This window comes from Salvia miltiorrhiza, chromosome 5 (assembly GCF_028751815.1).
Source record: "Salvia miltiorrhiza cultivar Shanhuang (shh) chromosome 5, IMPLAD_Smil_shh, whole genome shotgun sequence".
NCBI lineage: Eukaryota > Viridiplantae > Streptophyta > Magnoliopsida > Lamiales > Lamiaceae > Salvia > Salvia miltiorrhiza.
The window spans coordinates 443960-515632 of NC_080391.1; the positions used below are offsets into that span (position 1 = coordinate 443960).

At 37.8% G+C, this 71673-nt stretch overlaps 7 protein-coding genes and 3 long non-coding RNA genes across 12 annotated transcripts; 6 read left to right on the plus strand and 4 right to left on the minus strand.

Annotated features, from left to right (window-relative positions):
• The first annotated feature begins 271 nt into the window (after positions 1–271).
• Positions 272–2329, plus strand: LOC131026559 (uncharacterized). Its single transcript, XR_009102337.1, has 2 exons — positions 272–1470; positions 2131–2329. It is a non-coding gene; the product is annotated as an uncharacterized LOC131026559 (long non-coding RNA).
• Positions 2330–11119: 8790 nt separating this feature from the next.
• Positions 11120–12418, minus strand: LOC131026562 (mannose/glucose-specific lectin Cramoll-like). Its single transcript, XM_057956450.1, has one exon. The coding sequence runs from the start codon at positions 12159–12161 to the stop codon at positions 11337–11339; it is 825 nt and encodes a 274-aa protein (XP_057812433.1). The 5' UTR covers positions 12162–12418; the 3' UTR covers positions 11120–11336.
• A 5585-nt stretch (positions 12419–18003) lies between these two features.
• LOC131026563 (mannose/glucose-specific lectin Cramoll-like) lies at positions 18004–19205 on the minus strand. The gene has a single exon (XM_057956451.1). The coding sequence runs from the start codon at positions 19026–19028 to the stop codon at positions 18219–18221; it is 810 nt and encodes a 269-aa protein (XP_057812434.1). The 5' UTR covers positions 19029–19205; the 3' UTR covers positions 18004–18218.
• Positions 19206–24255: 5050 nt separating this feature from the next.
• LOC131026564 (lectin alpha chain-like) lies at positions 24256–25441 on the minus strand. The gene has a single exon (XM_057956452.1). It carries the CDS (start codon positions 25238–25240, stop codon positions 24416–24418), a length of 825 nt encoding a protein of 274 aa, XP_057812435.1. The 5' UTR covers positions 25241–25441; the 3' UTR covers positions 24256–24415.
• A 3963-nt stretch (positions 25442–29404) lies between these two features.
• Positions 29405–32124, plus strand: LOC131026565 (uncharacterized). Its single transcript, XR_009102340.1, has 3 exons — positions 29405–29600; positions 31334–31409; positions 32006–32124. It is a non-coding gene; the product is annotated as an uncharacterized LOC131026565 (long non-coding RNA).
• A 6716-nt stretch (positions 32125–38840) lies between these two features.
• Positions 38841–41694, plus strand: LOC131026566 (uncharacterized). Its single transcript, XR_009102341.1, has 3 exons — positions 38841–39038; positions 40772–40847; positions 41444–41694. It is a non-coding gene; the product is annotated as an uncharacterized LOC131026566 (long non-coding RNA).
• A 6060-nt stretch (positions 41695–47754) lies between these two features.
• Positions 47755–50670, plus strand: LOC131026567 (caffeoyl-CoA O-methyltransferase 2-like). 3 transcript variants are annotated; one of them, XM_057956453.1, is made up of 5 exons: positions 47755–48132; positions 48687–48782; positions 48870–48949; positions 49873–49906; positions 50462–50670. In XM_057956453.1, exons 2-5 carry the CDS (start codon positions 48711–48713, stop codon positions 50543–50545), a joined length of 270 nt encoding a protein of 89 aa, XP_057812436.1. In that variant the 5' UTR covers positions 47755–48132; positions 48687–48710; the 3' UTR covers positions 50546–50670. The 3 variants fall into 3 exon arrangements, 2 of the variants coding, with proteins under 2 accessions (XP_057812436.1, XP_057812437.1); XM_057956454.1 differs by lacking the exon at positions 47755–48132 and adding an exon at positions 48148–48543; XR_009102342.1 differs by lacking the exon at positions 49873–49906.
• Positions 50671–52742: 2072 nt separating this feature from the next.
• On the plus strand, positions 52743–53778 carry LOC131026568 (mannose-specific lectin alpha chain-like). The gene has a single exon (XM_057956455.1). The coding sequence runs from the start codon at positions 52800–52802 to the stop codon at positions 53613–53615; it is 816 nt and encodes a 271-aa protein (XP_057812438.1). The 5' UTR covers positions 52743–52799; the 3' UTR covers positions 53616–53778.
• A 1286-nt stretch (positions 53779–55064) lies between these two features.
• LOC131026569 (polyphenol oxidase I, chloroplastic-like) lies at positions 55065–57630 on the minus strand. Its single transcript, XM_057956456.1, has 2 exons — positions 57076–57630; positions 55065–56462 (listed from the first exon to the last, which is right to left on the minus strand). The coding sequence occupies exons 1-2, from the start codon at positions 57501–57503 to the stop codon at positions 55325–55327; spliced, it is 1566 nt and encodes a 521-aa protein (XP_057812439.1). The 5' UTR covers positions 57504–57630; the 3' UTR covers positions 55065–55324.
• A 5180-nt stretch (positions 57631–62810) lies between these two features.
• On the plus strand, positions 62811–64029 carry LOC131026570 (lectin ConGF-like). Its single transcript, XM_057956457.1, has 2 exons — positions 62811–63160; positions 63344–64029. The coding sequence occupies exons 1-2, from the start codon at positions 62861–62863 to the stop codon at positions 63884–63886; spliced, it is 843 nt and encodes a 280-aa protein (XP_057812440.1). The 5' UTR covers positions 62811–62860; the 3' UTR covers positions 63887–64029.
• Positions 64030–71673: the final 7644 nt, after the last annotated feature.

Sequence of the window (71673 nt, forward strand, 5' to 3'; positions counted from 1 at the left end):
AATGAAACCTTTATTATTACTCTCCGTCCCCCAAATAATATCATATCCGATTTGGGACATTACCCCACCACTAATAATACTTTATTTATTCTTACTTCTCAATCTTTCACCATTCTCAATACTAATTATAACACATTTTCACCACTTTCAATACTAATTATAATTTCTTTTCTCCACTGCTAATACACTTAATAATTTTTCCTTAAAACCAGTGTCGTCCCCTACTAAGAAGTTATTTGGGGGACGTAGGGAGTATTTTTTGATGATATGGCATCCAAATATGTTGTGACAATCCAGTGAGCAATATCAACTTTTTGGAGCTGAAAACCGATGTGAGGTACAACTAATACACAATATGTTGTGGCAATCCAGTAATATACCCTAAGGATGCGTCCTCTTTTGTTGTAAATTTATCATGGGAAAATGAGGGATAAACAAAATTTCACCCTTTAAATCCTTCATTTTTTCCCTCATTTCTTACAAAATAGAATTTGACCCTTACTCATTTCTCCTTTTCACTGCAAAGGAGGGCTAATATTATCTCTCTATTTTTGGTATAATGAAGAATTTGATACGTAATTACAATTAATTATAATGAAGTGTGTATTTTAGTTGCTCATATTCTTGGATTATTTATGCTTTAATGAAACGATCCACTGCCTTTAACATTTTGGCATTTTAAAGTAAACGCCGAAATGCAACGATCCACTGCCTTTTAAGTAAACACCCTCTGCTAACCCCTGCATGCGTTTTTTCATCAAACACTTGGGTTCATTCTTTTAGGCATTTTATCAAACAGTTGTGCTCAGCCTCATCCTTTTGATCACATTCCCATATCTCTCCTTATATGAAACCGCATTTTCTATTTCTCATATATTTCCTATATAATATTTCCATCATTTCTAGCTCAACAATAATTCTTCTAGCAAAATTATCATTTCAAATGCACTCTTTTTCCCGATCAAAAAAAAAATGCACTCTTTTCCTTTTCTACTTTCTCTTCTGCATAACAGAAATACTAATCCACCATAAAAATAATCATAACTTTTTCTTAATGATACGATGAGGGCACAAAGTTGAGGGCACAAAGTTGAGATGATAAAATCATACATATTGGCGAATGTTGCCGCCGGCTTCCTCTGACTTTTGGATGCTGAGGGGAGGGGTGGCGGTGAAATACCAGGAGTTGATGATGAATTTGATGGTTGTTTCCATGTCCACCTGCCGCAGAGACCGAGATACGATTTTAGAAACAAACGGCAAAATTACAATTTCACATATAAAAAATAAAAGACGATTAATAAAGCGCAACATGTTGGTAAGATGCTTCCAACCAATAGGTCGGGATTGTATATCGTGTGAGTGTGTTTTTCATTTTTTAGTAATAACATGTCGTGCTCGGGGCTTTTTTCCGTATCTGCCCCTGCTTCCCGTCGTCGTGCCCGACTCGTCGGTTTTTGTCATGCGGAGGTAGTGTTGAGTTGTCTTCCACTTTGATGTGGGCCCCAAACCTTTTGACATTTGAGCCACAACTTTTTGACTATTAGTTGTGTAATTTAATTGATCAAACGTGAAGCAGTGGAGGAGTTCAACAATTGGCAGCTGCAGCCCACCAAATTGGAAGAAAGTTTGCAGCAATTGTCAACAAACAGCAGCCCAAACCTCTTATAAATTGAGGCTCATTCTGCCAAATGAAAGTGTGCAGAAGTGCGAGAGGTGTGAGGCAAAACAAGAGAGAGTTTGGTGAGTGCATTTGAGAGAAGAAAATTGTGAGGAAAAATCATAGGATTTTTCATCTCTCTTAAAATAGTAGCTCAGTTCTCTTGTGTTTTTCCAAGTTATTAAACTTGAGTTTTGTGTTTCCCCTATTTTGTGTAGGGAGATTTTTGTAAACCTACTATATACATAGTGGAAGATTTTTAGACTACGGTCTCGTGGTTTTTCCCAATTTGGGTTTTCCACGTAAAAATTCTTGTCTCATATTTTTCTTATATTTTGCACCAAATATTTTTCTTGGTTTGGATCCCATTTTGTAATCCAGCAAGAGGGAAAAGAATTACCCTGGTTCCGCTGTGCAAGTGTCATTTATTTGGACACTCGTGAATATTTATTCACCACTTTTCCCAACAGGTAGGTGGTGGCGTCGGTGAAGTTGGCGTCGCCTTCCAAGCGTAGGCCTTCCGAATGTGGCGGCTTTTGGTAGAAGTCGTAGGTGAAGGAGACTGCATCGCCGACCGACACGGTGGCGAGGAGGAGGGCGATGGAGGAGAGGAGAGGAATTAAGGTTTGGAGAAGGTTGGCCATTGCTTAAATGATTTGGATGTAGTGGATGATGGTGGTATCGATCTGTTGCTCCTATTTATAGTTGTAAATATATATTAATAATGGTATCATTCAATCATTATACTTTAGGCCGGCCGGGCCGGATCCTCTATTCCAAATTCTATGTCTCATTGTTCATATTCACTATTAATTTCACTATTTCAATAATTAAAAAAATTCATAGAGTTTGGGGCAGAGGATCCCGTTTGAATCCCACATGGATCCTCTGTCCCATAACTTATTGTGTTCCTTCCCATTATTAATCTCGATATTATATTTCTACTTTGGAGTTAATTCATTATAAACCCATGAAAGATCAGACGAAATTCATCCAATAAACATTTATAAATTTATATTTAAATTTTGTTTCGCGGGTATCTGATAGATAATAGGTATTCGTGGGTGGCGAATTTGGGTAGCATTTGATATTCATAGATAGTTTCATGATTAAAATCCAATATTCATTTAGTTCACGGGTATGGGTATGAACAGCCACTATCTGTGTACGTCATACCTGATTGCCAGTATGACAAATATAAAAGTTGTGAGATGCACAGTAGCTTAATTATTCAAATAGAAATATCATCACATGTGCATTGATATTTCACAAAATAAATACTACTACTAATAAATACTCCCTCCGTCCACCAAAGATATGCCACTTTACTTTCGGCACGAGTTTTAATAAAATGTGAGTGAAGTTGGTAGTGGAGTAAGGGTCCCACTTTAAATGTGAGTGGAATGGTATGGACCTTACTACTAAAAATGGATGTGGCATATTTTTCGTGGACGAACGAAAAAGAAAATTGTGGCATATCTTTGGTGGACGGAGGGAGTAGTACTCATTGATAATGCATGCCAACACATGGTTCTTGCAAGTCATATATATACCTCATCAGCAATATAGTAAAATGATGATTTGACAACCAAGATTAAGACACCAATTATTCTTGTCGGGACACAGACATATATGCATATAGAATTAATACTCCCTCCGTCCCATTATTCATGGCACGTGCCTTTTCGGCACGGAGATTAAGGAGAGTAGTATTAAGATAAAGGTGTGTAATATTGTGTTTAAGGAATTCTTTATTGCTTTTAATTTAAGTCCTCAATTTCTTATGTCCTCAATTTTCATTCACATTCCTCAATTTACATTCTCATTAATAAAACTAATCGAAAATTTCATCAAAAATGTTCATCACCAATTTGTTTAGTAGCAGCTTTTACAAACATATCCCAAAGAAATTATGCAAACATTTCTCGAGCTGAATAAAATCTTCGAGAATTCAGCTTGAATTCATCGAGATAATTATGCAAAACCCAAAAATAATCCTCAACAATGGCAGCGGAAAATCCTCAAAATATCTCCCCTCACTGCAACTAATGAAAAGTAAAAAAAAAATCCTCAATATCTAAAGAAAACCCTATGAATCTCCAAAAAAAACGTCAACAACAGCAACGGAAAACCTCACATGGATGGACGGCGGATGGATATGTGGACGGCGGACGGATTTGGCGTCGAGCCGCTACTAGGTTTCGGTAAATGGCGGACGGATCTGGCAACGCATCGGTGCTAAGGTTTCAGTCGGAGGGGGCGACGGCTTGATGTCGGCAAGATGGAGAGGTGGGGGGGGAAGGTCAAGGCGGCGCAGGGTTTGACAAGGCGAAGGAGGCAACAACGAATGGCAGCGAGAGGGGGAAATTGGGGGTCGAGGTGGTGCAAGGCTTGAGGCGAAGGAGGTGGCGGCCAGAAGGACCTACAGATGACGGTAGTGGGAGATGAGGGAGAGGAAGGAGAGAATGTGGACGGTGGTGATGAGAAATGAGGTGGGGAGCGTTTTGGTAGGGAAGGAAATGAGGTGGGTAGCGGCTGGTAGGGTGGAGATTAAGAATTTTAATTAAGCCCTAATTATGGCCCAAAAGGGAAACAGGCCATGTTACATGGGACAGCCCGAAAAGGAATACAGGCCATAAATAATGGGACGAAGGGAGTATTATTTACTATTTCGTTTATACACGTGAATTATGCTTTGGATGCAACATCGCCACGTCTCTTTCATTTATACTTCTCTAGTGTATTGCGGACAAAATAGATAGTGTCTTTAAGAAATTAAAAATTTTCAAATACATAAGAAAGAATAATTAATCTAATTGGTGCGCCGGCAACTAAAACTTTTTCAATTCACTTTATATTTTATATACTCCCTCCGTACGATTTAATGCTCCACTTTGATGTGGGCACGAAGACTAAGAAAGCAGAAAAATGTGATGTGAATGAAATATAATGGTAGTTTACTAAAGTGATAAAAGTGTTGTGAATGGGTCCACTAGTGATAAAGTGTAGTAAATATAGAATATAAAAATGATAAAGGTGTTTTAAGGTGGGTCTATTGGTGGCAAAGGTAATAAATATAGAAAAAGAAGAAGAGTAAAAAAGTACAAAAAACAGAATAGGGCTTTAATTTGTGGACAAAAATTTAAAAGCAAGTAGGGCTTTAAATTGTGGACACATGGAGTATATGTTAACTATTTTTGTACCTTTCACGGTCGGAATAAATTCAATTTTAATTCGTTTAACATGTATGTCTAGATGTTAACCAAAAGTTGGGTTGAATCCTACTCTGTATCCTATTAATCTTATCTATCTCATTTATCAAACTAAACTCATCCCTTAATGATTTAATGTTGTCTATGTGAGAAGTGTATGTTGTACATGCCAGTATTGTCTATTCTGGGGTGCTCATAGACAACAGATATTATGTGTTGTATTTAAACATAGACAATCGACGGAAGGTAATAGACAACATATTTTATATGATGATATAGACAGTAGATCTATTATTATGTATTTTATATATTTTATATGTTGTCTATAATAATATAGACAACAGATCTAGTGTTATAGATAACAATTAATACTTGTTGTCTATATGATGATAGACAACAAGAAATATCTATCGTCTATTCTATGACAAAAAAAATTAAAAAAATTCTAATATATCTGCATCCCTGTATTACAATACCAATATATATGAAAAAATAAAAATAATTAAAAATCAAATAATCAAACAATACTTATAAACCACTAATACTCACAATCAAATATTTACACATCAGTGTAAATATTGGGTTCGAGTCCTCTGCGTGTGTTGATCAAGCGGTAAGGGGTTAATGCCTAAGGTCAAAGGTCTGGGATTCGAGTCCCCTGTGGTGTAGCCTTTTAATTTCGTTATTTAATATTGTAAATTTATATAAAAAAAAAAGTATATTTACACATCAACAATTGTATTATCTTTAATACGCCTTCATTCATCTAATAAAAAAAATCTCTAATAAAATCTCCAACTAACTCCGGTCATGATCATCTCTTGAAGGCGGAGGAAGGTGGAGTCCGTCGGGAAATGGGTACTGCCTTGATAGATGAGATCTTTCGGCTGGTCGCCCCAGAAGTCGTAGGTGAAGGACGTCGTTTGGGACAACGCCGTGTTGGAAACGGCGAGGAGGAGGACGATGGAGGAGAGGAGAGGAGTTAAGGTTTGAAGAAGCTGGTTGGCCATGGCTTAATTGATTTAGATTTAGAGATGTGGTGGATGATGGTGGTATCGATCTCTTGCACCTATTTATACTAGTATGGTTCATGCCTGTTAATAATTGTATATATCAATCATCGTGCATCTATCCCAAATTATATGTCTTATTATTCACTAATTAGATGGATTAAATCCTGATTAGTAACCATAAAATTAAACTGTCAATGAGGCCTTGCTCTAGTGGCAAAGCTGTGACACCGAATAACTTTTCTTTGTGAAATGTCTTGGGTTCAATCTCGCCTGCATGCGGTGATGTGTGTCCATTTTAGGTGGTGTGGTATTCTTGCCTGCGTGCGGTGTTGTATTGTTTAGTGTTGAGGTCCCACATGCAGAGCGTTCTTGCCTGTGTACGTGTCACAGCCCAAAACCATTTATTTTCTTTACAAATTTTATATATGAAAATTATTTAATTTTTAAGTTATAGAGTTTTTGAAATATATATAGTATCAATTTTATGTTAACTTAGTCGTGTCCCTAATTAAAAGAATGACTTTAAAATAAAACTTAAGCCTTAAAAATTTAATCTACATTCATATATGACTGAAATTACATGCATGTCTAAATATTATTTATAATTATCAATAACAAGATTAATGATTCTATATCTCTATGTTTATACATGTATTCACGTATGACATAGTATATATTAGCTATTAAGTTAAAAACTAATAAAATACTACACTTTTGCATAGGATATATATTTAATTAGTAGTAGGATAGGACACGTGTATTAATTTTAAGGGCAAGTAATCAAACTTTTGAATGATTCATCATGCTTAAAAAAAAAAGAGACCTAGATAGATGATTCATCAGATTCAAAAACAAGTATAAATAGACTTCGGGTTTGAAATTTTAATTAATTTGCAACAACAATTCAAACTGACTGTATTAAGGTAAGTAGTTACAGATTTCATACACATATTATATGATTTCGCACACATATTAGGGTAAGTATATATAAATATTTTTTAAAATCATATATTATATAATAATTATATTTAAGTTTTATATTATTCTTTATAAACTATTGTTTCATTCTATATAATTAGGTGTGGCACGACTAGGACGTAACTTTCTATTGAATTTCTCAAGTTAATCTTAGAGTTCAAGTTTCAGGTGTGAGATTTATTTAAATACATGTCGTACGTGATTATTTATTGTCCATTTTAATAAGATGTGTTTACCATATGTGTTATGACGCATATTTTTAGGATATCACTAGGTGCCCATAAATAGGATCCAGGACTTCACCGTCCTTGGATTGCCACAATGCGATTTGAGGTTTATTTTGAGGATGTCGTCAGGGGCCCGTACATAGGGTACAGGACTTTAATAGTCATTGGGTTGCCATAGTGCAAATATTGAGGATATATATGAAGTGACCGTATGTGTTACCGTTTCATTAACGTGGACAATGATTGCATGTTTAAGAGACAATAACCAATTTTTCAGACATTTGTGAACAAAATGAAGCATGTTTAGAGATCCTTAATACAGGTGTACGAAATGATGGATAAATAAGTTTGTGAAACAAATTTCACCATACCTAACCCCACAATTATTTGCGGTCGAATTTCCTCGTCACAGGAAAAAGAGATGATGACAAAAGGGAAAAAATTAATTAACAAAGTAGAAGATGCATGACAACTGTAATCTGTAAAAGAAAAATAATGCTACTAATTAAATAGTCCAAACTTCATACGTTTCATATCATAAGTGGCAGTTCTATTTTTTTTTTGCGAAAGTGAACAAAATAACGAATAATTTTTAAAGTAATACTCCCTCCGTCCCGTTATTAATGACTCGTTTCTTTTGGGCACGGGTATTTAGGAGACTAAAGTTAAGAGTGACTCATATGCTTAATGTGTTAATGTTATGTTTAATTAATCTTAAATCAATATATCCTTCACTTCTCTTCCAATCTCAAGAACTGTCGCCCAGTGGCCGACGCCTCCACCGCCCAAAATTCTGCCGCCGGATGCCGGTGGCCGGCGCATCGACCGCCAAGAACAGCAACCTCGTGGCAGCCCTCTTCAAAAACTCCAACTCCCCCCCCTGCAACTTCTATGGCCAACAATCTGCAAAAGTCACAAGATCTGCAAACAATATTCAAAAGCTCAAACTTCTATGACCAACAATCTTCATAACTCCAACTCCCTCACCCTGCAACTTCCATGGCTAACAAGGTGCAAAAAATCACTAGATCTGCGAACAATATTCAAAATCTCAAACTTCTATGACCAACAATCTTCATAACTCCAACTCCCTCCCCCTGCAACTTCCATGGCTAACAAGGTGCAAAAATCACTAGATCTGCGAACAATATTCAAAATCTCAAACTTCCATGGCCAACAAACTTCAAAAACTCCAGATCCCACAAATTCAACATACCTCGCAAAAAGCGACCATGGGAAGAAAGGCTGCGAGAGATAGACGAGCCCTAATTTCTGGCGAGGTGGAGACGGGCGAGGGAGAGGACGGAGGTCACCGGACTTCGAGTAAAGAGAGGGGCGGAGGCTACGAGATATATGCAGTCGCCGGACTTCGAGTAAAGAGAGGGGCTAAGGTAGCGGCGACGGCGAGGCTGGGAGCGCGGAGGCCGAAGGCGAGGCTGGAGGGTGGAAGCGGCGGGAGGGTGGAGGGGGCGAGAGGGAGAGACCGAAGTGGGAGAGAGAGAGAGGGAGAGGGAAATTACGTGTTTTATTAGGCTTTTAATTAGGGATTTCATTAACATTAAACACTCCCTTATTTTTTTCAAAAAAAAGGAAACGTGCCATCAATAACGGGACAACCCAAAAAGGAAAACGTACCATTAATAACGGGACGGAGGGAGTAGTAATAAGGAGATGTGTTTTGACAGAAAACGACATGAGCGGCCTAAAAATAAGAGGGAAAAAGATAATCATATAAATATTCAAAATCAAACGGATTGGCATGTATTCATCATTTTTTATTTTTTATTTTGATAATTTAACAGTACTCCCTCCGTCCGCCAAAAGTAGACCACTTTGGTTGGGCACGGGATTTAATAAAATTAGTGATGATTTTGATGTAGTGGAGAAATGGTTCCACCACTTTATGAGATGTGTGGTTGAGATTGAATTTGTTGTGATTTTTTTGTAAATAAAGAGTGTTTGTAAGGATAAAAGATTAAAGTGGGTGGTGGGACCATTTCCATAAAAGGAAAGTGGTCTACTATTTGCGGACGCCCAATATAGTAAAAATAGTCTACTTTTGGCGGACGGGGAGAGTATTAAATAAATAAATTTAAAGGTTGCACCCCTTACTGCTTGGCTTTTAGATTATGTTATAATAATAAAATTAACAGCACGTTTACAATATAAAATTAATTATGATAAATACAATATATTAATAATAAATACTCAATTACCTCTTAACATAATTCGCGCATCATGGCTTTTAGCTTATATTATAAAGATATAATATGTTGTCTATAATAATCGACGGAAGGTAATAGACAACATGTTTTATATGTTGTCTATAATAATATAGACAGTAGATCTAGTGTTATAGATAACAATTAATACTTGTTGTCTATATGATGATAGACACCAAAAATCTCTGTTGTCTATTCTATGACAAAAAAATATAAAAAAATTCTAATATATTTACATCCCTGTATTACAATACCAATATATATGAAAAAATAAAAATAATTAAAAATCAAATAATCAAACAATACTTATAAACCACTAATACTCACAATCAAATATTTACACATCAACAATTGTATTATCTTTAATTACGCCTTCATTTATCTACTAAAAAAAATCTCTAATAAAATCTCTAACTAACTCCGGTCATCATCTCTTGAAGGCTTAGAAAATGTCCAAATACAGCGGCACATGCTCATTATTGTGTGAGCGATGAGAACTTTGCGCTGAACCTATAAAGTAACTATACTTAATTGGTAAAGTAATTGTATCCCGTGAATCTAAAGGAAGAATACACACGTTGATAGAGTTTGAAAGAAAAGAATAAAGAGAATGAAAATCCAAAGAATTTGCTTCTTCCGTTGAACAATCCCTACACAACATTGAAATATCAATGAAAATAATGGCTATCGTATACTCCCTCCATCCATGAAAGAACTTCATAGGAGGGAGTGACACGGGTTTTAAGAAAAAATATTGTTAAGTGTATTGAGAGTGGATAAAAGGTAGTTGAGTGTATTGGGAGTGGTGAAAATGTGCTATAGTTAATATTGAGAGTTGTGAAAACTGAAAATAAGAGGATTATAAGTGGTGGGGTATAGTCCAAAAATAGGTAGGAAGTTCTTTTGTGGACGTCCCAAAAAGGAAAGATATGAAGTTCTTTCGTGGACGGAGGGAGTATTATTTTGCAGCAGCAACCACGTTTGAAAACTCGATCCCTCTGTTCTTGAATTTGTGAAATTTCCGACTGATTTATTAGATTCACCATTTATTTCAGTTTAATTAGTCTATATATAGATATTTCTTATATTATTAAATTGTTAACCTCATGGTAGATTTCAAGATTTGAAAATTCAACAAAGAGCTTGAGAATTATTGAGATTGGAAGGGGAAGATGAAACATAATTGGGTGAAATTAGAAACCAATTAAAGTCACAAGATTGAAGAAAAACATAACTTAAAAACACAAAATAAGCAAATCGTAGATGCAGTATCTTGCAAGAAAAAGTTCATATTCCCAAGGCTATGATGAGCACGAATTAGGGTGTGTCTGCATTTTATCCCTCTAAATAGAGGAATAACAAAATTTTCTGCTTTAAATGTTTGCTTTCTTATCACACATTCTACACAAACACCATTTTTTCTTCCTTATTTTCACTTCAAGGAGGGATAATATTATCCCTCCAATTTTGGTGTGATAATATTATCTCTCCTTGAAGTGAAAATAAGGAAGTAAAAATGGTATTTGTGTAGGATGTGGGATAAGAAAGCAAACATTTAAAGGCATAAATTTTTGTTATTCCTCCATTTAGAGGGATAAAAAGCAAACACACATTAAAGTCTACTTACAATTTAGGCGCAGGCTGTGCGAGAATTACTTAGTCGAATAGGATCCTAAGTATTTATATTTCTCATGTTCTTGTGTATTTTTTTACTGATTCACTATTGGATTAACAAGAATTATCTTACTTTAAATTTCTTGCTTTAAAAAAAAAAAGAATTATCTTACTTCATGTATGGTATGCCAACTGTTCGATAAAGGTCCTTTTAGAAATCTTCCATTGATTACCTTGCAAAGACCACAAAACTAGACACACCCAAAAGCATTCTTGCATAGTTTATACATAGAGATGGCCGATTGATGATCGTCTTATTTGTAGACTTAACGCGAGCAGACTCGATCGCTTAGTCCTTATTGATTTACGACACACATGCTCACACACACACACATACACACATCACAAAATCACACAAATTGACGGATAATGTTGCCGTTCAGCTCCTTCCTGAACCTCACCGCGGCATTTTTCTGCACCATGGTGGCCGTGAAATACCACGAGACGATGTCATGGACGGCGACGTGTTGTCCGGTGGCGGCGGATAGCCCGACCTGAACCTGCTGAGGAACAAAGTCGCTCAAATCGTACTCATAGTTGACATCAAACGTCTGCGAGCCGGCGGTGACTTTGACGGAGATCATCCTTGTGGCTCCGACGTAGTTGATCCGCGCAGTCACCTGCTGCCCGAGTATGGAGTTGTCGACCTTCGTCGTGTTGCTGGATGCCCTAGAGCCGAAGTCGATGCCGATGTGGGGATAGAGCGGATCCCACGCGCCGTTGACGTAGGTGTCGATTTCGACGGCGAAGACCGAGGGGCTGTTGCCGTTGGAGCCAAAGATTCCGAGGTTGGCTCCGTTGGAGCCAGGGGGGATGGTGGAGCCGACGGGGGCAATGAAGAAGGCGAGGCCGTCGGCAGGCTCGTTGTCGGCGCCCGGGGTGATGATGAAGTTCACAGTGGTTTCGAAGTCGACCTGCCCACCGGACTGCGAGAATTGGACCGGGTTCGAGTGCAAGACGCGGCCGACTTGTGAGGGCTGTGCGTCTGTGAGGCGGAGGAAGGTGGAGTCCGTCGGGAAATGGGCGCTGCCTTGATAGATGAGATCTTTCGGCTGGTCGCCCCAGAAGTCGTAGGTGAAGGACGTCGTTTGGGACAACGCCGTGTTGGAAACGGCGAGGAGGAGGGCGATGGAGGCGAGGAGAGGAGTTAAGGTTTGAACAAGCTGGTTGGCCATGGCTTAATTGATTTAGATTTAGATTTAGAGATGTGGTGGATGATGGTGGCCAGGTATCGATCTCTTGCACCTATTTATACTAGTATGGTTCATGCCTGTTAATAATTGTATATATCAATCAATCATCGTGCATCTATCCCAAATTATATGTCTTATTATTCACTAATTAGATGGAATAAATCCTAATTAGCAATCTTAAAATTACACCGCCAATGAGGCTTTGCTCTAGTGGCAAAGCTGTGGCACCGAATAACTTTTCTTTGTGAAAGGTCTTGGGTTCAATCTCGCATGCGTGCGGTGATGTTTGTCCATTTTAGATGGTGTGGTATTCTTGCCTGCGTGCGGTGTTGTATTATTTAGTCTTAGGCGTTCTTGCCTGTGTGCATATCACTGTGTGACAATTAAAAGAATGACTTTAAAATAAAAGTTAAGCCTTAAAAATTTAATCTACATTCATATATAACTGAAATTACATGCATGTCTAAATATTACTCCCTCCGTCCGCCAAGATTATGTCACTTTCATGTACAATTTGTACATACATGAAAGTGACATAATCTTGGCGGACGGATGGAGTATTTATAATTATCAATAACAAGATTAATGATTCTATATCTCTATGTTTATACATATATTCACGTATGACATAGTATATATTAGCTATTAAGTTAAAAACTAATAAAATACTACAGTTTTGCATAGGATATATATTTAATTAGTAGTAGGATAGGACACGTGTATTAATTTTAAGGGCAAGTAATCAAACTTTTGAATGATTCATCATGCTTAAAAAAAAAGAGACCTAGATAGATGATTCATCAGATTCAAAAACAAGTATAAATAGACTTCGAGTTTGAAATTTTAATTAATTTGCAACAACAATTCAAACTGACTGTATTAAGGTAAGTAGTTATAGATTTCATACACATTATATGATTTCGCGCACATACGTATGTATATATAAATATTTTTTAAAATCATATACTTATATAATAATTATATTTAAGTTTTATATTATTCTTTATAAACTATTGTTCCATTCTATATAATTAGGTGTGGCACGACTAGGACGTAACTTTCGATTGAATTTCTCAAGTTAATTTTCAAGTTCAAGTTTCAGGTGTGAGATTTATTTAAATACATGTCATGATTATTCATTGTCCATTTTAATAGTATGTGTTTACCATATGTGTTATGACGCATATTTTGAGGACATCGCTAGGAGCCCATAAATAGGGTCCAGGACTTCACCGTCCTTGGATTGCCACAATGCGATTTGAGGTTTATTTTGAGGATGTCGTCAGGGGCCCGTAAATAGGGTCCAGGACTTTAATAGTCATTGGGTTGCCACAGTGCGAATATTGAAGATATATATGAAGTGACCGTATGTGTTACCGTTTCATTAACGTGGACAATAATTGCATGTTTAAGAGACAATAACCAATTTTTCAGACATTTGTGAACAAAATGAAGCATGTTTAGAGATCCTTAATAAAGGTGTACGAAATGATGGATAAATAAGTTTGTGAAACAAATTTCACCATACCTAACCCCACAATTATTTGCGGTCGAATTTCCTCGTCACAGGAAAAAGAGATGATGACAAAAGGGCAAAAATTAATTAACAAAGTAGAAGATGCATGACAACTGTAAAAGAAAAATAATGCTACTAATTAAATAGTCCAAACTTCATACGTTTCATATATAAGTGGCAGTTCTATTTTTTTTTGCGAAAGTGAACAAAATAACGAATAATTTTTAAAGTAATAGTAATAAGGAGATGTGTTTTGACAGAAAACGACATGAGCGGCCTAAAAATAAGAGGGAAAAAGATAATCATATAAATTTGGGTTAATTGCCTCTAAATACACCACCTTTCCTTGAATTCTACAATTGCACATCACCTTTAAAATCCGCCCTTAAATACACCACCTTTCCTTGAGTTCCACAATTGCACATCACCTTTAAATCCGCCCCAAAATACATCATCTTTATATTTTTTCTGTTTTTGCACATGACTAAAAAATTCTCAAGAAATAAATTAAAGTGTTAATTTATAAATTTAAATATCTTTTTAGCAGCGAAAACATAATAAAATAAAATTCTTTATAAAGTTTAAAATCATATATATATATATATATATATATATAAATAAGTATTTTCGTAAAGAAATAAATTCTCTAATAAATTTTTAGAAAGAACTTGAATTAGAAAAATAAACAAGTTATGACATTAAGAAAATAAAATGAAACTTTTATTTTAATCAATTTCACACGAATTCGATATAATTTGGAATTTAGAGTTACAATAATCAAAAGTGCCACATGAATAATATAATGAGTTTGAAAGAAATATTTTTTTTTATATTTTTTTTAAAAAATGTTCGACGCGCCCATTCGACTCTCCACACGCCTCCAATGTCATTTACCTGAAAAATTAAATATGGGATAAGCATACATAGTATACTTAGTGTGGGAACATGCAATTATTGTCCACGTTAATAAAATAGTAACACAACCAGGGGGCTTAGCCCACTGGCCACCAGGTCCTCACTTAAGTGAAGTGACCCGGGTTCGATCCCTCTTGGGAGCGAATTGGAGATTGGAGATATAAGGTGAATTTGGTGAATGAAGAGACAAGGTGGTTCTTGGAGTGGATGGGGAACTAACTACTAACATCTAACATGACTTTGCCCGATCAAAAAAAAAAAATAATAAAATAAAATAGTAACACATACGCTCATAACATTCAAAACGACACAGTTTTGCCAATCTGGAAGCCACGTCATTTAAAGTGGTAACACCCTAATCTAATTAAAGATATTTAAATTTATAAATTAACACTTTAATTTATTTCTTGAGGATTTTTAAGTCATGTGCAAAAACAGAAAAAAATATAAAGGTGATGTATTTTGGGGCGGATTTAAAGGTGATGTGCAATTGTAGAATTCAAGGAAATGTGGTGTATTTAGGGGCGGATTTTAAAGGTGATGTGCAATTGTAGAATTCAAGGAAAGGTGGTGTATTTAGGGGAAATTAACCCTATAAATATTCAAAATCAAACGGATTGGCATGTATTCATCATTTTTTATTTTTTATTTTGATAATTTAACAGTATTAAATAAAGAAATTTATAGGCTACGTCCCTTACTGCTTGGCTTTTAGATTATGTTGTAATAATAAAATTAAAAGCACGTTTACAATATAAAATTAATTATGATAAATACAATATATTAATAATAAATACTCAATTACCTCTTAACATAATTCGCGCATCATGGCTTTTAGCTTATATTATAAAGATATAATATGTTGTCTATAATAATCGACGGAAGGTAATAGACAACATGTTTTATATGTTGTCTATAATAATATAGACAGTAGATCTAGTGTTATAGATAACAATTAATACTTGTTGTCTATATGATGATAGACACCAAAAATCTCTGTTGTCTATTCTATTATATTTCCGCTGCTAAAAAAATATTTAAATTTATAAATTAACACTTTAATTTATTTCTTGAGGATTTTTAAGTCATGTGCAAAAACAGAAAAAAATATAAAGGTGATGTATTTTGGGGCGGATTTAAAGGTGATGTGCAATTGTAGAATTCAAGGAAATGTGGTATATTTAGGGGCGGATTTTAAAGGTGATGTGCAATTGTAGAATTCAAGGAAAGGTGGTGTATTTAGGGGAAATTAACCCTATAAATATTCAAAATCAAACGGATTGGCATGTATTCATCATTTTTTATTTTTTATTTTGATAATTTAACAGTATTAAATAAAGAAATTTATAGGCTACGTCCCTTACTGCTTGGCTTTTAGATTATGTTGTAATAATAAAATTAAAAGCACGTTTACAATATAAAATTAATTATGATAAATACAATATATTAATAATAAATACTCAATTACCTCTTAACATAATTCGCGCATCATGGCTTTTAGCTTATATTATAAAGATATAATATGTTGTCTATAATAATCGACGGAAGGTAATAGACAACATGTTTTATATGTTGTCTATAATAATATAGACAGTAGATCTAGTGTTATAGATAACAATTAATACTTGTTGTCTATATGATGATAGACACCAAAAATCTCTGTTGTCTATTCTATGATAAAAAAATTTTAAAAAATTCTAATATATTTACATCCCTGTATTACAATACCAATATATATGAAAAAATAAAAATAATTAAAAATCAAATAATCAAACAATACTTATAAACCACTAATACTCACAATCAAATATTTACACATCAACAATTGTATTATCTTTAATTACGCCTTCATTTATCTACTAAAAAAAATCTCTAATAAAATCTCAAACTAACTCCGGTCATCATCTCTTGAAGGCTTAGAAAATGTCCAAATACAGCGGCACATGCTCATTATTGTGTGAGCGATGAGAACTTTGCGCTGAACCTATAAAGTAACTATACTTAACTGGTAAAGTAATTGTATCCCGTGAATCTAAAGGAAGAATAAACACGTTGATAGAGTTTGAAAGAAAAGAATAAAGAGAATGAAAATCCAAAGAATTTGCTTCTTCCGTTGAACAATCCCTACACAACGTTGAAATATCAATGAAAACAATGGCTATCATATACTCCCTCCATCCATGAAAGAACTTCCTAGGAGGAAGTGACACGGGTTTTAAGAAAAAATATTGTTAAGTGTATTGAGAGTGAATAAAAGGTAGTTGAGTGTATTGGGAGTGGTGAAAATGTGTTATAGTTAATATTGAGAGTTGTGAAAAGTGAAAAGTAAGAGAATTATAAGTGGTGGGGTATAGTCCAAAAATAGGTAGGAAGTTCTTTTGTGGACGTCCCAAAAAGGAAAGATATGAAGTTCTTTCGTGGACGGATGGAGTATTATTTTGCAGCAGCAACCACGTTTGAAAACTCGATCCCTCTGTTCTTGAATTTGTGAAATTTCCGACTGATTTATTAGATTCACCATTTATTTCAGTTTAATTAGTCTATATATAGATATTTCTTATATTATTAAATTGTTAACCTCATGGTAGATTTCAAGATTTGAAAATTCAACAAAGAGCTTGAGAATTATAGAGATTGGAAGGGGAAGATGAAACATAGTTGGGTGAAATTAGAAACCAATTAAAGTCAGGAGATTGAAGAAAAACATAACTTAAAAACACAAAATAAGCAAATCGTAGATGCAGTATCTTGCAAGAAAAAGTTCATATTCCCAAGGCTATGATGAGCACGAATTAGGGTGTGTCTGCATTTTATCCCTCTAAATAGAGGAATAACAAAATTTTATGCCTTTAAATGTTTGCTTTCTTATCACACATTCTAAACAAACACCATTTTTTCTTCCTTATTTTCACTTCAAGGAGGGATAATATTATCCCTCCAATTTTGGTGTGATAATATTATCCCTCCTACAAGTGAAAATAAGTTGCGCATTGCTGTTGCACCACATGGAGTCTTCACCAAAGGGTGAGAAGTTTCCTGAGAAACAGGTGAAGTCTGTCCATATTCTAGACAGGAACTTCCAATCCATGTGCCGGGCATGAGGATGGAAGACGCTCGTTTCGCTGGATACAAGTGAGGGTAGAGCAAAGACATAAATTTTTGTTATTCCTCCATTTAGAGGGATAAAAAGAAAACACACCTTAGAGTCTAATTACAATTTAGGCGCAGGCTGTGCGAGAATTACTTAGTCGAATAGGATCCTTAGTATTTATATTTCTCATGTTCTTGTGTATTTTTTCACTGATTCACTATTGGATTAACAAGTATTATCTTACTTTAAATTTCTAGCTTTAAAAAAAAAAAATTATCTTACTTCATGTATGGTATGCCAACTGTTCGATAAAGGTCCTTTTAGAAATCTTCCATTGATTACCTTGCAAAGACCACAAAACTAGACACACCCAAAAGCATTCTTGCATAGTTTATACATAGAGATGGCCGATTGATGATCGTCTTATTTGTAGACTTAACGCGAGCAGACTCGATCGCTTAGTCCTTATTGATTTACGACACACATGCTCACATACACAGATACACACATCACAAAATCACGCAAATTGACGGATAATGTTGCCGGCCAGCTCCTTCCTGCTCCACGCCGCGGCATTTTTCTGCACCATGGTGGCCGTGAAATACCACGAGACGATGTCATGGGTGGCGACGTGTTGTCCGGTGGCGGCGGATAGCCCGACCTGAACCTCCTGAGCAACAAAGTAGCTCAAATCGTACTCATAGCTGACATCAAACGTCTGATTGCCGGCGGTGACTTTGACGGAGATCATCCTTGTGGCTCCGACGTAGTTGATCCGCGCAGTTACCTGCTGCTTGAGTATGGAGCTGTCGACCGGCGTCGTCTTGCTGGATTCCCTAGAGCCGAAGTCGATGCCGATGTGGGGATAGAGCGGATCCCACGCGCCGTTGACGTAGGTGTCGATTTCGACGGCGAAGACCCCGGGGCTGTTGCCGTTGGAGCCAAAGATTCCGAGGTTGGCTCCGTCGGAGCCAGGGGGGATGGTGGAGTCGACGGGGGCAATGAAGAAGGCGAGGCCGTCGGCAGGCTCGTTGTCGGCGCCGGGGGTGATGATGAAGTTCACGGTGGTTTCGAAGTCGACCTGCCCATTGGACATCCAGAATTGGACCGGTTCCGAGTACATGACGCGGCCGACTTGGGACGGTTGTGCGTCTGTGAGGCGGAGGAAGGTGGAGTCCGTCGGGAAATGGGCGTTGCCTTGATAGATGAGATCTTTCGGCTGGTCGCCCCAGAAGTCGAAGGTGAACGACGTCGTTTGGGACAACGCCGTGTTGGAAACGGCGAGGAGGAGGGCGATGGAGGCGAGGAGAGGAGTTAAGTTGGCCATGGCTTAATAGATTTAGATTTAGAGATGTGGTGGATGATGGTGGTATCGATCTCTTGCACCTATTTATACTAGTATGGTTCATGCCTGATAATAATTGTATCAATCAATCATCGTGCATCTATCCCAAATTATATGTCTTATTATTCACTAATTAGATGGAATAAATCCTAATTTGCAATCTTAAAATTAAACCGCCAATGAGGCCTTGGTCTAGTAGCAAAGCTGTGGCACCCAATAACTTTTCTTTGTGAAAGGTCTTGGTTCAATCTCGCCTGCATGCGGTGATGTTTGCCCACTTTAGGTGGTGTGGTATTCTCGCCTGCGTGCGGTGTTGTATTGTTTAGTGTTAAGGTCCCACATGCAGGGCGTTCTTGCATGTGTGCGTGTCACAACCCAAAACCATTTATTTTCTTTACAAATTTTATATGAAAATTATTTGATTTTTAAGTTATAGAGTTTTCGAAATATATATATATATATATATATATATATATATATATATATATATATATATATATATATAGTGTCAATTTTATGTTAACTTAGTCGTGTCCCTAATTAAAAGAATGAATTTGAAATAAAAGTTAAGCCTTAAAAATTTAATCTACATTCATATATAACTGAAATTACATGCATGTCTAAATATTATTTATAATTATCAATAACGAGATTAATGATTCTATATCTCTATGTTTATACATATATTCACGTATGACATAGTATATATTAGCTATTAAGTTAAAAACTAATAAAATACTACAGTTTTGCATAGGATATATATTTAATTAGTAGTAGGATAGGACACGTGTATTAATTTTAAGGGCAAGTAATCAAACTTTTGAATGATTCATCATGCTTAAAAAAAAAAGAGACCTAGATAGATGATTCATCAGATTCAAAAACAAGTATAAATAGACTTCGAGTTTGAAATTTTAATTAATTTGCAACAACCATTCAAACTGACTGTATTAAGGTAAGTAGTTACAGATTTCATACACATTATATGATTTCGCGCACATACGTATGTATATATAAATATTTTTAAAAATCATATATTATATAATAATTATATTTAAGTTTTATATTATTCTTTATAAACTATTGTTCCATTCTATATAATTAGGTGTGGCATGACTAGGACGTAACTTTCGATTGAATTTCTCAAGTTAATCTTCAAGTTCAAGTTTCAGGTGTGGGATTAATTTAAATACATGTCGTGGTTATTTATTATCCATTTTAATAATATGTGTTTACCATATGTGTTATGATGCATATTTTGAGGATATCGCTAGGGGCCCATAAATAGGGTCCAGGACTTCATCGTCCTTGGATTGCCACAATTAATGCAATTTGAGGTTTATTTTGAGGATGTCGTCAGGGATCCGTAAATAGGGTCCAGGACTTTAATAGTCCTTGGGTTGTCACAGTGCGAATATATTGAGGATATATATGAAGTGACCGTGTGTGTTACCGTTTCATTAACGTGGACAATGATTGCTTGTTCTCACACTGAGTGTACCCTGTATGCTCATCCCATATTTAACGTGGAAGGTCGATTGACGAATCAAATATTTTGTATTTAGCTTTACCTAAATATGTTATTTTGAGTAAAGTATTTTAAATAAAAATTTATTTCATAATTTTCTCATTAAATATTTATTTATATTCATAGCTTTTCCGCACAAATATTTATTTAAATTTTAATTAGATTTGGGTGTCACAGTGCGGTGATGTTTTTCCAACGTTTCGGTGGTGGTGAGGCCCCACCTGCGTGCACGTTATATACTTGATTATATTCAGATACCTCTTGTAATTTTTAAAAAAATAATCATAAAATTAAACCAAAGCATATAAAATTGAAATTGGCCAAAAAAATATATAAAAATAAATAAAATAAAAAATGGGATATAAAGTGAGACATTAAATGTGGTACACTACTGAATCTCAATCCAACACGTGGATGCTACATTGTACTTGTCGGAATATTAGAACTTCTACAAAATATTTCTATTGGAAACGTGAAATTTTATTATGAGAAAACTTATACCTGACCCCACAGTCGTGGGCACGTGTTATGTTGCGCGGAAATTAAAGTGGTGGGGACCGTAAAGGGTATTTTAGTCTTTTAATTTATTTTAGTACACAAAAGAGTTAATTTTAAAGAGGGGTTAAAAAACACATCACTTTTAAAAATTGGTATTTAAAATCTTGAACCCCTTTTATTATTTTAGAAAGATATTAATTAATTGATAAATTAATAAATTATTAATTGAAACAATTATTTTAAGCAAATTTAATTATAATTACCTAAAAATTTAAAAAACATAAATTCAATACCATTCAAATTCAACAAACTAACTTAAATTTTTACTTTAAAAAATCTTCATCAATCTTGCAATCTCGGCTTGGACTATAAATGTTCAACAAGAGACAATTACCAAATTTTCAGACATTTGTGAACAAAATGAAGCATGTTTAGAGATCCTTAATAAAGGTGTACGAAATGATGGATAAATAAGTTTGTGAAAATTTCACCATACCTAACCCCACAATTATTTGCGATCGAATATCCTCGTCACAGGAAAAAGAGATGATGACAAAAGGGAAAAAAAATTAACAAAGTAGAAGATGCATGACAACTGTCAAGATAAATAATGTTACTAATTAAATAATCCAAACTTTATACGTTTCATATCATAAGTGGCAGTTCTATATTTTTTGCGAAAGTGAACAAAATAACGAAAGTAAAAAGGAGATGTGTTTTGACAGAAGACGACATGAGCGGCCTAAAAATAAGAGGGAAAAAGATAATCATATAAATATTCAAAATCAAACGGATTGGCATGTATTCATCATTTTTTATTTTGATAATTTAACAGTATTAAATCAAGAAATTTAAAGGCCGCGCTCCTTACTGCTTGGCTTTTAGATTATGTTATAATAATAAAATTAACAGCACGTTTACAATATAAAATCAATTATGATAAATACAATATATTAATAATAAATACTCAATTACCTCTTAACATAATTCGCGCATCATGGCTTTTAGCTTATGTTATAAAGATATAAAATAATCATCACCTGTGCATGATATTTCACAAAATAATTAAATAATAAAATAATCAATCATAATGCCAAGACGTGACTCTTGTCGGTCATATCTCATCAACTTTATCTATATAGTACAATGATGATTAATTTGAGAACGACGATTAAGACACCAACTATTCTTGTGGGGGACACATACATATATAGAATTAATATTATAAACTCTCTCTGTCCACGAAATAACTTACTGGAGTACTTTTTTCTTTTAAGAACGTTCACAAAAAAAATTCCCATCAATATTTGGGAACTATACCCCACTACTTTAAAATACCTCATTTTACCCTTCCTTTTTCACCAAAACAATAAAAATAATTTTTCACTATTCCTAATATACTGAACAATTTTTCTCCACTCTCAATACAAAAGGGAGAAGGCTCGTATTGAAATTTTGTAGCACCGAATAAAATTAAATACGAGTATTATTTTTTGTAGAACAATAAATAAATATTATTCTCAAAACATGTACTATTACTTACTATTAGTGTCACATGAATTATGTTGCTTTAAATTAGAATGTTTTCTTTTCATTTGTGAAAGTTTTCTTTGTCGATAAAATTAAAAAAGATCAAGAAGAAAAATCAAACTCATGCATAGTCAGATGGTTCACGTAGGCCTAGATTAACCTGCTCTATTAAAAAAAAATCCCGCTTTTAATTCTACTGCATAATTGATTCAGCAATATAGTAGTTAATCTTATTATTATTTTAAAACTAATTTATGTTTGGTGCATTGAGATTGATCATGCTATGTTGGGATTATATATTTTTCGGTGTTGTTCAAGAAAAAAATTACGTGAATAAGGTGAGCTTGATGTGGACGAAGAATTGTTAATTAATATTCATACTTCAGAACCAAGAAGAAATATAATACTCTCTCTGTCCCAGCTTTTAGTATTTATCTTTCATTTTTTGGTCGTCCCACATTTTGGTATCCATTTCTATTTTTAATAAAAGTAGGTGGGACCCTTGGTCCACTTTAATTATTTTAACACTCACATAAAACGTGGAACCCTTATTCCACTCACTACACATTCAACAACTTTATTAAAATCCGTGCCACTTTCAAATGAATACTAAAAACTGGGATGAAGGAAGTACAAAACACGTACAAATATATCAAATTAATAATAATTCAAATTATGCTCACAACTCGCTATCGCCACTAAGTGGAATTTGTAAATTTGGGATTTTGAACGAATATATCAAAAATAAGTAATAAAACGACACATTATAATTTTAATGAAGAAAAAGAGAAACATTCTAGTAACATACTACATGCTAGCTTGGAGATTTGCAACCAAGTCTATTGAGGGTTTTATTTGCTACATATATAAACACAAGGATTTGGTTTGATACAAATTAAGAATATTCAACTTTCATCGGCTCAAGCACATAGAATCTCCCCGAGTACTTATAACTGGTCAATGTTTTTGCCGATAAAAAGGAAAAGGAAAGAAAAAAGAAAGAAGCAAGACGGAGAAAAAGTTGTAGTCAATGATTATGCTGATGAAAAGAAAAACGGAAAAGAGAAAGAAAGAAGAAAGTTGTAGGAATTTTGAAGAATTTGAACTTATTTAGAATTGTGGTTATTGTGGGATCTTGTATAATACTCCATCCGTCCCATGAATCTTGACATGTATTCATTTTTGGGCCGTTCCACAAATCTTGACACATTTCCAAATAAGGTAATAATTATTACATTCTATTTCCTACTTTATCACTTTTATACTTTATTAACTACACACTTAAAACACTAATCTATAATTCCTTAATTCTCGTGTCAAAATCAAACGTGTCAAGATTCGTGGGACGGAGGGAGTAATAATAATAATAATAATAATACATCATTGCCCTTTAAAAAGTTTAAAAATAGGAACATAATATGTAAATCAACTTTTGTAAAACAAGCTCTTTTATATTAATAGTTATAGATTTGGTGTGGAGGCATTTGTTTGAGAATGGGTAAAACATACCATTAACCCTTTGATATATGTACGAGACACTTATTTGTGGATAGGACGAGAATTATTTTGTTGCATAGGATCCCTTCCAAATGTAATTACTGATTCACAATTGGATTAACAAGAATTAACTTACTTCGTATTCAGTATTCCAACTGTTCGATAAAAGTTCTTAATGAAATCTTCCATAGATTACCCAAATGCGTTGTTGCATAGTCCGTACATTGAGATGGTCGAGTATCTTATTTGTAGACTTAACGAGAGCAGACTCGATCGCTTAGTCCTTATTTATTTACGACACACACACATCTCAAAATCACACAAATTGACGAATAATGTTGCCGGCCAGCTCCATCCAGCTCCTCGCGCCGGCATTATTTTGCGCCACCATGGTGGCCGTGAAATACCATGAGACAATATCATGGATGGCGACGTATGGTTGGCTTAGTCCGCTGGCGGCGGAGAGCCCTACCTGAACCTGCTCGGGAAGAAAGCCGCTCAAATCGTACTCATAGATGACCTCAAACGTCTTCGAGCCGGCGGTGGCACTGACGGTGATCATCTTCGTGGCTCCGACGTAGTTGATCCGCGCAGTCACCTGCTGTCCGACTATGGCGCCGTCGACCTCCGTCGTGTTGCGGGATTCCCTAGATCCGATGTCGATACCGATGTGGGGGTAGTTCGGATCCCACGGGCTGTTGACATAGGTGTCAAACTCCACGGCGAAGACAGAGGGACTATTTCCGGAGGAGCTGAAGATTCCAAGGTTGGCCCCGACGGAGCCGCTGGGAATGGTGGAGCCGACGGGGGCTATGAAGAAGGTGATGCCGTCAGCGGCAAGATTGGTGGCGCTGGGTGTGATGATGAAGTTTACGGTGGTTTCAAAGTCGACTTGGCCGCCGGCTTGGGAGAACTGGACCGGCTTCGAGTACAAGACCCGGCCGACTTGGTATGTCTGCAGGTCGGTGAGGCGGAGGAAGGTGGAGTCCGACGGGAAATGGGCGTCGCCTTGGTAGGTGAGATCAGTCGGCTGGTCGCCCCAGAAGTCATAGGTGAAGGTCGTCGATTGGGACTGCGCCGTGTTGGCGGCGGCCGCAAGGAGAAGGGTGATGGAGATTAGGGTTTGGAGAAGGTTGGCCATGGCTTAATTGATTTGGATGTGGTGGATGATGGTGGTATCTTTCTCTTGCTTCTATTTATAGTAGTATAACGAGCCCTAGTTAATTATCTTTAAATCATACTAAAATATCATAAATTAAAATTGAAGAAAAAAAAGTTAAAACCTACTCTCGCCGTCCCTCAAATAACTTCTTAGAAGAAGAGGGGTAGGAGTTTTAAGACGAAGTTATTGAAATTAGTATTTAGATTGGTGAAAATGTGCAAAGTAAGGATAAATGAAGTATTATATATATATTAGTGGTGTGGTATAGCCCAAAAATAGAAAATAAAGTTTTTTTGAAAATGGACCAAAAAGAAGAGTTAGGAAGTTATTCGGGGAAAAGTGGAAGATAACATATTGAAAGTGGGATATGTGGTACACGATAAGTTGTAGGACAAAGGATATCGCATGTGACGCCGGAATGCTACATTGTACTTGTTGGAAGATTAGAACTACTATAAAATAATACTTTTGGAAATGCGAAATTTTATAATTTTAGAAAGATATTAATTAATCAATAAATTAATACTTTCTCCGTCCCACCTATCTTGAGACACTTTCTTTTTTAGCGTCTCACTTATTTTGTGACATTTTCTTATTAGGCAAAAGTTTTACCATTTATTCACATTTTCACTTTTTCACCTATACACAAAACACTACAATCTTAATTCTCATACCAAAAAAAAAAAAGGCCTCAACATAACTGGGACGGAGGAGTAAATTATTAATTAAAAGAATTATATTGAGCAAATTTAATTATTTCAACAAACATAAATTCAATACCATTCAAATTCAACAAATTAACTTAAATTTAATTACTTTGAAAAATCTTCAGCAATCTTGCAATCTCGGCTTGGACTATAAATGTTCAACAGAGACAAATAACCAATTTTTCAGAAATTGTGCTCGAAATTCGTTCCGGCGACTGAAGGCATTTGTGAACAAAATGAAGCATGTTTAATTAGAGATCCTTAATAAAGGTGTACCAAATGATGGATATATAAGTTTGTGGATAATATTTGAGATCGAATTTCCTCGTCACAGGAAAAAGAGATGATGACAAAAGTGAAGAAACTAAATAACAAAGTAGAAGATGACAATTGTCAAGAAAAATACTATTAAAGTAATAGTGACGAGAAGATGTGTGTTTTGACAGAAAATGACATGAGCGGACTAATAATAAGAAGGAAAAATATAATCAACCTATTCATCATTTTTCACAACGCATTTACCATACTATAATAGTTGGCATTTTATTTTTAAGGGGATAATTTTAGGACAATCAACCCCTATATAAAGAGAGTAATCATCATACATACAACGTTTTCCATAAACTTTCATTTTCTCCTAAAAAATCCTGAACTTTCAGGATTTTCCATAGAATGTCCCGCTATGGAAAATCCGATGACGGAAAGATGACAAAAAGTCCCGAACTTTTAGCGTTTTCAACAATGGTGGTTCCTAATATGGTTTTCCAACCATGACGGTACCCAAAATATTTCATTTGACGAGATAAGTCATGTTTTGGACACCGGATTTTGTATATCAGTGACATTTTATGAAAAAAAAAGTGATTGTTCGAGGTATTTAGGGGAAAACGAAAATTCGGTTTATAGTGCGAGGAATAGCAAGGAGTTGGGCGGTGGGTGGGTCCAATTTGCTAACTTAACTTAGTGTTTTCTATTTTTTATCGAACAAGTATATTACTCCCTCCGTCCACGAAATAACTTCCTATCTTTCCTTTTTGGATTGTCCACAAAAGAACTTCCTACCTATTTGTGGACTATACCCACCACTTATAATAACTCTTACTTTCACTTTTTCACAACTCCCAATATTAATTATAATACTTTTTCACCACTCTCAATACACTCAACAATTTTTTCTCCACTTTAAATACACTCAATAATATTTTTCTTAAAACGCGTGCCACTCCCTCCTAGGAAGTTCTTTCGTGGACGGAGGGAGTATTTATTTTAGGATTATGTGTTAACTACTACACATATATAATCTCATTTAATTAATATTATTTTATTTATGTTTAATTATCACTCTTTATCTCAATTTAGATCCTAAACATATAAAAGTTGTCGGATGCACATAAGCTTAATTAATAATTCTAATCTAAATATTTCACAAAATAATTGATAAAATAATCAATCATAATGCCAACACGCGAATCTTTACCAATTATCACTCTTTATCTCATCATCTTTACCAATATTGTAAAATGAAGATTTGACAACGACGATTGAGACACCAACTTTTTTTTTTTTAGGCGGATTAAGACATCAATCATTCTTGTCGGGACACATACATATATAGTAGACTTAACATTATATAGTATTTCGTTTATACACATGAATTATATTTTGGATGCCACATTGCCACTCTTGTATTCATACTTCTCTAGTGTATTGCCGACATAATAGTTACTATCAGCATAACAAGACATGCTATTCGAAAATCAACATCTCTGCTAGGGAAATTCATCAAACACCTTTAGGGCGTGTTTTGTAGCCGAGTATAGTTTAGTCCATAATGCTAAAGTCCAGCCACGTTTCATTGGGATGCCAGATTACTTGCTGGGGAATGATGTTTGGTAGATACTGAAAAAAAATAAGCAAACCCACAGGGAATATTTGGTAGTTTTTCTTAAGAAAGTGAAAAGTCTGTGAATTTACTATTCTGTCCCTGAATTTTTTTTGTAAATTACCAGAATATCTTTTTGTTAACAATTGAAGCCTTCCAGTCTAGAAACCAAAGAAACGATACGGCGACTTTGCTATCCCGCGGCCGGATGAGGCAACTGCGTACACAACAAAATACAACAAATAATTAAAACAAAATTGAGTCAACATATACTCACATGCACTCCTCATCGTGTTTGTGAAAATTGAGCCACCACATTTCCAAATTGGTGTGTTTGTGAAATTGGGGGGGTTCTGAATACTCAAAAAAAAAAAAAAAAATAGGGTTTCTGATTCAAAACAAAAAAAGAAAATCAGCAAAGGTTTATCGATTGGGACTGCGCCGTGTTGGTGGCGGCCGCAAGGAGAAGGTGATGGAGATTAGGGTTTGGAGAAGGTTGGCCATGGCTTAATTGATTTGGATGTGGTGGATGATGGTGGTATCTTTCTCTTGCTTCTATATATAGTAGTATAATGAGCCCTAGTTAATTATCTTTAAATCATACTAAAATATAATAAATTAAAATTGAAGAAAAAAAGTTAAAACCTATTCTCGCCGTTCCTCAAACAACTTCTTAGGAGTAGAGGGGTAGGAGTTTTAAGTCACATCCTTGGGGTAGCCCAACATCACACATTTTAAGGCCCTTGGTTCAAGCTTCTCTTGTCTGACATGTATGTATGCTCTGCACCCAAAGGTTTTCAAATGTGAGTAGTTGGATGTGGAGCCATACCAGAACTCATCTGGAATTCTGAAATCAACTGCGGATGAAGGAGATTTGTTGATCAAATAAGCTGCAGTGACAGCAGCCTCTGTCCAGAATCTCTTTGGCAACCCTGAATCAAACAACATGCATCTTATCCTTTCAAGGATAGTCCTATTCATCCTCTCAACAACCCCATTCTGTTGTGGAGTACCTGGGACTGTCTTGTGTCTCTGGATTCCCCTTCCAGAGCAGAAATCATTGAACTCCTTGGACACAAACCATTATCAGTCCTCAAACACTTCACCTTGGTTGCCTTTTCAGTCTCCACCTCATTGCACCACACTTTGAATTTCTCTAATGCTTCAGTTTTTGTAACACCCCGCTTTTCCCTAGCTAAATTTAGAGTAGATTTTAAACTTAGATTTAAGATGATTCACGCCGGATTGAGAAAAAGAATATATTTTAATTCCAACAAAAATGATTTACAAAAGCTTTTGTAAATATTTAGTTATTAAATTTATATGCATTGCATATTTATTTAATTGAGCATCGATCATTTATACGAACTATTTTATTTAGCGAACACTGAATGATTATTACAGTTTTCATAATACAACCCTGAAGACTTTTTAATTATCAAATCACCTACACCCTACAACTCCTATCCGCCACTCTACTGCCATCATCATCATGACTTTTTCAACCTTTATCATCAATACCTATTATTACACCCACCACCCACCTACTCCCTCCCTTCTCCCACCTACTCTCCACACCTCTCTGCCATATCTCAATTATATCAAATCATGGAGACTTTACTCATACCAAAGAGACTTTACTCATTCTACACAAAAGACATGTTGCATTTTTCTCATCTGCATTCAAGAAGGCAAGAACGCACAAAAGAAGCCACCAAGCACCAAGCACCAACCATCATTAACCCTCAAGGTTTTCATCTATGAACTAACTCCTTTGACTAATTCATTTTTATGCATGATTAAGGCATCATATTTTCAGTCTAGCTAATCAATCACAATTTAAAAAAAAAAGGATCATGTTACATGGTAGCCAACTCATTCATAAATGTGCATTATATGTTGGTATATATATAAATGAACAAATGATTTCAAGTGCTCAGTACAAAATCTGGGAATCAAACTTTAAGAGAAGGGAATTCTTTGTGTATTTGAGTCTCGTTTCTTGTTGTTGAGCGTCGAACTCAGTCGGTCTCGGTGTGGTTGCGGGCTGAGAGAGTCGAGAGGCAGAGGGAGGCTAGGGCTCGGCGGCGGCTCCGCCGTTGTTGTCCGGCCGAGGATGGAGCATGAGAGATGAGGGCGTGCGTCGTGTTGGTGGTGGTTCGCCACTGCCGGAGACGAGGGAGAAGAGAAGGAAGGGAATGGGGTGCTGACGGTGGTGGCGTGGAGCCCTGACCGCGGCTGCCGGATCTGTGAACAGGGGGAGTTTGAGAGAGAGCCGAGGGAGGCGGCGGCATTTTCGTCATCGCCGAGGAGGAGAGGAGTGTGCTGTGAGGGTCTGAGCGGAGAACAGTGAAGTGGCAGCTTATCGCTGCTACTCGCCGGAGTCGGGGAAGAGAGCGGCTTCCGCTACTCGTTGGCGGAAGTGAGAGAGAGAGGAGGCCGCTGCACGGCGGCTCTGCCCGCTGATGTCGGGCCGAGGACGGAGAGAGAGAGGGTGAGAAGGGGCGGCGACCAGCTACTGGTCGTGGCAGCCGGAGTTCAGCGGAGGAAGGCAGAGCTCGGCGGCCATGGCTGCTACTGCTCGGCCACGGACGTTTGAGGGAGAGAAGAAGAAACGGGTGGCTGTTACCAGCCGAATAGAGAGAGATCAGATGGAGATGGGGCGATTTCCGGCAGCTGTTGTCGCCGGAGAAGCCGCGCCGCTTGTTGTGTGGGTGTGAGTATGTGTCTGCGCGTGAACCGAGAGAGAGAGAGGGATGGAGCCTTGGGAGAGAGAGTGTGAGATATCAGATATGTGATAGTGTGTGTGCGTGACTGATATGAGAAAGATGGAAGGAGATATGGGTTTGAGTTGGGCTAGGGCTTAGTTAGAGTGTTGGGCTTTGGGGTTGGGCTTGAAGTTGGGGAGTGGGCTTGAGTGTTGGGCCGGGTATTAATTAGTTTTGGGCTGCGATTTTTATTATTTTGCTTGGGCCGATTTAATTTGAATTGTGGGCCGAATCAATTGGGCTTGAGTTTTTGGGCCAAGTCAGTATTGGGCTCAGTTTATTTAATTTAGTTATGGGCCGATTTTTATGAGTACTTGGGCCGAGATTTTTAATTAAATTGGGCTTTCTTATTTTTAATTAATTGAACTATTAATTAGTTTGATGAATTATTTTCAAAGACTAGTTTTCATAATAATATTAAATTATTATTATGTGCATATTTTAAGTAAATTACTTATTATATGCTAAACATGACATGATTTGCATTATATTTTGCAATAAGAATAAAAGTATTTAATTGGTTTTAATTATAATTCCAATCATTAAAGAAAGATGAGTAAGAATATTGTTGGTGTTCTTAACTCAAGAGAAATATTTTCAAGTATTTATTTATTAAATTTTGAAAACCCGGCTAAGTGAATCATAGAATGTTAAGCACTACACCATGACTTAAGATTAGATACAAGGAGACCTATTGAGAATAGATTTCTTGTAGGCTTCGAGCATCAGAAGGATTAGCACTGCTATTCCGATTCAGAGATAACGTTAAACGACAGGCATTGCCTATACAGGTGGGCATTACTTTTACTATACGTATATAGAGATCCCCTGCGAGTCGTAGGCCTCTTATACGAATATATGCATGAGATGATTTTAACTGTTAATTTCAGTTTATTATTATGCCCAAATGATAAATGACTCTTATGAAATGAAAATGAAATGTTCATGAAATGAAATGAAATGTTTATGAAATGATTGACTGCCAAAAATGTTTATGTTTTTATATGTATCCTATCTGTGTTGGTTCGCCAACTTTGAAGGAAATCCAATTGGGATCCTATGCTAGACAAAGGTCGCTAGCTAGGGTTAACGTGTACACTCATGGAGACCGCGAGTCGCTTGCGACCGGTCTTGGCGTCCGTGGTAAGGAGGCCTCCTTCCCGGCGCGTGACAGAAAGGAACAGATATGGATCATATGAAGGAAAATGATCGGCCGATCGACTTTATGAAAATGAAAGAAATATTTTAGTAAGCGCAGGTCATTTAAGAAAACCCCTGTGTGTTACTGTTATGGCAGTTCAATTTATATATGTATGCATGTTGTATTTTCGGCTATGCCCACTGAGTATTTTTATACTCAGCCCTGCATGTATTTCTAAATGTGCAGGTTGAGCAGTTGATGGAATGGAATGATGTTGAGCGAGTGTTCCTGTGACATTTCAAGAAATGTAACCTTGAGTATACATCTTCATATGTATATCTCACACGTTTTCTGCTGCAAAACACTTGATTAGGATAGCTCTATGATATGAAGTTGTGATACGTGTTATTGGGTAGCCACCTTAATCAGTTCTCATTTATGTGTATGTTTTATAAGTATCCAAATAATCATATATGATCCTAGCATTTTATCTATGAGTGACATTTCCATATACTTTAATGTTAAGTAATTGTCCATTTCCATTTCTTATTGTTCACCCCAAGTCATAACCCCTGTTAACCCGTCATTGGGATAGTGGGCTGTGACAGAGTGGTATCAGAGCGGTTCGTTCGCTCTGGCCCTAGAAACCTTATTCTAAAGAGTCGAGTCTAGTTTGATTCTTTAGACTTACACGGGTTCATATGGCACCGCTCAACACTCCATTGCATCGTGCTCAATCAAGGAAAGAAGGTAACTGCAGTTTCAACGTTTTAAAGATGTTAATGTTCTAAAATGCTTCATGAATATGTTTATGTGAAGAGCATGTTATGATGAAATGTTGAATGTTTTGCCTTTCATGGCATATTTTCGCAATCTATGATGTTATGATCAGACGAATGATAGAAAAATTGACATATGTTTTCCCGGAGAACATAGATTGCTATAAGTTGCATGATCACAATTTTAAAAGAACATAGACTACTAGATTAGTAGGATATCTCTACAATCTAGATTCTTAAGGTGATGATGTAGAAGAATGAAAGAGAACTTAGAGCATTTCAGCTCCCTCAAGAAAACAATGATTCTTTTGAACTACAAAGAGGAATGGAAAGATATGTACGAGGTAAAGGAAAAACACAGAATGACGATACGCGACGAATTCAAGGTAAACGTTGCATCAAAGGTTGAACCATAATCTCTACGTTCAAATGTTCAAGTACGACGGAATATCAAATCGACTTTTGCTACAGGATAGATTTTATGAATAGAGTGTTTTGCCTGTGTACGTATGTCTGTGTGTATATGTCTTAAGAGAGGTTTGGGGTTTGAGATCAATAGGATAGGGAACCTTAAGATAAGTTTAATTGTCATAATGAACTTATGTTTTGTTATGTATAGTATGTTCATGGCCCTTCAAGTTCGGGACGATGTTTCTCGTGTGACTGGGAGGTGATGATGTTGGACCTGGCCAGTCCACATGATCCAGATCTCAGTAGACGTCTTTTGGGTTGAAAACCCATGTGTTTCAACTTTCGGTTGAAAAGCCAGATGGGTTCATACTCGAGGTCATTTTGTTCGACCTAGTAGTTAATCATTTCATACCCTCTGGTCATTCTTTTGATTCTCTTGAACAATTTCTACAACACCTTGTTTTGATGTTGTGTTGAGTTTGAGCCTTGCAACTCGTGAGTTGTCATAATAGATCCCCTTGTTTGATAAGACCAAGAAATGTTAGTCTACCGATGTAGTATACTACCCAAACTATGACTTCATATAATTGTGTCTCATTGTGATTGGTTGAGATTAGTTTTTGTCCTATAAATGATATCGACCACTCATTATGATAGAAATTCAGAGTCCAAGCTAAGACCGTAATATAGTGTTCGAGTACGAGGACTTAAGTTAATTGGTCTATGATAGTTTTAAGATAAATTCATAGGAAAGTGTTATTCATGTGATAGGTAACAAGAAATGGGTTGATGACTATTTTAGTCTTTGGAAAAAAGAATACCCCGTAGATGAGCCCTAGGAATGAGGTAGGAGCAAAATGAACCGCCGCAAAAGGACGAGGGAACTTATTCTCAAGTAAATCTCGTGTATATAAATTGGAATTAGGAATCCAATTGATATGAGGAGAGACCCGAATCTATTCTAGATCGGAAAGTTAAAGTACTAAGGAATAAGTCGATACCCTTAGTAATAGTTCTTTGGAAGCACTAAGATCAAGAAAAGGCGATGTTGGAACTCGATTCTAGCATGAATGAGAAGTACCCAGAATTATTTTCTGTGGTACAAATTTTGTGACGAAATTTCTTTTAAAGTGGATAGTATGTCATACCCCGACTTTTAATCCCTGATTAAGGGCTTAATTATTAACAATTAGGATTCAGCATCCATTTATAATAAAAACTGGTTTGATTTATCTGATGTGATTTAATCATTATATATGTGTTTTAATGTGCTTAGTTAAAGGAAAATTTTTATAAATGTGGTGCATAAGTTTTAATTGGTGAGTTAAGTGTATTTATATGAGCCACATGAATTTTAAATTATGCATGAAGTCATGAATTTTATCTAAATTTGATAGTACATGTAACACCCCGTACTTTTCCCTATGTTGTGAGATAGTGTCTTAACACTATTGAGAATACTGAGATGTCAGAGAGATTGATTGTCCTATTAAGAAAATATGAATAATTAGTTGAAAATAGAGTCGAGAAAGAAAGAAAAAAAAAAAAAAAAATCGGTCGGAGAGACGTCTAGTTTGTCTGTGTTTACCGACTGCTTTGACGTGATATTATGTGAAATTACGTGACTGATTGATTATGTGAAATTACGTGACTGATTGATTATGTGAGTTTTGTTACGTATGTCATTGTGAGCAAGTTATTATGATTTTTATTTGATAACCTTAGCACTTGGAATTTTAATTAAGTTTTCAAAGCAAGTGCAGTTTATTTTTACCGAGAAATCAAAGAATGCCGGTTTATAAAATTTTTTCCAAAGAAAATATTTTCAAATTATTTTTCCTATGATGAAGAATATTATAATTAAGTGAGTGCACTAATATTAGTGCCATATTTATTTTAAATATTGGTCACAAGAGTTTTGTAGCATTGCATTAATTAGTAATTAGTCTTTTATGATTTTATTAATGAAGCTTAATACATGATTTATTCTAGACTACACAACCTTACACACACATGATTATTTTAATCTAATAAGCATGTGATTAATTTCCTTAGCCTTACTTAAAGTGGACGTGTGGTATGAAGATGAAGGGAAGGGATTAGTGTATAGGGGGGGACAAGTATTAAATGATGAATAGTGTTTGGTCTCCAATCATCCTTCCTAAGCAAGACAAATTCACTTCATTTCCCTCATTTTCTTCACCATTCGGCCACTCTCAATTTCTCTCCCTCTCTTCCGATTTTGCTCCAAAAGATCACCATAGATGAATCACCAAAGCTTCCAAGTTCACATCAAGATCAATTCCTCCACCAAATCAACATAAACACCTTTCAATTCTTGAAGATTTCAAGAGGACCGTGGGGTTTGGTTTGAAGAGTGAGAAAGGAAAACTTTGATCTTTGTTTAATCTTGGGTAAGTGATTCTTATTTTTATAGATCTAGATTGTATGATGTTATATGTGAGTATATGATCATGATTGAGCAAGAAAATCACCCAACTTATTTCTATGAAATTTTCGAAAATTAGGGGCTTGAAACCCTACGAAATTTTGTTGTTTGTTTTCTTGAATTGGCTTGAGTTATATGATGATTGATAATTATTGAGTTAATATATATGAATACTTGATGATTAGCCATGAGATATAGATTTTTCTATTAGGTTAGTTTACCTAAAATTGGGATGTTGAGATCCTATGGATCAATTGATGTATTGATGATGGATTTGAGTTTATGAGATGATCTAGATGATTAATGATGGATGAGATTGAAGCTTGAGGTTGAGAGGTGAAAAATGAAAAGTGTTAGTTTGAGGAAGAAGATGACATACATGTGTATCTATATGTGATCTTGTTTTATGATGTTGATTTGTGCTAATTGGTAACCTAGGATGTTAGATCTATGATTTGATCAATAGGTTATACATGATTAGTGATATTTTCAAAAGAGTTTAGTTTAATAAAAATTAGGACTTTTTGCCTATGTGTTATTAAAGTGATTTTGGCTTAAGATATATGTATTTGAGCATGATATTAGTGTATAATTATGTTTGAGTAAGTCTTTTGTTGGCTAAGAAAATTTTTGACTTAGTTTAGTTTATATGAGTTTTTGAGTTTTCAAATTTTGAGAAGTCGATGATTGATAAAATGAGGTTTAATTGCTTTATGACCATTATGTGAAAGTTTGTCATGTTTTATTAAGAGTTTTATGATGATACATGAAGTTTCGTTAGAGTTTAGTACATGATAAAAGGGAATCTATATGTGTATAATGATTTATATGATGAATGAGATCATGTTTGAATAATTGAGTAATTTTGTGCATGAAAATGAAAAGAGAATTTTAATGATGCGTTCATTGAAACGTTTTACTAGAGAATTGAGGTTATGATGTAAGAAGAGAGTCAAGATTTGAGTATGATGAGCATTATAATGTGCCTAAATGTTTGTGAGTGTTATATGTGTTTAAAATGAGCTTTGATGAGTTTCCTTGAAGGAATGTTGAGTTGAGTATTTTAAGAGTTTGAGATGAGATTTTGGTGAATTTCGTAGGCCTACTGACCTACTGTGATCGACGGTTTTTCAATGTCAAAAAGCTTTGAAAATTTTATACCAAGTCTCGACATGAGTCTTGAGAACATCGGTAAAATTTCAAGTCATTTGGACTTCGTTTACTATTTTTATAAAATACAAAACCGAAACTGCACATTACTACCGAGAGTTTCAGAGAGCAGGGGAAAGAGTCATTCATTTCAGTAGCTTCCTGTGTGATCTAGCTTTCTAAAATTTTATGGTATTAACCTTATTGTGTTAGCTAGATATCCACAAAATTTGAGCTCAGTTTGACAACATTTACTATTTTTCAAAAATCCAAGTTTTCGATTGCTCAAAACTGCCGAATATGGTAGACTGTAGTAAAACAGTCATATCTCCTACAATACTTGGAGTTTTTGACTCTATATTTTTTTTTTATATGAAAATAGACTCGAAGACCTTTCTTTTGGTATGAGTCTCGAGTCCAGGAGGTGTCGAAGTAAGAACAGGATAGATTTTGAAGTTGAGTCAGTGTAAAAACAGAGCATGTTTTGATAATGTTTGATTGTGTTTTCTTATATGCCTTATGTGATTGTGTTGTCTATGTGTTGAATGAGATTGGACGAGCCTTATATGAGAGATAAATCGAGACTTAGTACCATGATTTTCTTGAAACTTATCCTTGAACTTAAGGATTTGAGATGAGTGGAGAGTTTATATAGAGATGAGTAAATAGATAGAATATGAGATAGAGCATGAGTTAAGGCTTTATGAGTATGGATTTTAAAAGGATTAAAATGTTTTAAATCAATTCCTTTTTAATGGAGTTTAAAATGCTTATTTAAGTCATTTATAAATGAATAATGAGAAATGCGTAAAGAAGTTCGTAAATGAATCGCGGCATGAGATTTTCAATTTCCCTAGTAAACTAAGGAGATATTATGAAGGAACAAGCAATGAACGAGACTCTCACCACCGAGTCACTACAACAATCAGAGAAGTAAAAAGTTCACGCACAAACAAGATATGTACACCACCTCAAGATGGAGGTAAAGAAAAAGGAAATGGAAGGAAAGCACTAGAACTAAACTTAAGGTATAATCCAAACCCAAGGCTAGTAGGCTCAAGCTAAGAGAGTGAATGCTTTGGCTAAAGTGCCAGAAGCTACAGCAAGAATAAAGTTGGAACGCCACCACAATGGAAACTTAGAAACCCCATTAAATAATCATTTGGAAATGAGAAAATGAGTTTACATGGTAGAAGAGAGTGCCATTAATCTTTAAGTGAAAGTTACCAAGATGATGAGAAAAGTTTGATGTTAGAATTCCATAGTCAAATCTGAGAAGGCAACTTAGGACGAAGGAAACAATTAAGGTAGTTCACCACTTTACTAAGATGAAGTGAGTGAAAGAATGTTGTTAGGTCCTGAACTGGTCCAACAGATGATTGAGAAAGTCGACCACATCAAGCAAATAAAAAAAAAAAACTCAAGATAGACAAAAGTCTTACGACGATAAACGCCGATCGGAATTAGAATTTAATGTTGGGGATCGATTTTTCCTCAAAGTCTCTCCCCCAAAGGGAGTTATACGTTTCGAAAAGAGGGGCAAGTTACGACCCCGTTATATAGGACCTTTTGAGATCCTAGACAAGTTAGGTCTTTGTAGCCTATAAGTTGGCTCTGCCACCAAGCATTGTGGATGTATATAATACGTATAGCACCTCTCAATTAAGAAAGCATGTGATTAAGCAAGATAAAGTAGTCCTAGCCAGGACCAAAGGGATTAAGAGAAATCAGTCCAGATACTTGATCGCAAGGTTCAAGTTTTACGAGGCAATAATATTGTTCTCGTCATGTAGTGGAACCATCACAGGATGGAAAAGGCCACAAAAGAGATGAATGAAACGAATGACTAGTATCACAAGATAGAATACCAGATATGCAATTCCGAGGACGGAATTTTTATAAGGAGGGAGGAATGTAACACCCCGCTTTTCCCTAGCTAAATTTAGAGTAGATTTTAAACTTAGATTTAAGATGATTCACGCCGGATTGAGAAAAAGAATATATTTTAATTCCAACAAAAATGATTTACAAAAGCTTTTGTAAATATTTAGTTATTAAATTTATATGCATTGCATATTTATTTAATTGAGCATCGATCATTTATACGAACTATTTTATTTAGCGAACACTGAATGATTATTACAGTTTTCATAATACAACCCTGAAGACTTTTTAATTATCAAATCACCTACACCCTACAACTCCTATCCGCCACTCTACTGCCATCATCATCATGACTTTTTCAACCTTTATCATCAATACCTATTATTACACCCACCACCCACCTACTCCCTCCCTTCTCCCACCTACTCTCCACACCTCTCTGCCATATCTCAATTATATCAAATCATGGAGACTTTACTCATACCAAAGAGACTTTACTCATTCTACACAAAAGACATGTTGCATTTTTCTCATCTGCATTCAAGAAGGCAAGAACGCACAAAAGAAGCCACCAAGCACCAAGCACCAACCATCATTAACCCTCAAGGTTTTCATCTATGAACTAACTCCTTTGACTAATTCATTTTTATGCATGATTAAGGCATCATATTTTCAGTCTAGCTAATCAATCACAATTTAAAAAAAAAAGGATCATGTTACATGGTAGCCAACTCATTCATAAATGTGCATTATATGTTGGTATATATATAAATGAACAAATGATTTCAAGTGCTCAGTACAAAATCTGGGAATCAAACTTTAAGAGAAGGGAATTCTTTGTGTATTTGAGTCTCGTTTCTTGTTGTTGAGCGTCGAACTCAGTCGGTCTCGGTGTGGTTGCGGGCTGAGAGAGTCGAGAGGCAGAGGGAGGCTAGGGCTCGGCGGCGGCTCCGCCGTTGTTGTCCGGCCGAGGATGGAGCATGAGAGATGAGGGCGTGCGTCGTGGTGGTGGTGGTTCGCCACTGCCGGAGACGAGGGAGAAGAGAAGGAAGGGAATGGGGTGCTGACGGTGGTGGCGTGGAGCCCTGACCGCGGCTGCCGGATCTGTGAACAGGGGGAGTTTGAGAGAGAGCCGAGGGAGGCGGCGGCATTTTCGTCATCGCCGAGGAGGAGAGGAGTGTGCTGTGAGGGTCTGAGCGGAGAACAGTGGAGTGGCAGCTTATCGCTGCTACTCGCCGGAGTCGGGGAAGAGAGCGGCTTCCGCTACTCGTTGGCGGAAGTGAGAGAGAGAGGAGGCCGCTGCACGGCGGCTCTGCCCGCTGATGTCGGGCCGAGGACGGAGAGAGAGAGGGTGAGAAGGGGCGGCGACCAGCTACTGGTCGTGGCAGCCGGAGTTCAGCGGAGGAAGGCAGAGCTCGGCGGCCATGGCTGCTACTGCTCGGCCACGGACGTTTGAGGGAGAGAAGAAGAAACGGGCGGCTGTTACCAGCCGAATAGAGAGAGATCAGATGGAGATGGGGCGATTTCCGGCAGCTGTTGTCGCCGGAAAAGCCGCGCCGCTTATTGTGTGGGTGTGAGTATGTGTCTGCGCGTGAACCGAGAGAGATAAAGGGATGGAGCCTTGGGAGAGAGAGTGTGAGATATCAGATATGTGATAGTGTGTGTGCGTGACTGATATGAGAAAGATGGAAGGAGATATGGGTTTGAGTTGGGCTAGGGCTTAGTTAGAGTGTTGGGCTTTGGGGTTGGGCTTGAAGTTGGGGAGTGGGCTTGAGTGTTGGGCCGGGTATTAATTAGTTTTGGGCTGCGATTTTTATTATTTTGCTTGGGCCGATTTAATTTGAATTGTGGGCCGAATCAATTGGGCTTGAGTTTTTGGGCCAAGTCAGTATTGGGCTCAGTTTATTTAATTTAGTTATGGGCCGATTTTTATGAGTACTTGGGCTGAGATTTTTAATTAAATTGGGCTTTCTTATTTTTAATTAATTGAACTATTAATTAGTTTGATGAATTATTTTCAAAGACTAGTTTTCATAATAATATTAAATTATTATTATGTGCATATTTTAAGTAAATTACTTATTATATGCTAAACATGACATGATTTGCATTATATTTTGCAATAAGAATAAAAGTATTTAATTGGTTTTAATTATAATTCCAATCATTAAAGAAAGATGAGTAAGAATATTGTTGGTGTTCTTAACTCAAGAGAAATATTTTCAAGTATTTATTTATTAAATTTTGAAAACCCGGCTAAGTGAATCATAGAATGTTAAGCACTACACCATGACTTAAGATTAGATACAAGGAGACCTATTGAGAATAGATTTCTTGTAGGCTTCGAGCATCAGAAGGATTAGCACTGCTATTCCGATTCAGAGATAACGTTAAACGACAGGCATTGCCTATACAGGTGGGCATTACTTTTACTATACGTATATAGAGATCCCCTGCGAGTCGTAGGCCTCTTATACGAATATATGCATGAGATGATTTTAACTGTTAATTTCAGTTTATTATTATGCCCAAATGATAAATGACTCTTATGAAATGAAAATGAAATGTTCATGAAATGAAATGAAATGTTTATGAAATGATTGACTGCCAAAAATGTTTATGTTTTTATATGTATCCTATCTGTGTTGGTTCGCCAACTTTGAAGGAAATCCAATTGGGATCCTATGCTAGACAAAGGTCGCTAGCTAGGGTTAACGTGTACACTCATGGAGACCGCGAGTCGCTTGCGACCGGTCTTGGCGTCCGTGGTAAGGAGGCCTCCTTCCCGGCGCGTGACAGAAAGGAACAGATATGGATCATATGAAGGAAAATGATCGGCCGATCGACTTTATGAAAATGAAAGAAATATTTTAGTAAGCGCAGGTCATTTAAGAAAACCCCTGTGTGTTACTGTTATGGCAGTTCAATTTATATATGTATGCATGTTGTATTTTCGGCTATGCCCACTGAGTATTTTTATACTCAGCCCTGCATGTATTTCTAAATGTGCAGATTGAGCAGTTGATGGAATGGAATGATGTTGAGCGGGTGTTCCTGTGACATTTCAAGAAATGTAACCTTGAGTATACATCTTCATATGTATATCTCACACGTTTTCCGCTGCAAAACACTTGATTAGGATAGCTCTATGATATGAAGTTGTGATACGTGTTATTGGGTAGCCACCTTAATCAGTTCTCATTTATGTGTATGTTTTATAAGTATCCAAATAATCATATATGATCCTAGCATTTTATCTATGAGTGACATTTCCATATACTTTAATGTTAAGTAATTGTCCATTTCCATTTCTTATTGTTCACCCCAAGTCATAACCCCTGTTAACCCGTCATTGGGATAGTGGGCTGTGACAGTTTTATCCTTTAAGATAAAAATCCACAACTTCCTCGAGTAATCATCCATTATAGACATGTAATATCTCCCTTTTCCATGGCTTTCAGTCTGTGTTGGCCCCCACAAATCAGAGTAAACATAATCCAGATGAGCTATAGATGTATGTTTACCTGTATCAAATGGGAGTCTCTTGATTTTGCTTAGGATGCACTGCTCACACATGTCCACCTTGAATGGAATTGGATTGCTGATCTTGTTATGCTTCAGCAACTGGTTGAGCCCCTTTTCTCCAACATGAGCCAATCTTTTATGCCACAAGATTGATTCATCCTTCTTCATAGAGTCAGACTGCCCTGTGATGGCTGTGACTTCTAAGTAATACAAACCATTTCTCCTCATCCCCTTCAAAATAACCTTGTTGTCTTTGGTGACAACAACTCCACCTTTTATAGATCTCCATTCATACCCCTTCGTTTCAAGAGATCCAAGGGATATCAGATTCCTTTTCAGACTAGGAATGTATCTTACCTCCATCAAAGTTCTGATGGTGCCATCATGCAGCCTGAACCTTATGCTCTCATTTCCTTTGATTTCACAGGTCTGGTTATTTCCAAGAACTACTGTCCCTTCCGATTGATAATGCAAATCAGTAAACCAACTTCTAACTAGGCACATGTGGAAAGAACACCCTGAATCCAGTATCCATTGGTCATTCAAATCACCTTGCATCACATTCGAAGCCTCTGCAGTGTCACACTGTTCTTGCTCCTTGGGCTCCTGCTTCTTGGTAATGTTGGACTACTTTTGGCCCTTCTTCCAAATGTTGCAGTCTCTTTTCCAATGGCCCGGCTTCTTGCAGTGATAGCAAGTTTGAACATCATCATCAGAGTTCTTGTTTCCCTTCTCCTGTTTCCCCTTCTTGAAATCCTTCTTGGGTTTCTTGGATTTATCACCCTTCTGTTTCACAGTCAAACCCTCACCAACAGCCTCTTTCTTGTGAGATGATGTTGACGATGCCTTCTGCAATTCCTTGGATTTCAGAGCAGATCCTGAACCTCCTCCACAGTGATGTCACTTTCTCTCCCATACAACATCGCATCCTTGAGTTGATCATATGAACTTGGGAGAGCATTGAGTAGGATAATTGCTTGATCTTCATCTCCTATTCGCACATCAACATTCTCAAGATCATCAATGATCTTATTGAACGCCTCAAGTTGATCATCAATGGGTTTTCCATCCAAGATTATGTAGGAGTACAGTCTTTGCTTCAAGAACAATAGATTCGCAAGCGATTTCGTCATATAAATCGCCTCCAACTTTGCCCATACCGCCGTTGCAGATTTCTCCCTGGTCACCTCCCTCAAAACCTTATCACCTAGGCATAGGATGATGAGGTTGTGGGCTCTCTCACGCATTTCTGCTTTCTTGAGTTCTGCCTCCGCAGCTGCCGCAGAATCCTTTGCAGCCAATGATGAAGATTCATCATCCCCTTTCAGGGCCGCCGCCAAACCTTGCTGGGTCAACAATGCGCGCATCTTGATGCGCTATAACCCAAAATCATTCTTCCCCGTAAACTTCTCGGTCTCGATTCGTGGCATCGACATTCCTGCGTCGGTTGTGGATCAAAATTCCCACAAACGGCGCCATTTGTAAAGAAAATCGACGAAGAATTGTGATGGACACAAAAGATTTACGTGGTTCGGGTTGAAACCCTACATCCACAGGACCAAGAACACGGAGCTTCGTTTATTGATTCACAAACTGAGAATTTACAAAGTGTTACAAGTGTTAGAGTATGAGACACTCGATTGCTCGTTTTATAGCAAACTTAGAATATAACGAACAAAACAGACTTCAAAAAACCGTTATGCAAATAAGCTCTGACTTTCAGATCTGCAAAGGTATTTTTGACTCTGACTCTGTGAGCGAACTCTGCCTTGGCTACTCTGACTCTGATCTGCCTTGGCTACTCTGACTCTGCCCAGACTATATAGCTCTGGATCTGAACTCTGACTCTGGAGTGTTGACTCTGGAATGCGAACTCTGTGAATCAACTCTGACTCTGGCTCTGGAGTTAGCTCTGACTCTGAGGTGTCCACCAGAGTAAACCTCTAACTCTGGCTTTGGAGTTAGCTCTGACTCTGAAGACTCCACCAGAGTAAACCACTCTACATCAGAGTATACAAACTTGATTATGAACTTATGAAATCATAAACAACAATAATGAACATGTGCCGCTGTATTTGGACATTTTCTAAGCCTTCAAGAGATGATGACCGGAGTTAGTTGGAGATTTTATTAGAGATTTTTTTATTAGATAAATGAAGGCGTAATTAGAGATAATACAATTGTTGATGTGTAAATATTTGATTGTGAGTATTAGTGGTTTATAAGTATTGTTTGATTATTTGATTTTTAATTATTTTTATTTTTTCATATATATTGGTATTGTAATACAGGGATGTAAATATATTAGAATTTTTTTAAATTTGTTTTATAGAATAGACAACAGATATTTCTTGTTGAATATCTGTTGTCTATCATCATATAGACAACACGTATTAATTGTTATCTATAACACTAGATCTGTTGTCTATATTATTATAGACAACATATAAACTATAAAATACATAATAATAGATCTGTTGTCTATATCATCATATAAAATATGTTGTCTATTACCTTCCGTCGATTGTCTATGTTTAAATACAACACATAATATCTGTTGTCTATGAGCACCCCAGAATAGACAATGCTGGCATGTACAACATACACTTCCCACATAGACAACATTAAATCATTAAGGGATGAGTTTGGTTTGATAAATGAGATACATAAGATTAATAGGATATAGAGTAGGATTCAACCCAACTTTTGGATAACATCTAGACATACATGTTAAACGAATTAAAATTGAATTTATTCCGACCGTGAAAGGTACAAAAATAGTTAACATATACTCCATCCGTCCACAATTTAAAGCCCTACTTGCTTTTAAATTTTTGTCCACAAATTAAAGCCCTATTATGTTTTTTGTATTTTTTTACTCTTCTTCTTTTCCTATATTTACTACCCTTTGCCACCAATGGACCCACCTTAAAACACCTTTATCATTTTTATATTCTATATTTACTACACTTTATCATGGATCGTCCATTCACAACATTTTTATCATTTAGTCAATTACTCTTATATTTCATTCATATCATCTTTTTCTGTTTTCTTAATCTTCGTGCCCACATCAAAGTGGAGCATTAAATCGTACGGAGGGAGCATATAAAATATAAAGTGAATTGAAAAAGTTTTAGTTGCTGGCGCACCAATTAGATTAATTATTCTTTCTTATGTATTTGAAAATTTTTAATTTCTTAAAGACACTAACTATTTTGTCCGCAATACACTAGAGAAGTATAAATGAAAGAGACGTGGCGATGTTGCATCCAAAGCATAATTCACGTGTATAAACGAAATATATAATATTAATTCTATATACATATATGTCTGTGTCCCCGACAAGAATAATTGGTGTCTTAATCTTGGTTGTCAAATCATCATTTTACAATATTGCTGATGAGGTATGACTTGCAAGAATCATGTGTTGGCATGCATTATCAATGAGTATTATTTATTAGTATTTCCTCTGTCCCGCTATTCATGTCTCGTATTTTTTTTGGGTTGTCCCACCAATAATGTCTCGTTTCTATTTTAGGAAATAATAAGGACATAATTAAAGTAAATTAAGCCACTAATTGTTCAACTAATAAACCCTTAATTAATTAATTTCCCCTCTATTCTCTCTCTCTCTCTCTCTCTGCGCCTGAGTCTCCACCGCCCGCCTTCTGCTCGTCGTCGGAGGAAGCATTCTCCTCCACCTTCTCCGCCCTAGCCGTCTTCTCCTCCACTTGCCTTTCCCTTGCTCGTCGTCGGAGGAAGCCTTTCTCCGCCCTCACCTTCTCCTCCGTCGCCTTCTCTCTGTTGGACGCCGGATCTGTCACTTCTCTCATCGGTGACCGCAGCGCCTCGCCGCCCGTTTTTCGGCGACATCTGCAAAGAGACTCTCGGCTCTCTCTCTCTCTCTCTCTCTACGCCTCCACCATCACCTTCTCCTCCGTCGCCTTCTCTCTGCTGGATGCCGGATCTGTCACTTCTCTCCCTCGGTGACCGCAGCGCCTCGCCGCCTGTATTCGCCTCTCTCTCTTCCTTTTGCTAACCTTCGGCGCTCAGTGAAGCCACGACCGCCTCTCCCTTCACTCACAAATCCAGCACAGAGCCACCGCCATCGTCACCAACAGCAGCTCCCTCTCCTCACTCCTTGGCTTAGCGACAACAGTTCTCGTCGCCGCCCTCAGTCGCCCTTTTCCTCCCTCTGATCTCCTCCGCCTCCGCCTCTCACCTCTGATCTCCCCTAACCCTTTGCAAAACCATAACCCCTAATTATTTGGGTTGCATATTTGGTTGGGGAAAATTGTTTAATTTCTGTGTTCGATTTGGGTGGGTTGTAGATTTATGAGCTCGATTTCGGTGGGGTTGCAAATTTGGGTGGTGATTTACCGATTTGTTGATGAGCTCGATGGTGTTGATGATTTGTTTCCCTGAACCTCACTTGCATATTACCTAACAGATATCAGGCTTCAGTATGTTGTCTCTACTTGTTCAATTAGGGCGTGTTTGGTTTTGGGTAGTGGATTAGTCAGTATAGTTAGTAAACTAGATTATTAGCGTGGATAAATATGTGTTACTAATATTGGTTGGTTGTTTGCTATTATGGTTAATTAATCATGATTTTCGTTTGGTATCCATATTTCTAGGTTAGATAAGCTTAAAAATGGACTCAATTGCAGGGCCGTATTAATTATCCTGTGTAATCCGAGGGGGGAGACGGTATTAATTATCCTGCGTAATTCGGATTTTTAGTTCAGGGCCTTCACATATCGCAGGGCCGTCCGCATAAGTGTTATAGAATACCAAACTCTTTACTACTCTGTATTAACTTAACTAATATGCTGTAAAACCCAAAACCAAACACGCCCTTACTTGTCCTAAGACAAGACCTGTGGCATAACTTCGTAGCCTTTTATAAGTAGTGTTTTCTTCCCTAGGCAGTGAAGACGTGCAATATAAGTTGTGTATTCTTTTGGCTGTAACTAAGTTACAGAAATACTGCCATCACAGATTGAAATGCAATGCAGGTCATTAGTCTTGTTAACGCCTGATCACTATTTTATTAGCAAAAAAAAAATACCGCAACTAACACGGTGTAATCGTAGTATAAACAGCAATCGAGTATCGTATCCACAGGGACTGACACAACGAAATAACTTTAGCTATCCCCTAAACAGACTATAATAGTAGACAGGCAAACGAAAATAAAGAATGTTTAATTAAAACTAAACTCAAAAAGCAACAAATAAAATCACGTAGAAAAATCAAATAATAAAGACAACTGATCCTAGGGTAGTAGCTTCATTAACTAAATCCACATAATACATCTATTAATCCTATTAACCAATTTTAATCCAGTTATGATGATAGATCACTACTACAAAAATGCACATACATAACGCTTCATACATAACGGTTTTTTAAAAAAACCGTTATGTATGAGCGCATTTTTTGAAAAGATAACGGTTTTGACAAAAAACCGTTATCTATGTAGTGTTGTCCATGGAAATAGATAACGGTTTATGTTAATCCGTTATGTATGAGCGTTATCTATTAGTTGCATACATAACGGTATTATCGAACCGTTAAGCCGACCGTTATCTATGAGCGTCTTTTTATAACGGTTGTTTTAACCGTTATGTATAAACGCCTCAACACTGTTATGTATGAGTATTTTTATATTTATTTTTTATATATATTTTTTTGAGCTCCTCAAGATCATAAAATCCTAAATACATGTTCTTCTTCTCTTCGTTCTCGTAAGCCCTAAAATCCTAAATCCCTAAAACACCAATTTCAGAACGCCGCCGCGACTTGCCACCTGCCCCCGCCGCATCCTTGCTTCATCTACCACCCACCGCGGCCCGCCACCCCTCATTTGTGATAAAGCCATAAATCAAATCTTAATTCAAATTTGAGTTCAATCAAACTCGTCACTCCCCGTCGCTGCTCTGTTCTGTGGCTCTCGAAGTCGCCGGCCGCCGCTGTCCAGACCTCCCCCCCAATGATTCTCGTATCTCTCTCACTCTTCCTGGCGCAGCAAATCAGCTCCACTCTTCCCCGATCCAGCAAGCCAGTAAATCGGTTCCACTCTGCCCAGTCCCGTCGTTTTCTGCGCCACTTCGGAGCTCCGATGCTCAGCCATTTCCCGTCTCCCCGCCTCCGACGCGGGCAGTCTTCAGGTAGGTTCAATTCGGTGTGTAGTTTTCCAAAATTTCGGTTCATATTGAAACTCTATTATTTCGCTTGCCCCCTCTTGCCCTCTCGCCCTTTTGCCCTTGATCAATCTGTGTTGTAAAGATGCTGATTTTTGTTGGATTACCTTTTTATGTGAGTTTTGTTCAGTGCTTATGTTTTGATTGTAATTAGGTTTTACTGTTTGCGTTTCAAATGTGCTCTTGGCTATTCAGTGCCCCCACTCAGCATCATTCAGGCCCCATATGATGCTAATATTGCCATTTTTTGTTGCTCGGATTTCATTTATCTATTTTTGTGATTATATTTCATCTGGTTCTGTGGCTCATTTGAATGTTAGAATTCGTTTGATTTCTTCTTGCAAAAATAAAAATTGGGTGTTTATTTCCATTTGTGGGGTAAGTACGTTTGGAAGTTTCCTATGTTGACAGCCTCTTTGATTCTAATTAGTGGCTACGATTCTCTTTAATGTAAAGTCGATTTCTTTGGACTTGTTAGCTCTGCAGCAGCAAGAATACTGATTTCTTGATTGTATTTGAAGGATTTGAGTTGTTAGGAATTAGTGATGGAGACCAAAGCTGTGATCAATACTAGTTCTACAGAAAAAGGCGTGTTGCAAACCGCAGAGTTGTACAAGGTCACCATTCTCTTACAAATATAATGCTTATTTTGTATGTTACCACTAAACTAATTACTACATTTTTTGTTTAATTAATTCCCCAAGTATATAATGGATACTAGTGTGTATCCACGCGAACAAGAATGTCTCAAGGAGCTCAGAGCTATCACTTCTACTCATCCAAGGTAAAATAATTGCTTCATCTAAACTCAGACTAGTTTGGGCTGTAAGAACTAATGGATCTTTCTGGTAACTATCCAAACACATGTATTATGTTGTTGATTTTGCACATACTTGGAACTAGAAACAGAAACATTCTATGCTTCTCATAGTTAGGTACAATTTTCTAGTGAATTTTGTTGTTGACACTTAATTTTTCTGTAGATATTTACAAGATTAATTTTGGCTTACTAGCATCTGGCTGTTACAAAAATACAAATAAATGTTACTATGTGTTGAGCCCATTTTGAGTGGAGAAGTTGTGGTGATTGGTTGTGTTATAACTTGCTTTCTTGGTGTTGATGAGTTAAATATGAGTTAAATTTCAAGCTAAAGCATGCTAATGTGTAGTAAGATGATGTATTTGAGCTCCTATAGCTTTTATTTGGCCAAAATATGAGTTATATGTTGAGTTTCAACAGAAACTGTATTGCTATCAAGTTTGGCTGGACGAACCAGTGTCTTGTGAGGGATTTTCGAGAGTGTTCCTGTTGTCCAAATAACTTAAAATTTTTACAGTAATAACTTCAGCATGAGTAGGAGGTTTCTGCAAAATTTCAGCTAAATTGGACACCGATAGATATGTCAAACAATTTTCTTAAAAGTACTACGCGAAGCAGCAAGGTTCTGTGGCAGATTCTGCATTTTGTGAGATAATTTCTTATACACTTGAGATATTGTATTTTTGTAACTTTCTAATAAAGATAGACTTTAATAGCTTTCTTAAAAGGTAAAGCTTGTCTTTTTCTTTGAAGAGGTTGATTTTATATGATTTTTCAAAGTTGAGATTCATATATGATTTAGATTCTGCATTTTGTTATATTACTATGCATCAATATTTGATGTAACTCACATTTTGCTTGAATTTTTGAATGAGTTATTATGTCAGGACGAGGCTGATTATATTGCAACCTGAATTCATGGTAATATCCTTTGTAAACTCCCTGCTTATTTGCAACTCGTTTCATAGGAAGATAAATATGCATCCATCTCCACTAAGGAAATACAGACTTGATAGATCATTAACTTGCTACAATGTTCTTTGTTGTAGACATGTTTGATGCTGGTTATTGTTGGGATCATTCTGCTCATTGTAGTTGTTGTTGTTCTTTCATAATCCAAGTTTAGACAACATATATTCACTTCAAAGGCTGAGCATGGTCTGACTGATTAGAAATTAAGCTACTCTCCCTTGCTTCATCCAGACGCTAGACGTTATACCACTGGTCATAGTCATATTGCATTTTGGCGTCCTTGTCATTTATTTTTCACTTCAACAATCCAACCCTGGATGAGATAATATTTATGTAAATGATCTAACATCATATTGTTATCAAAGGATATTGGTTTTGAAAAGTTTTCGATAGTTCTGATAGGTTTTGTCCATTTTACCAATCACTTTGATATGCTTTTTAAGTGTTTATCATGATGCTCTATATTGTGATTCTTGGTTGGCTCTTTGTATGATTTTGTGGCAGGTTTGTGGTGGATTAAATGAGTCGTACGTTGAGCTGAAGAGGCTTGTGAATTCACAAGAAAAGTTGTACCATATGGCTAGCTAGTTGCATATTTAATATGTTTAGTATTTTTGTAAGGCATAATAGTATAGATAGAGCAGTTGTTGAATTTTGACTATATTCAAATCTTGTATGAATTCTTTTTTATGATAATAATATAAAATTAAATATTTTGGATGATATATAATATTATTATTGTTGGTTTTATTATTTATACTGTTATGTATAAATTAATAGATAACGGAGAAATAGAAATCTAATTACGGTCAAAAACGTTATACATAACGGATTACCAAACGTTATTAATATCAAAAAACCGTTATGTATAGGTGTGTACATAACAGTGAATATTAAACTTTCATGACGGTTTGAAACGTTATGTATAATACTATAGATAACGGATATAATCCGTTACGTATATATAAACAATCGTTATGTATAATAGAATAGATAACGGATATAATACTATAGATAACGGATATAATCCGTTATGTATAATAGAATAGATAACGCTTAAATCTCCGTTATGTATGAAATCCACATACATTACACCATTATATATTACGGATGTTTTCGCACATAGATAACGGATAAAATCCGTTATCTATGAGCGAATCTGGCGTAGTGGATCACTTAATTAATCAATCACTCTCGCTAGAGCAGCAACGATCGTAGATTAGTAAATTCTCTATCTCCGCTAGGTCTCAAGTAAATCTACTAACTCCCAATAGCTCATAAGAATAGCTCTCTATAATCCACCTATCTCCGCTAGGTCTCAAGGTTAAGATCATATCATACATTCCTGAATCCGCTAAACAGTTATCTCCGCTAGGTCTCAAACCGAATAGCTACACATGCAAACTATTGATCAGATAATTCACAAGAAAACAAGCACCAAGAATTATGAATCATAAACTGGAAGGTAAATAGGTACTAACAAATAAATCACATGAACCTAATTAACTATTTACAAACCCTAGAATCAGAAAAAGAAACTAGCCAGACATAGCAAAAGAAAGCATAAACATAATTAAAAAGAAAACAATAATAAAAACTGAATTAAATAAAACCCGGAATGAATGTTGAATGACAGCTGAAATCTTGCAGGAAAAATAAAGCTAATGTATGGAAGCAATAAAATTCTAAGTCTAAAAATAAAAAGAAGAAAAGAAATAAAGAGAGGTAGAGAGATATGAAAAGATGTGTCTAATAGGTCAGGGAAAGGACCTATATATAGGCACAGGAGATAAATACAGTGTAGAACTCGAAAATACTGAGAAAATATAAAAAACCCGAAAATTCCCGAAAAATCGAAAATTTCCGTCAACACTATTCACTGCTGTGTGCAACTTTCTTGTTTTGGCCATAACTTTCTCATCCGAACTCCGATTTATGATCCATTTACGCTCACGAACTCGTATCGAGACGATCTAAAACTTCTATTTCAGACAAGGTTTCCAAATTCGAACTCAATATTTCTACAAAAATCATCAAAGTACGACAAAGTAACATATTTCACAAGATAAAGCAATTTAAGCACAAAACAATCATCCAACACACAATATCCTATAAAATTTACATCATAAGAACACTAAAAACAATGGAAACATGAGTATTATCAACGCCCAAAAAGCATCTCTTCATCCTGATGATATACTGCTACTCTCCAACTTTATCATGTCCTCTGAATCTTTCAGGTATGTTTGCAATTACATAACAGCTGGAATTTTTTTCGGGCCTCCAATTGCACAACAAATTTTCAAAAATTCAGCATAAATAGGACAAATTGAGCCCGAAAAAATAATTTGCCCAAAACAATTGGATTCTCAAATTTAATTTAATTGAGCATATTCCCCCCCCCCCCCCGGTATATTATATATGTTCACATATTAAAGTTGTTTATCTCCCTTAAATATATTTCCTATTATTTATATAAATATGATAGAAACATTCTTGAATCTCAAATTTTGATCCTTCGTGATAAATGCAATCCGGCCTTGTTTTTCCTTTTTTACTGGTATGAATTTTTCATTCCTACTATGTTCTTGATATCAACATTATTGAAACTAAATTTCAAAATAATTTGGTGAAAAAAAAATATGAAAAAGTTAACGGACGTATTAGTCTAATATTAGTATTTACATGTCTGGTCAATAATGATAATGTAAAAGTATGATGATTGATTGATACCACTATTATCATGCATGCACTATACAATTAATGTACTAGTATAAATTGATGCAAAAGATACCACCACCATCAGCCACATCCAAATCAAATACTCCTACTCAATTAAGCCATGGCCAAGCTTCTTCAAACCCTAATCTCCATCGCCCTCCTCCTCGCCGCCGCCAACACGGCGCGGTCCCAAACGACGTCCTTCGCCTACGACTTCTGGGGCGACCAGCCGACCGAGCTCCTCTACCAAGGCGACGCCCATTTCCCGTCGGACTCCACCTTCCTCCGCATGACCAAGACCGCCGCCACTGGCAACGCGGTCGGGTACAGCGTCGGCCGGGTCGTGTACCCGACACCGGTCACGTTCTGGGAGGCCGGGGCGCAGGTCGACTTCGAGACCACCTTGAACTTCATCATAACCCCCAACCCCGGCGACACGAACCCGGCCGACGGCTTCACCTTCTTCATCGGCCCCGTCGGCCTACCCCTCGGCTTCACCGGCGGCAGCTACGGAATCTTCAACTCCGCGGGCGTCGGCCCCTCCGTCTTCGCCGCGGAATTCGACATCTTCTCCAACCCTGGAGTGGATCCCAGCTTTCGTCATATTGGGATCGACATCGAATCTAATGTTTCCAAAAATGTGACCGACGTCGGCAACGCGTTGCTCGGGCAGCAGGCGACTGCCGTCATCAGCTACATTGAAGCCACTAAACTGATCACCGTGAAAGTCACCGCCGGCTCACAAGTATACGAGGTGAGCTATGTGTTCGACCTGAGCACCATTCTTCCCCAGCAGGTGCAGGTCGGGATCACCGGGGCCACCGGAGGCCAAGTCGCCGTGCACGACCTCGTCTCGTGGTATTTCACGGCCACCCTCGTGCATGCCGGCGCCGCCACCGACCAAGAGGAGGAAGGGTACATCCGCCAATATGTGTGATTAATTTAAATTAATTATCATGTGTGTGTGCGTGTGCAAATGGACTTCTCTCTCGTTTATGTTCTAAAAATAAGACGACGTCGACAATATTGGGCGTCTGTCAAGATGTGTTTGTTTCAAGATTATTGTCCGTTGCTACAATTAATGGACGTAAAATAGAATTTAGTACTCCCTCCGTTCACGACCGTAACTTTCAGTGTTCCACAAAAATAGGACTATATGTTACGAATTTAAAAATGAGGACTATATATTACAGAATTTGAAATCGAGGACTACTATATGTCCATATTTATAGGAGCGTAAATGTACAAAATGGAAGTTATAGTCCTCATTTCCAAATTCTGAAACATATAGTCCTCATTTTTAAATTTGTTAATATATAATCCTATTTTTAAAAGCGTTACAAGTTACGTCAATTTGTGTGATTTTGTGATGTGTGTATCTGTGTATGTGTGCATGTGTGTCGTCAATCAATAAGGACTAAGCGATCGAGTCTGCTCGCGTTAAGTCTACAAATAAGACGATCATCAATCGGCCATCTCTATGTATAAACTATGCAAGAATGCTTTTGGGTGTGTCTAGTTTTGTGGTCTTTGCAAGGTAATCTATGGAAGATTTCTAAAAGGACCTTTATCGAACAGTTGGCATACCATACATGAAGTAAGATAATTCTTTTTTTTTTTTAAGCAAGAAATTTAAAGTAAGATAATTCTTGTTAATCCAATTGTGAATTAGTGAAAAAATACACAAGAACATGAGAAATATAAATACTAAGGATCCTATTCGACTAAGTAATTCTCACACAGCCTGCACCTAAATTGTAATTAGACGACTCTAAGGTGTGTTTGCTTTTTATCCCTCTAAATGGAGGGATAACAAAATTTTATGCCTTTAAATTGCTTTCTTATCCCACATCCTACACAAATACCATTTTTTCTTTCTTATTTTCACTTCAAGGAGAGATAATATTATCACACCAAAATTTGAGAGATAATATTATCCCTCCTTGAAGTGAAAATAAGGAAGGAAAAATGGTGTTTGTGTAGCCCCCGGTTACGCCCCTGCTTGATAGAATCACTGAGGGATATGAATGATAAGGGAAATAAAAAAACAGCAAAGATGACAAACATAAGGATGGGCCTACCACAAATTGATTGTAAAATTTTCAGGGTGCGTTAACTTTGATGAAAAATGAGAGAAAAAGTATTTCCACTCATTTTCCACCATTTTTGAAGGGATAATATTATTCATCCTTAAAGTGAAAATAAAGAAGTAAAAATGATGAATTTCTCTTTTGTATAAAACGTGGGAAAATAAAGAAGACATTTAAAGGCATAAATTTTTATTATCCATCATTTTCTCATGATAAATTTATCCATCAAAATAAACGCACCCATGTTTCAACTTCAGATATTTTTCTTCAAGATAATATATCTTGGTTTCACCATGAAAATATACAGGCATTTAGATATACTTTGAACCTGTAACTACTCTCCCTATTCTTTTTTCTCACATATCTCTCTCTCTCAATTGATTACAGAATCCATCGGCTCTCTTAACCAGCTGAATTGCAATCTCATCCATTCATCTCGAACGGCTGAGAATCATAATGACAGAAGCAAACTTAAGTAATTGCTATAATCCCTCTGTGTTTCGGGAATTAGCAATTAAATCCCTAAGCTTTTGTCGGCATGAATAATTGATGCAGATCAAATGGTAACACGCGGGATGATCTTAATACCACCGATGGTAACATCACCACCGTTAATGTGGGGAACGATGGTGACCACAATGAAATCATCATCAGCAATATTAATGTTCTCATAGAGCTCCCTCAAGTTCAAGCGAAGGACGTTGGCGCTTTCCGCAGCCCTAACCTTGTGCGGAATCTGCGTGAAGCCCCCGGCATACTCGGCCCTGTCGAGCTCGTCTGGCTTGTCGTCTTCATCGTTGATGAACACGTCAAACCTCACGATCTTGGACCTTTCGCTGATTATGTTCTCCAGCACGAGCACTTCGTCGGCTTTGCCTTTGGTTGGTTTTGGCACCAAAACCCTCATAGTCTTGGTGAGAGTGAGAGGGAACACTTGGTCTCCTCTCTCTGCCTTCTTGGAGAGATCTTCGATATTCACCGGCACCGCCCTCTGCGGTGGCCGGTAGGTCGTCCATGGAGTATCGCTATGTTCATACTCGTATCCCATTTTGGTGTGGTCCAAGCAGTCTGCGACCTTAACTCGCACGAGGTTCTTCTTCTCGTCGTAGAACATGAAGGCGGCGGCGTTGAAATCGTCGGGGTTGGGGACGACCGGGCCGTTGATATCCTTGGGGAAAGCGGATGGGATTGTTTTCCATATGATCCACATTCTATCGATATTATCGTGATGTGCGAAGAAGAGAGGGTCTCTTGCCGCGGAGTAGAAGTTTCCCATGTCTTCGATGAAATCGTTTTCGGGGTTTCCGGTCCAGATGTGGACGCCGGTGTGTGAGCCGCGCTCCGGCAATCCTCCCTCGGTGGCTTCTGGGGGATAGTCTCCATCACTGTAAGGATTACCCATGAAGTCGATGGGGGATTCGACATCACCAATCATTTCCTTGTACATCTGAGTGAGATTGTTGGAGATGATCTGTACAGGATTGGTAATTGGGGGGTTGGTTAGGGCAAGAGCAACGACGGCAGGGGGCCGATGCATCTGGTCTCGGTTGAGGTCGTAGAGCGGTGATGCATCCCTGTCGAACATTGAGGGCATCTGCATGCCCCTAGGGTTGTCCCAGTTCCAGTAGGGCAGGGCGAAATCGGGATCTTCGATGAGTTCCCCCATGATCCTCTCGAAGAAATAGAGGTACCACCTGTGGAAGGGGCGAATCTAGAATTTGTGGTTAGGACTGACTTTTGTTGAAGTATGACGTTTCAAAGTATTTGCATAGGACTTCGGCCTTTGAGCCAAATTCTTTTGAGATTAGAACTCAGTCACTTGCTATAATAAATAATTGTTCACATTCATCTAATTCAACAACAAGTACATTGGAAGCATATAATTAATGTTAAAAGTAATAGCAAGCAAGAGGTTTGAGAAGTGAGAGAAATGATTTCATTTGATTGAATGAATAATTAACAACTGATTTACACATATTTATACTACCGCAGACTACTAACTGACTAACTAATACAAGCTGACTCAGCAAACTAATTAACAAGAAGCTAACTAATCATCTAACAACTAAGCAAACAAGTAGACTTCAATAATTAAAGACCAACCCCTATGCGTCATTTTAAAAAATTGTTTTATTTTCTAAAAAAATAAACTAATTTTTATTGTTAATTAATAGTTCATTATTTTACCTTATCTTGCGGATTGACTCAAATTCAACATTAAAAATTAACTAAAAAAGGAAAATACGACAAAAATAACTCAAATTTAACAAACTAATATAACGAATCACTGTAAAATGTTGACCAAACCTGTGGAAAGGGAAGAAGACCCATGAGTTGTGAACCTGGATATCGATGCCCTCGTGGTTGACCTGGTCGTAGGGGCCGTTGCAGTAAGCGCAATGGACGTTGGCCTGCTGAGTGAAGCCGCGGGGATCGTCGGGGTCCGTCACGTCCAAATCCTTCATCTTCTGGATGGCTCTCTCGTACTTGGCTATGTATTCCGGTGTCAGCCTGTGCGCCGCCGGCCTAATGCGAGGCTTAGTAAACGTCGGAAGCTTGTAGTCGCTCTGAACGTCGGCGTAGGGCGGGCAGCAGTTGACGTCTAGAGATATTACCTCTCCGTTTCTAAATGTATAGGCGCCTCCGGGCTCGCACTTGCTCACGTCGGGAGGCGCAATCGGAAGCGCCTCAGCATTGCGGATGAGGCCGTATAGACCACCCAGTCCAAGCAGCATGTTTCTGCGGTCTACACGGCCGCCACCGCTGCTGCACGACGCGTCGAAGCGGTGCCTCCGCCTGCTGCCCAGCTGGGAGGGCTTTTGAAATGGGGAGTTGGTGGTGGTGGCGATCGCGTTGAATGAAGATTGTGTTGGGAATTATAGACGCCAATAATTCCGCCCAGGATTGTTGTTGGGAAATTAGACACAACTAATTCCGCCCGGGATCAAGTGTGACTCAATATTGTGGATATCGACCGATATGAAACGAGAAGAAAAATGACACCGATATTTTTAACGTGGTTCGGCCAAACTGCCTACGTCCACGGACCCACACCAATATATTAGAGAATCTCAAAAGGAGGAGTACAACAAAAAATACCACACTGTATTTTGTATCTGCCTACGCAGAGGCTATCTCTCAACTCACTTTTATCACTCGTGTATAACTTCTACTCTGAAGCTATCCTCACACAAGATTTTTCTCTCTCTCTAGCAAATAACACTTTGCTTGGTGTTGTTCTGGGGTGATTTTAATGTTGCTGCGAGGGGCTCAATTTATAGGCAACAGAGCTGTGGTAGGTGGCAGCATAAGTGGAAATTTGAGCTGCCCCTTTTTGACAATTGCTGCCTTCCCTTTTTGACAATTGCTGATTGTTGCTTTTGACTAACAATCTCCCACTTGAAGACTGATTTCAATCTGTCTTCACACCCTGATCAACGCAACAGTCTTTCTGTCTTAACTGTAAAGACATAACCGGTAGTGCTTCTCCTGCGATCTACCGCACCGGCAAAATCTGCATCTACAAAACCTTGTAGTGCTACATCACCTCGTCGAAAGCATAAGCATCTATCAGTAGATCCACGTAGATACCTCAATATCCACCTTACTGCTTCCCAATGCTGCTTTCCAGGATTTGCCATAATTTGCTCACAACTCCCACTGCATGAGCGATATCTGGTCTAGTACAGACCATGGCATACATCAGACTTCCAACGGCTGAGGCGTAAGGAATTTTAGCCATGAAGTCTCTTTCCTCCTTTGTCTTTTGAGAGTGCTCTTTGCATAGGCGGAAATGGTTAGCTAACGCTGAGCTAACCGACTTAGCACTGCTCATGTTGAATCTTTGCAAGATTCGATCAACGTATTTGGCCTGAGACAACTGCAAAACACCTTTTTGCTTGTCTCTGTAAATTCTCATCCCGAGAATTCGCTTTGCTTCTCCTAAATCCTCCCCTCAAACCAAGGACCACATCATGTCCTCCCTCGAACGACAATCCGTACATCTTGCACCGCCGTTACCACTCAACGGGACTCGCTGCCTGACCACACTATCAGGAAGACTTTCGATACAAGGAACCACCGGATTCAATCGTGAGTTCACTGGGGGGTACACCTCCGTATATCTTGCACCGCCGTTACCACGCAACGGGACTCGCTGCCTGACCACACTATCAGGAAGACTTTCGATACAAGGAACCTGAGGTCGAGATCACAAATGTGTACATACGCGACCCAGCCAAATACTTTTAAGTGAGAAAGTTTAATTTCTTTGCCACTCAAAACTTCCTCCGGTATTCTGTACTCCAATGGTACAGATGTCCCACGGTTAACGAGATATGCCGTTGTGTTGACAGCTTCTGCCCAAAATTGTGTTGGCAGTCCTGCATGTATCCTCATGCTCCTAGCTCTTTCTGTCAACGTCCGGTTCATGCGTTCTGCGACTCTATTTTGTTGTGGGGTCTCTGGCATTTCCAACTTGATGCCATTCTGGTAACAAAATTTCTTGAACGCCATATCTTCGTATTCTCCGCCATTATCGGATCTCTTTATCCGTAAGCCAGTTTCATTTTCCACCATGGCCTTCCACTTCTTGAACGCCTCAAACGCCTCTGACTTTTGTCTCAAGAAGTAAACCCACACCTTTCTCGAGTGGTCATCGATGAAAGTCACAAAGGTAAGACTTTCCGCCAATGGATGAAACTCTTGCTGGACCCCAAACATCTGTGTGGACTAACTCAAGCTTTACTTGCTTCAGAGTTCTACCACTTGTGTTGAAACTCACCCTCTTCTGGTAGTTTCCCTTTCGAATGCATATACTTGAGCCCTTTCTGGCTCATGTGCCCAAGTCTTTGGTGCCACAAATTTGCATTCTTCTTGCTATCAGCAATTGCAATTGTCACACACGCATTCATCGCTGTGTATAGGCTGCCAGTATCCTTGCCACGTGCAAGAATCATTGCGCCCCTAGTGATTTTCCAATAATCACCTGAGAGGTGTGTATCACATCCTTCTCTCGACAATTGCTTGACGGAGATCAAGATATTCCTCAACTCTGGAATATGTCTCACGTCCTTCTCCTTCAGCCACAACATTGGCTTCGGTCTTTTTCTCGTTTCCCTTTGAAGGTACTTTACACTGCGTTCTGTAGTGCCCGACCTGACCACAGTTCCAACATTCAACAGACTTTGATTTGTTGAAATTCTTGTGGTTCTGGAGCTCTGCATGCCATTCCTTGACTTGCTCCGTCCGCGTCCTTGACTTCTTGATTTTCCTTCAAGGGCTTATACAGGTCCTTCTGGTACAAGTAATCCTCCATTTGCATTTTCCAAAAAATTCAAAATTCACACCGTTGAATTTATCAATTTTGGAAATTTTATCGTCTGTCGACATTGCTCCCACTCGATCTGGACTCCTTGGATCGTTTCTGATTTTTCAGCTAACCACCGTGTTTAGAACACCTTTTGTCGACAAATCGGAACCGCCGACAAATTTCACTATTCACGAAATTCACTATTCACGTGAATAGTAACAGCGAAAAAAAACATCAGAAAATATCTGCCACCACCGTGGCTCTGATACCAGTTGTTGGTGGTTCTGGGTGGTTTAATGCTGCTGCGAATGCCTTCAATTTATAGGCAACAGAGCTGTGGTAGGTGGCAGCATAAGTGGAAATTTGAGCTGCCCCTTTTTGACAATTGCTGCCTTCCCTTTTTGACAATTGCTGATTGTTGCTTTTGACTAACAGATTGAAGGGAAGCCATGCTTGACTTATATATTGATGCTTTCATTGCTTTCGAGGCATGTCTTTATATAGTACAAGTGGACATGCACCAGTTTAAACTGGTGATAGCTAATGGGGTTATTTACATAAACGTGTAAATGTGATGGTTATTGGAGTTATTTTTAAAAATGCATGTGGACTAAAAAGATGTTTCGTAGACAAACGAAAATGAAAAATTAGGAAGATATTTCGCGTGCAGAAGGAGTATTGATTTCCAAATAGCTATCTACTCTATGCTTTAATAATTAATTCGCCATCATCAAATAGTTTATACTCCCTAGCTCCTTCTTCGAAAAACATGCGGCGGCGTGAGCGGTACAAGTTTTAAGAAATACTAGATGATTGTATTGTAAGTGGAGAAGCTAGGGGTCCCACTTTAAGAAAACATGTTGTTGAAATAGAAATTATATAAAAGGAGAAAAATGAAAAAGATCAAAACCTAGCAAACCTTTAAAAGCACAAAGACGCTAATTAAGGGTCAAGCCTCATTGAAATCTTTCTGGCTAAAATCCAATGAAAAAAACACCTGTAAAGAAAAAAGAGTACTCGTCTATTAGAACGAGGAAAAAAAAAACAGAAACAAGAAGAAGGAATAAAACAATGATAGCAAAAATCAACAAAAAGGACCAAGCCAAGTTTTCCATTCTTTATGTCATCCACCTCACCTCTATCCAGGGCCTCACCCCAATTAGCATCTACTGCCTCTTCAAAATCTTCAACTGCACCACTACCTGCCTCATCTAAGCCACGAAATGAAGAAGCCACTTTTAGAAAACATGTTTGTTATGTTACTTTAACAAAATGCAGTGGTGGGTCATGATGTTTTTTATTTTTTATTTTTTATAAATAAGTATGAAAAGTAGAGATAAAAAATAAAGAAATTATGGTGGAATAATGTTTAAAAATAGAAAATGCATGTATTTGGGAAACAACCTAACACGGCAAATATATGCATATTTTTCGGAGACAAAGGGAGTACTCCCTCTGTCCCAACTAGCGTGATCAATATCTCTTTTTAGATCGTCTCAACTAAGAAATAATAAAATAAACAGCAAGTTTACAGCAACTAACGTGATCAATATTTCTTTTTGGGTCGTCAAATTAAAACAACATCATTTCTGATACTGTTAGAATGGGACGGAGGGAGTACTATAAAAATAATAAAATAAACAGCAAGTTTACAATATAAAATTGATTATTATAAATATAATATATTAATAATAAGTACTCAATTACCTCTTACAGACATAACTCATGGATCATAGCTTTTCTCGTATATTATAAAGATATAAAAGTTGTGGGGTCGATGCACAGCTGCTTTCCAACCAAAATATTATCAACTGTGCATTGACAAAATAATTTAATAAAATAATCAACGATAATGCCAACACGTGATTCTTGTCTGTCATATCTAATCAAAATACAGAATTAATACTAGTAGTATTTGGTTTATTTATACTTCTCTAGTGTATTGCCGACAAAATAGTTAGTGTCTTTAAGAAATTAAATTTTTACAAATATATCAAGAAAGAATAATCTAATGTAAATGTTTCTGCATCAGCACACAAGGGTGCTATAGGTGTGAAGAATTAAAGTAAAATGGAAGCTATGTATAGAATTGCCATTTTATTTTTATGGGTTTAGCTGTTTAGTGTCAAGAGTATCCAGAGTAATGTCTTTGACCAAATAAATTAGCCCTTGCACTTCTATTATTTCAAATGAAATATCGTGTGCATAAGTGGGAAATGCCTAACAAAAGAAATAGAAATATGGTTTCATATAAAGATATGGGAATGTGATGACAGAGAAGTGGTTGATCTTCAGTCCTCGATGCTCCAAAGGGCCGAGGACTTGGTGAACAAATAGGTTTATATATGGTCATCAAATAATAACAACAACAACAACAACAACAACAACATAATAATAATAATAATAATAATAATAATAATAATAATAATAATAATAAGCTTGTTACTCGATAGAATCACAGAGAAGGAGGGATTTGAGAATATGATAATTAAGGAAAAAAATAAAAGCTGCAAAGATGACAAATGTAGTGTGGTCCATTATTAATTTGGAATTGAGTTACAATGGTTGATATTTAATTGTATGCATGGCTCCTGTTTTATATATGGCATGTGATGAAACAATGAAGGATCCACAATTGTGTGTATCCACTTGGTAGATAAGATTTATTTTGGAATTTTAATAAGAAAACATGAAAATGCACATGTACTAGTAGTATAAATAGGAGCAAGAGAGCAAACAGTTAGTACTCACACTGAAATATAATATTAGTATTTGAAAGCCATGGCTGCTTCCTTCCCCCAAACCCTAATTCCTCTTGTTTGTTCCATCACCTTCCTCCTCGCCCTGGCAACCACGCCAGGCGATGCGACCTCCCTCACTGGCCACACGTCCTCCTTCAACCAAAAGTCGCCGCCTTGGAACAGCGTAATCCTGGAAGGCGACGCCCACTACCAAACTGACAGCAACGGGGATGACTACATCAGCCTGACGAAAACCGACGAGTCGGGCAAGGCGCTCCAGTACAGTGCCGGGCGAGTCTACAACGCGAAACCGCTCCAATTCTGGGGAGAGGGGATGCAGGTGCAGATACGACACCAAGCCCCGGGCACGACTCCGGGCAAACTTTATATATATATTATTACCAAAGAAGGAGAAAACACTCACATAATGCATGCGCCTTATTGTCTTTGATGTTTTATTTTTAAAATGGTAATTTTGCTGTTCGAATTTGTTTCTAAACTCCTAACTCTGTCCCTACGGCAGATCGACTTTGAAGCAACCATGAAATTCATCATCTTCCCCAACAGCGATGACACTGACCCGGCCGACGGATTCTGCTTCTTCATCGAGCCCCTGGAGGCCCCTATGGGTGCCAACGGCAGCAGCTTCGGAGTGTTCGACTCGTCCGGCAAGAAGGCCTCAACTTTTGCCATCGAATTCGACCCCTACATAAACACAAATGATCCGAACTACCGCCATGTTGGGATCGACATTGAATCTACTGATTCAGTAGTAACCATGAAGCTCGGCGACGACGCCGACGAGCTTATCGGGATATTGGTGACCGCCCAAATCAGCTACAAGGCAGCTACGACAATGATAAACGTTAAGGTCACCATCGGCCGCTCGAAGAATTATGAGATGAGCTATTTGAAAGACTTGAGTACCGTTCTTCCGCAGGTGGTTAAATGCGGATTTTCCGCCGCCACCGGCGGCCAAGTCGCGGTTCACGACCTCATATCCTGGGAATTCACCACTACCCCCAACACCGTGAAGGGCAGCCGCGGCATTCGTCAAGTTGTGTGATTATATAATGTATGCCGTGAATAAGGACTAGCGATCGAGGGAGAGTATCCTCTCGTTAAGTCTAGAAATTAAATAGAGCTTTATGCTCAATCCCTTGGTTATGTTTTCATGTATATCACCTCATTAAAAAAAAGTTATGATTAGTAATTTTGTTATGTAAAAGAAAACGTCGAAAAGGAAAAGAGAAAATTGATAAAAATATAATATATGAAACACCAAACATGAGAAATGGAAAATGCGGTATCATATATAGAGAGACATGGGAGTGTGATCAAAAGGATCAGGACGCGCAAAACTGTTTGATAAAATGCCGAGAATGAATCCCAACTGTTTGATGAAATGCCGGAAACGCTGGCAGGGGGTTAACTCCAGCTATATTTCGTCAAAAAATAGAAACTAATTTTGCAGCCCTACGAGTGAACGCTAAAACCCTAAGGGCATAGTATTAATTTGGACTTCAGCCCAATAGTATATTGGCTGGCTAGATTAGTTTCTTTTTCTAGAATTGAGATGATTTAATTTCTACAAGAGCCCTTCATCGGCACGCACCTATAAATTGAATAGATACTTGCATATATGCACATATCTATTGAGATTCCTCCACCGACAACAATTTCCATTGACGACAATGATCTTCCTCCTTGGACTTTGTTTTGGCATTTGAACCGGTGTTGTTGTTTGTGTAAGTCGGGTCTGGTGAGCGACAACTGATGGAGGGCTTCGTGTCTCACCGGGATTCAGAAAATGATCGAGGGTTGAAATTTGCGGGCTCGGCGGCGGCGGCTCTACCGTCGTTCCGGAAGGGTAGATTCAGAGAATGATATGAGAGAGAGTATAGGGGTGGCAGTTTATCGCCGGGAACAGAGAGTGGCAATGGTCCGCTGCCGTCTGAAGAGAACGGAGATGAGGGAGATCGGAGGGTGTGTGTTGTCGGCGGTCGTGGCAGCTGTTGTGGTTTCCGGTATTTAGGTTCAGGGAGATGAAGAATGACACGTCATTTAATAAATAAATTAATAAAAAATCCATGTAATGAACACGTCAGCCAAATTAAGCCATGTCATTTAAAATATTGACACGTAAATTATCTGGCTTATTAGATCCATTAAATAAGGATCCAATGAAGTACAAAATATTTTAAGAGTTGGTCTCATGTGCACTCAAATATATGGAAAAGACGGGTTGGGTCTGGGTTGCGGTGCAGTGCGGGTTGGGTTGGGCGCGGGCTGGGCAAGCAGGATGGATACGATCTTGAAAAGTAATTATTATTGTGATGAGTATGGAAAAAAGTGAGGGTTCTCATGTTTTTCTTCAAGAGCTCATTCAAAACTGTGGTTCATCGCGCGAGGGTTGGATTTCGCTGAGAGAGGGATTTCGGCTGAGGAAAACTGTTGGTGGACGTCGCCAACCACCAAATAATTCCTGCGGAATTACCAAAATAAATTAATACAATGGCAAGCAGGGTCGATCCCACAGAGAGCAGGTAAAATCCATTCAAATCCCTAAATCTATAAAAACGGTGATGCCACCACGCCTTAATTTTAAGAGGAGTTAATTAAACTAAGAATGCAGAATTAAATCAAATAAAATACTTTTGAAGATAATCAATAAAAAGGGTAATTCGGCTCAAATAAATCCACTCTAATTCAACTCTGATCCTCGACGCAATAATTAATTAATCCCTATCAACCAACCAGTTATAGGATACCGTGAAACGCAACGGACGTACCCCAATTCCTACTTACTGTGTCGATAAACAGCTGGAGACGCCAGACCTGCTTATTTCCCTTATTAAAATATAACCTAGCTGGAGACGCCAGACCTAGATTTAATATTCTAATAGCATTAAGATGAAAGAACCCAATTTATACCAATTATCCTAGAGACGCTAGTAATAATTAATATACCAATTAATTCCCCCTACGAACACGGTAGTTGTATCACTAATTAGTCCAATTCCAACAATTACGGATTGGCAGGAACTAATTGACTATAATCCAATTAAACCTAAGTTGATCAGACTTAAATAAAATTGGAATTATCTTTAAACCTAGGAATTAATCGAAATTAATAGGAATCAATTTTAAAACCAATTAGGTCTCACAGATCATTAAATTAGAGTTTCATTATTCTCGCCGAATTAAAAGCTTAGCTACTCATAATTAAATTAACAACAATCAAATAAATAAAAGCAATCATAAAATAATCAAACACAAAATAAACGAAATAAAATTGCAAGAAAAATACAAATGAAAAGATAAATGGAATTGAAATAAACTGATCACCACACTTCGAAAATTAAAAGAAATCGATGTCACCGTAAAAGCACTCCAGCCGCAATCTTCTTCACAATATCGATGACTAGAAATAAACAATGTTCTAAACTAAATTGCATGCATGGAAATTGGAAAGAAAAACGTCTGCATTCAAAAGCAAAATAAGTGTATGTCTCCTAATTGTAATCAAAGTCAAACTATAAAAACCAAAAGTCTAAAAGTGCGGCTGTTCTCTAAAGTGTAAAAAACAAAAATAATAACCTAATTTCCTACTAATTATGCGGCTGGAAGGAGTCCTCACTAATTAAAACATAAGGGATTAAAATCCCTAAGTGCCGCCTCTCTCTAACAATATGGGCTTCGGCCCCTTTAATAAAACACAACCCAAAATAATTAAAATAAGAGTTTTGGGTATAATTAAATCTAGACTAATTAATCCAAGCCCAATCTCTAATCTTCTCCAAAATCAATCAACTTCTTCCATAATTCTCGACTTTCACCAACTTTTTCCATCCACGAGCATCCATCTCCAATCCATCTAATTCCTGCGCCAAAACATAGCAGAACATGTAATATCACATGAAACCACGGCGAAACGCACACTAAACTAGGTAGCTAAAATACACACATCAAATCCCCTCACACTTAGATCATACTTGTCCTCAAGTATGAAATAAGAGAAGAATTAATGGTGAAATTCAGCCCCTAGAAGCAACTCCCTTCCTTGACACGAAGACTCTAGAACGAACGAACTGAAAACAGACACAACAAACACACGCAAAGAACAGGAAAGTAGAAAGGAAAACGAGACAAGACACGAACAACCAAACGACTAGCCAAGCAACATCAAAGCATCAGGAATGCAACAACATATCAAATCGAATCATGCAATTCACCATCACTTCCCAACTCTCGAACTAAAAACATGAACCTCCAAAGTGTGTTTTCATTATCAATCTAGTCCAAATTAGGCAACAATGAGTGCAACTCTCACGCTCATTCAATCTCTCCATAAGATAAGGTAATTCTCACACAAGAAGAAACTCCAATTAGTCATGATATTTCGCAGTCACATTATGGCTCAAAAAGGTCTTTCTTCTTTGGTTGTAATGGGGCTAAGGACTATCAATGATGTAGGCACGATCCTATGGGTCCTAAGCTCAAACATTGAAGATCAAATATCGTGCATGCTCGAATCAAATCACACCCCAAGAAATCTAAACATATGAAGAATAACCTCCAACTCAACCATGGGCAACAATCATCAAACAACTCAATGCATGTATACTAATTCAACCTTGGTGAAACCTTTATTTTCTCTCTTTTTTTTCTTTTTCTTTTTTTCTTTCTTTTTTTTCTGTTTTCTTTTTCTGTTTTTTTTTTCCTTTTTTTTTCTTTTTTTTTTTTTTTTTCTGCACCACTCATTAAAACAACACAATCATGCAAAGAGTACATCAAAAACATTCTGCCCAACTGTCAAAATCCTCCTCTGTTCGGCCAAACAGACCATCCGTCCTAGATTAGAATGCAATTTCGGCTCGGTTCTGTTTGGGCAAACAAGTATCCTTATGCTCATTCCTCAGAAATTTACTTAAGATGTAATTCAATTCTAACATGCACAATGGGACCAAAGAGAAGGTTCACAAAAAAAACAGGCCTTGGCTATATATATAGTGACTAATATGAACAATTTCGGCAAGGCTCAAACATGGCTTACTAGGGGTTAGTGTACGGGTAGGAATTCAAAAGCAGGCCAATTGGCTACCCTAGTGCCTCTTATCATTTACCACATATGACACACTTGATATCACGACTTCATGGATCATCAAATCTCTCAAAACAAAAATTAGTAGAGAGTGCTCTACTCTATTTAAGCTCAATACCTCACTTATGTGTAGTTTAGATTCACTCATCAACCTTATTTTGTCATTCCAGACATCATGTAATCAAAACACACATTGTCAATCACAAGCTCTCAATTCTTAAGTCGGGAAAGATCAAGTTATCACACATTTTCAATCTAACAGCATGCTCCAACACTGAACTTATCAATTACTTTGGCTAGAAGACTCACAAGACTCAACATAAACTGACTCAACAAGCAAAGACTCAACGACGCCCCCCCTCACACTTAAATTTTGCTTGCCCTCAAGCAAAACAAAATAAAGCATAAGTAAAGGGCAATGAAAAACACAGAACAACACTCAAAACAGAAAAACCAACACAAGAACAAACAAAACTAAAAGGAAAAAGGAAGGGAATCACCGCGCGTGCTGCCGCCGCAGCTCCTGTCGAATCGTGGCGCCCAAATTAGTGAGGCTTTCCTGTAGTGCAGCCACGTTCTCGTCGATCTGTTTTTTTTTTTTTTAACTGAAACACAACAAAAATTAAATCTAAAGAAAGGGAAACTAAGAAACTGAAAAGAAAACTAAACTAAAAACGAGAAGTAAAGAAAAGAAAGAACAAAACGGAAAATTAAAAGGGAAGAAAGTCGGGTTGCCTCCCGATAAGCGCCATTATTTAACGTCGTTGGCTCGACTGCTCAAGTGCTCAAAACGTGTCCGGAAGCAGCAGCGAAACAGACTCCGCTGGAACCAAAGAAGAGGCATCATAGTACGGCTTCAAACGTTGTCCGTTCACGGTGAATATCTTAGCCGTGCCTAAACTGCGAATCTCAAACGCCCCGTCTGGGCAAACAGACTGTATAACGAAGGGGCCAATCCACTTCGTCTTCAATTTTCCGGTCATCAACCGCAGCTTTGACTGGAACAAAAGTACCTTTTGGCCGACTGTAAATGTCCTTCCTTGCAAGTTCTTGTCGTGCCACATCTTGGTGCGATCCTTATACCACATCGCGGCGTCATAAGCTTCAAGACGAAGCTCCTCCACACACTTATCTTTTAAGTCGGGTGGTTCCACATCAAAATGCAGACTTCTGTTGCGTGGCTTCCGTTTGGGCAAACAGTCCGTATGTCCAGAACCTGCGAGTTTCGGGTCAACATGAAGAAATTTATCCTGCACAGATTTAGTCTCAAGATGTTCTTGGACAAAAGGATCAGTAACATTAGTGGCACAAACAGTTTTAACAGCATGGGGACTTTTCATGGTATCATCAATGTTGAAAGTAAACTTTTCTCCATGATAATCCAAACAAATAGTACCACTATAAACATCAATGAGTGCCCTAATGGTCCTTAAGAAAGGACGGCCTAACAGAACACCAGCTGACTCTTCCGATTGCATACCACTCATCTTCATCACATAAAAGTCAGCAGGATAAACAAAATCATGCACCTTTACAAGAACATTCTCTAGAAGACCCTTAGGATGAACATATGACCCATCAGCTAACTGAATGACCACTCTAGTGTCTACCAATTCTACACCCGACAATCTATTATAAACAGTGAGAGGCATAACATTGATAGACGCTCCTAAGTCACACATAGCATGCTCGATCCTAGTATCACCAATGTGAATGGGAAGAGAAAACATACCAGGATCTTTGCACTTGGCTGGTAACTCCTTCTTGAGTGCAGCTGAAACGTTCTCGCCCATCACAATCTTTCCAGTTGCCTTGGACTTTCCAGCTATGAAGTCCTTCACAAATTTTCCAAAGGGAGGAATTTTCAGTGCTTGCAAGAATGGAAGATTCACTTCAAGTTTGCCGAAGATCTTCACAAAATCGATGAGTTCCTCTTCCGGCTTCTTCCTCGCCAATCTTCCTGGAAAGGGGACTGTTGTTGCAACCTTGGGATCATGTAAGCTCAAAGGTTTAGAGAACTTGGTCTGCTCCTCTTTGTTGGATTCAAGTACTGCTCCTTTCCCCTTCTGCTCAGCTGTCGGCCCTTTGCTCTGTTTGGCCAAACGGGGCTGTTCTACCTGCTGAACGACTGAATCCTTTTTGCCAACAGAACTCTCGAATTCCTCCACACGAAATTCGACTCCAGAATCTGCCTGCAAACCATCTTGAGAGTTCTGGGGTGTCGGTCCGTCCAACTCTGTACCGCTCCTCAAGGTGATCTTGTTGACATTTTCCATTGGATTCAATTGGACTTGTGATGGTAATTTACCCTGATAGCCCTTGAGTTGGTTTACGGATGTCGCAAGCTGAGACATCTGACGGGCTAGCCCCTAAATCTGCACCTTTTGCTCGGCTTGGGATTGTTGAAGCTGTTGCACATTATTTTGCAGAAATTGCTGGTTGCCGATCAAATCCGCCATCATCTCCTCAAGTGACTTGCCTTGCTTCTCGGGCGGATGTTGCTGAGCTTGTGGAGCTTGATACCCCGTCCTTTGATGTGGAGGACGGTAGTTTTGCTGCTGTGGTTGCTGCATCGTTGGTGGTTGCCTCGGCTCGGGATCTCTCCATCGGAAATTAGGATGGTTTCTCCATGGAGCATTGTGATTGTTCGCGTACTGGTCCCGTTTGGGCAAATGGGGCAGTGGCGCGTCACAGCTATAAAAATTATGGGAAGAATTCGCTTGAGCTTGATATTCTTCCTCACCCCCTGTGCACTGCAAGCTCGTATGGCCAAAGTTTCCACACGCTCCACATGGTTTTTCCGTCGGTTGTCCAGCGCTCGCCACTTTCTCCACCACAGTGCTTAGCATTCTCTCTATCCTTCCCAATCTCTCTTCGAACTTGTCATCCAAATTTGAGGAGCTTGCTTGCGCAGCTTTCTTGAGCATTTGAATGCGTGGCTCATCATACTCCCTCGTTGCATCCACCAAGTGTTGAATCAATCGTTTGGCTTCACTCACAGTATTCTGGGAAAACCCTCCTCCACTCGACGAATTCACAAGGTTTTTAGTATCCACGGTCATCCCCTGATAGAAGTACTGCAGCAAATCCCCATCCGAAAACTTATGGTTGGGGCAACTGTCCACCAATCTCCTGAATCGAGTCCAGTAGGTGCTCAATGACTCGTCGTACTCCTGCTTCACTCCACTAATTTCCTTCTTCAGCGCATTCGTCTTGGTAGGCGGAAAAAAATGTTCCAAGAATAGCTTTTTCATCTCTGCCCACGTAGTGATAGAATTGGGAGGAAGACTCGCGAACCAAGAGTTCGCCTCTGCTGTCATGGTGAAGGAGAATGCCGCCATTCTAAAGTGTTCCTCCGTAATCCCCGTGGGGCGTTTCTGGACTTTGCAAATCTTGATGAATTCGCTCAAAAAATTGTACGGATCTTCTCCCTTCTTGCCATAGTATTTCGGGAGAACATTAAGCAGTCCAAGCTTGATCTCAATACCGGTAGCAGCTGCCGGCATCTGAATGGGAGTGGGTGGGTCATCGGCCTCGTGGCTGGAGAGATCGCACAGTCTCGGATCGTCAGCCATGTCACTCTCAGTACTTGCAACCGAAGTCGAGTCGGTTTCTTCTTCACAGTCTGATTCTGTCTCTAAGTCGTGGTCTGTTTGGGCAAACAGAATCTCTGTAGCAGCAACAGTACTGGGCTTCTCCTCGACGAACTGATCTGGTCGAACGGGAAGGTCAGACTGCGAATCCAGCAG

What these genes read in the sequence shown, in the direction of transcription:
- LOC131026568 (XM_057956455.1), top strand. Translation starts at nt 52,800, where the DNA reads ATGGCCAAGCTTCTTCAAACCCTAATCTCCATCGCCCTCCTCCTCGCC.
- LOC131026569 (XM_057956456.1), bottom strand. Translation starts at nt 57,503, where the DNA reads ATGCTGCTTGGACTGGGTGGTCTATACGGCCTCATCCGCAATGCTGAG. An exon ending in GTCTTCTTCCCTTTCCACAG is followed by an intron (nt 56,463 to 57,075) that starts GTTTGGTCAACA and finishes CCCCTTCCACAG; the next exon opens with GTGGTACCTCTATTTCTTCG.
- LOC131026570 (XM_057956457.1), top strand. Translation starts at nt 62,861, where the DNA reads ATGGCTGCTTCCTTCCCCCAAACCCTAATTCCTCTTGTTTGTTCCATC. An exon ending in TCTGGGGAGAGGGGATGCAG is followed by an intron (nt 63,161 to 63,343) that starts GTGCAGATACGA and finishes TCCCTACGGCAG; the next exon opens with ATCGACTTTGAAGCAACCAT.
- LOC131026567 (XM_057956453.1), top strand. Translation starts at nt 48,711, where the DNA reads ATGGAGACCAAAGCTGTGATCAATACTAGTTCTACAGAAAAAGGCGTG. An exon ending in AAACCGCAGAGTTGTACAAG is followed by an intron (nt 48,783 to 48,869) that starts GTCACCATTCTC and finishes TAATTCCCCAAG; the next exon opens with TATATAATGGATACTAGTGT. An exon ending in ATCACTTCTACTCATCCAAG is followed by an intron (nt 48,950 to 49,872) that starts GTAAAATAATTG and finishes TTATTATGTCAG; the next exon opens with GACGAGGCTGATTATATTGC.
- LOC131026563 (XM_057956451.1), bottom strand. Translation starts at nt 19,028, where the DNA reads ATGGCCAACTTAACTCCTCTCCTCGCCTCCATCGCCCTCCTCCTCGCC.
- LOC131026564 (XM_057956452.1), bottom strand. Translation starts at nt 25,240, where the DNA reads ATGGCCAACCTTCTCCAAACCCTAATCTCCATCACCCTTCTCCTTGCG.
- LOC131026562 (XM_057956450.1), bottom strand. Translation starts at nt 12,161, where the DNA reads ATGGCCAACCAGCTTGTTCAAACCTTAACTCCTCTCCTCGCCTCCATC.